The sequence below is a fragment of the Lissotriton vulgaris genome, unplaced genomic scaffold (assembly GCF_964263255.1).
Source record: "Lissotriton vulgaris unplaced genomic scaffold, aLisVul1.2 SCAFFOLD_2066, whole genome shotgun sequence".
NCBI lineage: Eukaryota > Metazoa > Chordata > Amphibia > Caudata > Salamandridae > Lissotriton > Lissotriton vulgaris.
The window spans coordinates 310,719-382,807 of NW_028255344.1; positions in this window are offsets into that span (position 1 = coordinate 310,719).

Consider the following 72,089-nt stretch of genomic DNA (forward strand, 5'->3'; position numbering starts at 1 on the left):
TCGAAGAAAGGGGTGGCAAGGGAAAATCGGGCACCCTGTGGTGGGCATGGCTGGTAAGGGGGGACCCATGAGTACCCTCACTGGCCCAATTGGGAAGGCTCCACGTGCAGGGGGCCCACTACGGGCCCCAAAAATTCTGATTCCGACTGCTGATTTGAGTCGGACGGCAAGATTCGTAAAGGCTGTCCAAAACCAGCATCATACTCAGTCGTTCGGAAATGTGGCCCCTTGAGACGTACAATTGGGCTCCGTATGGCTCGGTCATTCCAAATACCGTTGGGTTCGGATTGGCATATTCCTAACGCCTAACTCGCATCGTACTCAGTTAATCAGAAATCTTTCTGAGTCGGTCGGAAGGACATGTTCCCGGTCTGATTTGGACAGAGCAAATGCTGTTAGGAGGCCTTCGTAACCGTATCAGAATCAGGTCCTATGTCTTATATTATGGGGCAGTTTCCGATGCAATCGGAAACGGCTCCAACCGTCGATTGGAGCTGTTCCAACCACTTTGGAAGTGGCTGATCGGATTCCTTTCTGACCTACCCATTTTGATGGGGTTGGTCAGAAAGGAATCCTAACCCGATTTCTGAATGGCTTGCGCCGGGCTTAGAGAGCCCAACTGCCATTCGGAAATCCTCCATTAAGCCCTCGGGTGGCTCTTTCCAGCAGAGGAATTCTGATGCGAGATTCCCACAGCCTTTCTGGGAAGGCCTTTCTAACACAGAAAGGCTGTTGAAAGCCTACTTCAGGGGGAACCAGCAAGGCCACCTTTGGTTCAAGCCCTCTGAATGGAGACATAGGGGCACCGGAAACACCCGTTACAACGCAACTTTTACAATGCACTACCATTACATCGCAACTTTTACAACGCAGGATCCATTACAATGCATGCCTTTACAACGCATGTCATTACATAGCAGATGCTATTACAACGCATGCCATTACAACGTAAGTATAGGTAAGTATATAATTTTATTTTATATTTTATTTTACATTATTTAATTAATTTAATTAATATTAAAAATAAATAAATATATTAATTTATGTATTTTTATAAAATAAATTAAATATGTTAATTTAAGTAATTTAAAAAAAATAAGTATGAGTATAGGAGTATATGTTTTGGGGTACTGAGGTATATATTTTGGGGTGTTTGGGTATTTTTAGTGTTTTAGGGCTGGGTTTGGTTTTTGGGGTACAGGGGTATTTTTAGGGTTCAGGGCTAGGTTTGGGTTATGGGGTACAGGGGTATTTTTAGGTTTTAGGGCTGGGTTTGGTTTTTGGGGTACATGGGTATTTTTAGGTTTTAGGGCTGGGTTTGGTTTTTGGGGTACAGGGGTATTTTTAGGTTTTAGGGCTAGGTTTGGTTTTTGGGGTACAGGGGTATTTTTAGGTTTTAGGGCTGGGTTTCGTTTTTGGGGTACAGGGGTATTTTTAGGTTTTAGGGCTGGGTTTGGTTTTTGGGGTACAGGGGTATTTTTAGGTTTTAGGGCTGGGTTTGGTTTTTGGGGTACAGGGGTATTTTTTAGGTTTTAGGGTTGGGTTTGGTTTTTGGGGTGCAGGGGTATGTTTAGGTTTTAGGGCTGGGTTTGGTTTTTGGGGTACAGGGGTATTTTTAGGTTTTAGGGCTGGGTTTGGTTTTTGGGGTACAGGGGTATTTTTAGGTTTTAGGGCTGGGTTTGGTTTTTGGGGTACAGGGGTATTTTTAGGTTTTAGGGCTGGGTTTTGGTTTTTGGGGTACAGGGGTATTTTTAGTGTTCACTTTTTTTAAAAACACGACTTTAAATAAATTAAATTAATTAAAATAATTAAATTAATTAAATTAAATTAAATTAAATTAATTACATTATTTACAATTTATAAATTAATTAAATTACATTACTTAAATTAAATTAAATTAATTACATTTTTTAAATTAATTAAAATAATAAAATTAAATTATATTATTTACAATTTATAAATTAAATAAATTACATTAATTAGATTAAATTAAATTATATTAAATATTATTTTAAAATTATTTAAATTAAATTTATTATAATAAATTAAATTATATTATTTACAATTTATAAATTAATTAAATTACATTAGTTAAATTAAATTAAATAAACTAAATAATTACAATTTTAATATTAATTAAATTACAATAATTAAATTAAATTAAATAAATTACTTTTTTTAAATTAATAAAATTAAATTAATTAAATTAACTAAATTACATTATTTTAAAAAAGATATACTTACCTATACTTACGTTGTAATGGCATGCGTTGTAATAGTATCTGCTATGTAATGACATGCGTTGTAAAGGCATGCATTGTAATGGATCCTGCGTTGTAAAAATTGCGATGTAACGGTCTGCGTTGTAAAATAATGCGTTGTAACGTCATATATCCCCGGTGCCCCCCTGTGGATCTCTGCACCCGGTGGCAGGCACCTTTGGGTGCCTGCCAATAGGTGCAGGGATGAACTGCACCTCTGCTCTTTGCAATGAGAGCATGCAGTCCATTTGGAATACATGCTCCCATTGTAAAATATAGGATTTTGAACAAAAAGGGTTCAGTTGTATCTTACTTCCGGGCTGGAACCGACAACAGGAGGTCATTCGGTTCCAGTTCCCAACTGATGTAGGATGGACTGTGGTCCATCCGACATCGGATTCATGCCCAAAGTCTTATGCAAGGCAAAAACAATGTGGAACCTATAACTTGTGAAATTGTCAATGAAAATATATGTGCTTTGCTCAGTATTCTGTTTGTAGTATCTATAAAAAAAACAGGACTTGTAAACATAGGGCCAATTTCAGCGACTGTGTTCTGTAGTACTTAAATAGTGTTGTTGTAGTACCACTTACAAAATAAAAAATGTAATTAACAAACCTAGAAGTGCAAATCTGTGTATCCATATCAGTCACTATCTGAGTTTCTAGATATGTTCTAACTTTTCTATTAATTTTTATACATACAATTTTCTGTATTTTTTGTATGAAAGTGAAAGTGTGAAATTTTATAGCTTACCTTATGTCACTCAATAAGTGCATTACAAGCACAGTTTATTCCCACTAATATTGATCCAGTAGATCTTTATATTCTTCGTAATGCTTGTCTTTGGCAGGTATTTAAATACACACTGACACTATTCGTAAACATTTATAATATTTTTCTGCATAGTTTAATCTTCACAGCTTCTGTGATGGAATGACAATTAGTGTTGTTTTGTTTCATAATCTTTATTCGAATTCCAAGAATTCATAAAAGCACATGCATAATTTACACAATTATCATAAAATCCATATAAAATTAATTAAGTTACAAGGGCTCAAAAAAAGATTCAGGCATTATCCATCATTTTACGGACTTGGACAGCAATTCTCAAAAAAGTGCAAGTGCGACAAATTATCTCCTCATTGTCCAAGGAAAGCAGCAATCGATATGATCCCTCCAAAGTAATTGGTCAAATTTTTTTTTAAAAGGGGATTTAAAAGCCATTTTACATATTTCAAATAAAACTTACAAGTGAAGAAGAAGTGCAGATCATTTTGTTTGCTCACTCCTTCACAAGGACAACTCATGTAATCGACAATCGAATGATGGCCCAGAGGAAAATTTAGCAAGAATCTAACAGATCCGGCCCTTAGTCGAAACAAAAGACTTCTTTCCCAGCTTGACATGGGCACAGTTAGATATAATAGTAGAGGATATCTATATAATTCTATACCCATGTAAGTGGCGACTGTGGTTTTCTCGTGTTCTTTCCTGATTCTATCCGCGTCATAAAGTGCATAAAGTGCTTTCTTCAAATCATTCTTATGTACCAATTTAACTTTACTTGGGTCAGTGAAGATGCTACCTTGTTCAATACTACGCAAACGTTTATAAACCCCAGAGAGCCATAGGATGTCCATTCCCCTTTCACATTTTAAGCAGTCAGTTATGATTTCTTGGGTCAGGGTCGCTAGTTGGTTCCTCCACACAGAGTGCCAAAATAACACGGGTCGAGCACTAATAAAATCAGAAATAAAATGTAGATTTAATTCCTTGTGCAAGATATATGTAGAAGTAGAGATCGGTACTCCTAACAACTTTCAGAACCGATTTTCCTCATACTGTATGCACTGATTCTTCACCGCACCCCATGCTTCTGCCCTGTAAGTGGCTTCAGGGATGCATTGTAACTTAAAAATCTTTGTGATTGCTTCAATAGCACCTAATTTCTTAGGTCGGGGGATACTTAAAATCGAAGTGATGGCCTTTGAGAATTTGCTCGTGGACTGGGCCAAATGCCCCGTCCATGAGCCATTCGCAGCAAAGACCATCCCTAAATATGGGAAGTTATGGGTGCAAGTAAGTCTATTGTCTATTGTCCCCTACTAGTATGGAATTAAGCTGACGTTTCCCTGGGCCACATGACATAATAAATGACTTATTAAAATTCACCCGTAAGTCCAATCCATCCATGTATTTGGTAAAACTTTTTACTGAAATACGCAAAGCATTTGGGCTGCGGCCTATTAGGACCGCATTGTCTGTGTAAAGAAGTACGGGTAAGGATTTGTAATTTATTATCGGGACGTCTGGGGTAGACTTTACTAGATGGTTACTTATACCATTAATATAAATAATGAAAAGCAGGGGTGCTAAAACGCAACCCTGTCTTACTCCCCTACCTATCTTAATTGGTCCTGATAATTCCCCTCCCATTCCTATCCTCACTTTTGCTTTGAGGTCTGTGTGTATAAATGCTAAAAAATGGAACAAATATTGGTCCAGACCATAACTCAATAAAATAGACCAAAGTTTGGACCTGTTAACTAAATCAAAAGCGAAGGACAGGTCCATAAACGCTAAATAAATAGGGGCAGAAGGGGCAATGTTATATTTATCAATAACCAGTTTAAGGTTTAAACATTGTTCAACTGTGCTGGCCCTACTTCTAAAACCCAATTGACACGGGGATAAAATGCTGCTTTCCTCTGTCCATTCTAAAATCCTGTTATAGATAACACGGCCCAGAATCTATCTTTAGGGTATTGTCGAGTAGAGAGATCGGTCTGTAGTTAACAGGGTCCAATCTATCACCCTTTTTATATATAGGGACAATTATGCTGGTTTAACTAGTGTGTGCTACAGATCAGAGAGTAAGGGACCTATTGGCATCACAAATGTGGTCCTCTGCCATTCATCTGTAAGTTAAGTTTATGACATCATTACAGGTACCACTAACTTCAGGAATTTCTTATTTTTACCCTTTAACATTTCAATCAAATGTCTGTGCACTGATTAATGTCAGAAAAATGTAGTATACCAATAATATATGTTACTGCTTTTAGAACTTTCATGTACAAATTCACCATCAATGTCAGTCATGCATATAAAAATTTGAATGGCAAAATTGTCTTTCAGCTGCTGGAACTAGGGACGCATCTGCCACTGACTTGCAGGACCCAGATTCAGCAGCTAATAGCTAAGAGTCTCTCCACAAAGGAAGCATCTGTGGCTAAAGTAAGTAGAATTTTAATTTACAATATTGATTGAGCTATGAAAAATTCTATAGTATCCACCAACACATTTTTAGAATGAAATGTATTGTGTATACATGATAAAATGCCATACTTTTATCCAAAATAATGCCTAGTGATTTTTAAAATGTGCGCAATCAAATATTGATAATACTCTTTTACTTTTAGCTCCTAGGAATGAAGAGATTCACGATGATGCAGTACCAACAAGTGAATAACTTATCCTGCTCCCAGATGCTATGTCGGTAACCCCCACAGTTCCAGATGAGGAGAGAGAGGGTGAGGAGGAGCTTGTTGGTCCCCCCTAGAACACATCTCTGAAAAGACCCCATTACCAGTCATACATTTTCCCCTTAGACAACTTCTGAGGCTTGTTTAAGTCCCCTGGCAACACCTACTAATGCATGGATGCTTGTACTGGCTATGCATAGCTCTCCTAAAGCCACATTTACGCCTACAGATACTCCACTTGACTACTCTGCTCAGAGCTCCAGAGCAGTGCAACTCTGGACTTCTCTGCATCTATTGAGCAGGAAGAAACCCATGGTGAGGAGGACCTCCTCTATTCAACAGTCTCCTTTCCACAACCTCCCAGTTTTCAACCCTCAACATAATTAACAACATTTGCTGTTGTTAGATTGCCACACAATGTATAGCGGCAAATCCAGTCTTTTCAGAAGATACATTTTTCCAACAATTGCTTTGAGGGACGATATTCATCAAATAGGAGAGACCCTTTGCAACATAAAATCTCACCAGGAAAAAGTAATTAAATTGTTGGAGAGACCTTCTCCAAGTCTTGGAAGCAATTAAAAAATCTCCTCAAATCATGTCAAAATTGCTCTTTGAATATATTTGTTTCTCGAAGAAAGAGGATACAAAGTCGCATGCTTCTCCATGCAGATGATGTAGGGTATATCACACAAGCCTGTGCTATTCTCTGGAGCCAAGGCATATTCTTCAGTCAACTGGGGCACATCAACAATCAGTAAGGCCCTCTCCTTTCATTAACCCTATCAACAATATAATACCACCTCCCACATACCCACCTGCTCCAATTACTACATGCACAACATTCAGATGGCTTATCTGTCCATGAATGTGGACAGATGGATAACATGAGGCAAGCCAATACACTCTTGTGCTGAGAGGATGCTAAATGACAAAGCGCTTTGTCTCTTACCCTCGCATGTGCAGGGTGCCTATGATGGGTAGGTTTGGAGTTACAACCCTAGTATTGTTCTTCCGGCTGGTGATCATCCACATTTGGGAGCCTTCAAAAGCTTTAGAGGGACTTTGTTAGAGAACCGCTATTCAAAAAGAAGGCTTTCGTAGGCCAACGATTTGGCTTCCTTTGGGAGTAAGTGGAATTTTGGCTTTTTAAAGATGTTTTAAACATTTTTTTATTGATGGTTTCAAATTATAGAGGTGCATTGCCACTGAACATCCATCGCATTAGGATTAGCAGGGAGTGGTGTCAGACACGAAGAATCTCAAACGTACATCAAAGGTTAAAACATCCTACAGTTCAGGACTGATGGACAGTTCCTGTAGCAGTGAGATAGAATAACATCTGGACTGGTGAATGGAAAAACATTGTCTTTAAAATTGATTGCAAACTAGAAAAATAACTTATCCCTGTAGCACCTGGTGTGCCGGGTGCTGCATCCCCAAAAACAACATTCACACCACAGTGGTCATCACACACAACATGAAAATACTTCCCAGTCTACAGGCTGTATCTTGCTATTGATGCTGGTAAGCACTTCAAGTGCCCTTCATATGAGAAGCGTACGCTAAACAAATGCTAAAAGTCAATACAATACATTACAACTGTCCCTTGGGCCTTCACAGAGTTATTTACACATACTGAGTAAAGCATTGCTTCTGGTGGGTGCCTCTAGTTTTGGAGCTTTAGCAGCTGCAAATAGGACATTGAGACAGTACCAGTATCACAACAATTTCCTTAACTCCAGCAAGATAAAGGCATTTTGCAATCAATAAACACACACAGCTATTTACAAGAGTAAGTTACACTTATAATTTACAAATATATATGTTTCTATCACTTTTGAGTACCTTTCCTACTTGTAGCTATTCATAAAATCCAAGTGTAAATCTACACGAAAGAGTCGATTTACATTGTCTCCTCTATATTAAAAAGGGGGTGGAATCAAATTTAAGTTACTACTAAAAAAAGCAATATTAAATCACCATAAATGGCCAATTCATGGTGGTGAGACATAATCCCAAAGAAAATATTGGAAGCAGAGACTTAAATTTATACCTGATAGGAAATAATGTTAATTTAAATCAGATTATTTTGAATAGCTACACATATTTTATTATGTATAAAATATAAAAATGCTACATATTCTTGAATCATTAGTTAAATATTTCCCCAAAATAATGTAACAATAAGGTGTACTTTATTATTATTAAATTACTTTAAAATCATTCTATAAATCACTTTTAATAATTATTAGTGCATAATAAAAAATATTTGTTTATATTGTTAACTATTTAAATTAATTTAATTTAACATTATTTCCTTTGAGGCTTTATTTTTAGCTCCTAACTCAATTGATTTCTAAGGGAGACCATTGCAGTACCAGTGGTTGGCCATGTTTGGTGTTGAACTTACTCCATCTCAGATCAGGAGTACTTTACTACCATTTCCGATCCTTTTATGGCTGTCGTAACTTTAGGAGCGCAGTTTGTGAATAAGGATGGACTTACCCTTTTATGGGTAGGTAGACTTCCTTCCCTAAACTCCTCCATGACCCCGCATTAACCGCTCCTTACTCCTCCCTATTTTCGCCACTTCAGTAGTAAATATTCCCCATTTACCAGCCACTCCCCGTGTCTGTCCCACATTTACTTCTGAAATGTTTACGAATGTGTGTGGAGACTCTGCACTCGGGGGAGATCTCCACACAGAGAAAGATAGGAGAGGCGGAGGCATAAATTCAGCACATAGGCTTGTAAATAGCATTTTGTAGTATTCTTTTGTAGTACTACAAAATGCAGTGCCTGTATGAAATGGATGTAAGAGCACCGGTCAACAGTAGCCTGGTGTTCAGTTTAGTGTAAACTTGCACCACTCTTAAGAACCTGAGGAACAAGAGCCTCCATTTGATGTGCTGTGTGGCTATATCCTTACAACATTTATTTTGCGCCTTCTCTCATATCCCTGTTCCCCTTCTTTCCTCTATGCAACCAGTATCAAGTGAATTCATGGACATGTTGGCTTTGTCGACACCGAAGGAGACTGATTGCCACATCAACACTCAGTGCAACAGGGTAGTTTGGGATTTTATGACCACCAACACTTTGTCCTCTGATGCAAACAGTTGGCCTTTCAGGGAAGGTTCACACTCCTTCTGAGTGACATACTAGGAGGAGCAACAACAGGAGAATAAGGGTGGGTCAGGAGGCTACAAAGTTCACAATCTAGATCAGTGGGCACCCCTCTCTATTAGCCTTGTCTATACCAAAACCTCTTTGACATCTGAGAGAGTGCCCACTGACCAGTAATTACCAGCCTCATGGCGACTTGGAAAGCAGTCATGCAAACATACTCTGTCACTCAGGGTGTGGCAACACGTGAGGACCCAGGGTGTCTGAGGTGAACATTACCCTCTGTTGCTAATTTCTGTTTGGGCACATAAAGGAGAAGAAGGGGTAGCAGGCTATGCAGCTGGAGGCCAAATTGTTGGGTGGGCCTGTTGACTGAAGGAGGAGCTTTCCCAAGGCCTCTGGCAGAAATGCTTGCTCAAGGGACATCACCGAACTTAGTCTGCTCCTAGGTTTTGTTGATTGGAAGAGAGTGACTGTCCAGACAGGCGCACTCTCCCTGGTAGTGGGCTGCCCCTTCTCTTTTCTGGTGGCCCTGGAGGGTGTGCAGACATAATATCGAGTTTTTATTATTGACTGGCAGAAATATCAACAGCAAGAATATCATGGTGAAGATTATCGACTTAAGGTAAGTAATATCTATTTTAAAAGTGTTTAATATTGTTTGCAAAAATATAGTTGTTAAAATACCGATTATTTAATTAATGTTATGTATTTTAGTATATATTTTACATGTATGTGATTTTTTTGTATAAGAATTGTTTATCTTTTTTAATACATGTGTTACATGTATAGTAGTTATACATTTTTTTAATTTTAATTTTGAGTTTTTCAGTTCCGTAGCGGGTTATGGGTTTATTGGGGAATAGGGTGGGAAATAATTTAAATACATTAAATTCATTGATTATTTTTTATGTATAATTATTCATTTAATTGAGATGTTATAGTGTTAAATGTGTAACATAATGTGTTATTAATTAATTAATAATTGGTCGTTGATTAATATGAATTAATTGGTGATTAGTTATGGTATATTTATAATACATTTTAGGTGTGTGTTTTAGTATGTATAGGTGTAAATGGTGGGAAGTAATTTTTTGTTAATTGAAGAATTAATAATTGGTTGTTAATTAATATTAATTCATTAATTGATAAATAATTATGGTAATTGTGTAATTAATTTTAGGTGCTGGTTTTGGAGTATTTAGGTGTAAGGGTTGGGAAGTTTTTATTAATAGTTATTTGTTATTTGATATTAATTTATCTAATAAAAAAGTAATTATTGCAATTGTGTAATTAATTTTAGGTGTGTTGTGGTGTTTTAAAGGGCAGGACGTAATTTGTGTTTAATTAATTAATATAGCGTTATTAATTAATGTTAATTATTCGATATTTATTTTGGGTAATTATTTAGGTTTTTTTGGTGTGTTGTTTTTACTTTTGAATGGGGTAAAGGGTGGGTTTTAAATACATTTTAATTACTTACACAGTTGGCTTCTCTTTAACAAGATCCCTTGTGCCTAAACAATATTAATCATTTATAAAAAAAATTAATAAACAGAAGAAATAAAAATATGTATCAAAATGACATTAATTCAACAACTCATTTTACAGAACAACATATAGTACAGACAAAATGGATTTAAAAAGACATATAAAACATGAGATGTAACAGGACAACACTATCAAACCATACATGCAATCGCATATACAGACCATGTAGTAATGAAGTCCATGGCCAGGATGTAGTTTCGAATAGGTCTATTAAGTTGTAGTTACAAGTTATTGAGTTGATGTGATGCAGCCCCACCAAAAGCAGGCTGCCTGCTGCTCAACCCACCCTTCAACTGTCACACTCAAGTATCCAGGCACCCAACATTTTATTCATGTCCATCACACCAACATTCCATGCATCATATTCACACTGGCTGAGCAGCTTGGAACAAAGCAACAAGATAAATACAATACAGATTACTACAGACCATGATCAGACCTACTACCTTGCTGTGGCTCATGTGCCTCCAGCTGAGCATGGATGTTAGGCCAGGCTTTTTATCAGACCCTCCTGTGCAAAAAGGAGAACATAGGGAACCAGATATGTGGCTAGAGGGATACTCAATGCACATCCTGCTGCCTGCAGCTCTGCCTAGCACAAGAGGGTCTCCCAGTGCTTGAGGCACTACCTGTATTTATCGTTGTGCACACCCATTGCACTGCAGTGCATGATGTACAGTCAGATTTGGATTTGCACTGCATTACCTAGCAGACTGTCTGGCCCTCCATAATGGCTGAAGATACTTTTAGAGGACACCCCCCACTATAATATCTGATTCATCTGTGTAAAACTGAAGGCTCTCTCTTCTTAATTCTCAGCCATCTTGGGGGAATATACAGCAAAGGGAGTAGCATGGTGGAGGTGATATATGTTTTGGTCAATGGATGGTTCAGAAATGACCTACTTTCTTTTCCTGTATGACATGTCCTGTGTGTCATAGTTGGTAGGGAACCCTACCCATAAAACTGAGATCTCTGCCTCCATCTTTAATTTTCCAGTGAAGTCTGCTATGTAGATAGAATAAATTGAAAGCATTTTTAAAATTAAGGATAAAGTATAGGGCTTTGAGTGCATTCTTAACAGTATCAAACTGCAATTACAATGCCAATACTCTGATTGATAGGAGAATATTGATAGTAATATCGGTGGTGTACTCCTGAGTGAGTCATTCTGCACACACTACATATTTCATGTGCTGACATGAATGTAGTTTTCAAATGTGGGTGAATGATGTATGTTGTTGTAAAAGGGAGTACGTAGAAAATTAACAGATGTCTATGAGGCTACATTATATTATTTTGAATGCCGGTTTGATTGTGACATCATGGTGCTGAAACAGTAAAGCCTCAGGATGGCACAAATGGATGGTATCATAGTGTACGATTCTTCACGGACTCAACATTGCACAACACTGTGATTCGGCAACCATAACTTCTGTTCCGTGTCCCACCCAGAGAACCTAAACATGAATGTAGTACAGGGTGTTAGGTCTATATGTAAGCACCTTTCAATAGTGATGTTGCTACTCTAAACTTAGACACTCTTTCTGGAGAGTACTCAAGCCAACCCTCTCCCTTCCCATAAGGTCACAACTTCTCATACATAGCTTGAGGATATCAAAAGTGCATTCAGTGATGGCTTGAATATGTATGTGCATCCTATTGTAGCTCAATTAAGCAGGAGGTTGGGCATTTGATGGAGGTAGGAGATGGAAAGTAGGTATTCCTGGCATAATATGCAGTAAAGACTCAGGGGGTCATCACAATGGCGGGTGGACTTCAGTCTGCCCGCCATCGTGGTGGTGCTTGGGACCGCCCACCTGTATGGCGGCGGTCCCGCACATACAATGAAGATGCGACCGCCACTGTGGCTGTCGCGTCTTGCATCTTCACTATTGCTGCGGGTGCTGCTGGCTGCAGCACCCCCACAATGTGTGAAAAGCATGTAGTGCGTTTCCCTGCACTGTGTGGCAGGCACCAGGCGGTGCCTGCCACGTAGTGCAGGGAAATGTCGCAGGGTACCATGGGTACCCACTCAGTGCACCACCACCTCCCCAACACCACGGGGCCCACAACGGTCCCCCAAAACCAATCCCTGCCAGCTTTTCAATGGCGGTTTTGCCCCCATGGAAAGGCTGGCTAAAGCCAGCATTGTAATTTGGCGGACGGTGTCTGCTAGGCACAGGCAAAGCCACCATTTTAGGCATGCTGACCATTCCACCAAGCAATCGGTACAATTGCCTGTGGCAGATCCGTGGCGGGCGGCCTTTGCCGCCATGGTTGGAAAATGATTCCCCCACCATCCTAATTTGGTGGGGGGAAAAGTGTTGTACGATGGCGAAGGGCCGCCTACCCTATGGCTGGTGGTGGCGGACTCTCCACCATCGTAATCCCCCCTCAGTTTTTTGATATAGTTTTACTGAAAAAAACACTCATTCTATACATTCATGTATTCAATGTTAATGTCAGGAGTTGTTGGGATTCAGTGAGAATCAAAACACTGCGCCAGGGCACTTACTTACAGACCTGTTCTTGAAGATGAATTTACCGGGTGCTAGGGAAATGAAGACTGTGGAAACCGGTTATTTACTCATTATATGATCTGCTCTTAGTAGGTATACTGAGAAAAGCGTTATTCTGCACCTCTCGTAGCAGTTTTTGAAGGAGAATGGAGTTCATTTGAATGAGGTCTATAGTGTAATGTGTTGGCATTGCTTTGAAAGGATTGTGCTTCAATATTATCACAGCAGTAGAAAATCATAATCCCACACAAGCAGAACGGTGGAAAAAATATGTTCTGAAATATCAAGTGACTTAATGCTTATGCTAATTGAAGTAGAGAGCACAGAGAATTTTACAAAGGATATAGCGCTACCTAAACAAGATAGTGAATCCATAACTTGAGAAATGCACCCACAAAACAGTGACATTTTGGAACAAGTAATAGATAAATATCAAGAAGAGCTCAAAAATATGAAGAAATCCAAATTCCAAAAAGACGAGAGAGACCACAGGTTTGTTTGCATCTATTCTTTTTCCAGAAAATGTGATGCTGCATTTAATACCCAAGAACCAATTGAGAGCACAGTATCAGTGGATAGTGTGGCATCTTCCAGTGCATCCAGTGTAGAGAGACAATTGGCAACAGTGGGAATTAGAATTATTCTAGTTCTTTCTTTTTTAGACAAATTAAAAAGGTTGCACTTTGCAGAAACAAACCAGAACAGCGAACAAAGAAATGTACTAGCTCAGGAAAATCAAGAAGGAAAAGAGGTGGAGCAAAGTGCTCAAGGAGACGAAACAGAATCCAGGGTCAGAGACCATTTTCAGGTGTGAAACTACAAATAATAACACCCTTCCAGAGAAGCACATCTACATCACCTCTTGACTCTGAAGCCTCTAAGCAAGATTTAAATATAGTAGCAAACTTATCAGGTAGAATTCTCACCAAATATGAAATGGATGTTCTCAACAAAGGACTGTCTTTTGCCTCTTCACGTCCTGCAGACAAATTTGAACTGGAAAGTGATTTATATTAATTCACTAGGATCTTAAACTGAAATAAAATTTGCAACCAAACCTAAACCTCTAATTGAAGGTAAACTTACTCCTAATGTTTCAAACATGACCATTCAGGCCTTATGTCACACTCAGGTGCTACTGAGCTTATCTAAACCAATTACATCTGATGGTGAAAACGTGATTCAAAAAAATAGGAATTGAGTAGGATATAATACATGGCAGCAGTCTGTGTAACAAATTCCGTTTTGTCCTAGCTTTGATCTCACCCTGGTGGCCGATAATATCTTGAATAGGATCAGTGACAAAAAGAATGACAGAATATGTTGATCTGTTTTGGTACGGTCACTACAAATCTAGAGTCTTATTTGAAAGACACAAAAGACTTACTACAAAAACTACAAGGTATTCCCTGGGATAATGAATACTGGTTGGTAACCATGGATGGCAAAAGTCCATATATAATTATTGGACTCCAAGATAGCCTTGGGACATTGGAAACATTATTTTCAAGTAAATCTGCCAGCTTCTTTAGCCATGTGTAAATGATCATTGAATTTGTGAAATTTGTTCTTTTTATTAACTATTTTGTATATCAAGATGTACATTATCATCAGATATGTGGCACAACCATGGGGGCTAGGTTTGCTCCCTCTTAGGCCAACTTATTTATGGTTTGCTATGCGAGGGAGCATGCCAGGAATGAGGACAAGCCTCCAGGAAACAGACATGTACTGATGTGGGTCCGGTATATTGACAACATTGTCATGATATGGGACAGTACTAAAGAAGAACTATTGACTTACCATACATATTAGAATAAAACTGAAGTAAATGCAAATTTTTCTTTAGAATATATACACGATAGAGTGATACTAAATTATCTTTATGTTGTAACCATGGATATTTGCTACCTGTTTTAATACCAGAACAAATGTACAATTTATAGAGAAGAATATACAGTTTATACATCAAAGTTCTATATTTCAAATAAAAGGAGTGAACCTTACAGATGTACTTTGGATTATTCTATACATCTAACAAAGATTGTTACTATTACTTTGAGATATCTTGCATGGGGATCAATATTCTTTACTACAGCTGAATTTCCTGTGATGGTTGCAATTCCAGGTTACATGAGGCAGCAATAGTACAAAACGCCTCTCTTTGCCTGAGACCATTGTGAGTTAGTAGCTTTGTATCTCTCATCATTATGTTTGCACTGTCTACCCTGTGGTATGCACCTTTCTTGTTTTGCTGCTCATTTGTTAGTGGGCTTCCTGCTGCTTTGTTTGTTCTCTCTCTCTTCCCCGTCCCTAGTTATGCTTACAGCTGAGTCCTGCTTTAACTTTGAAGTCCTATGGAGGTGTTCCTCAGACCACAGTGCCAATCTGGCTTTTGGAGGGTGAACTCTTGTTTATTTTTTTGTATTCCAAACACTCCGAAGTCAAACCACTACTCAAAAAAATATCCACCGACTCCAGCGAGCTCAAAAACTACCGGCCAATGTGCCTACTCCTATTCCCAGCCAAGGTAGTAGGAAAGATCATCAGCAAACAGCTCATGACACATCTGGAGCAGAACCAGATACTTGATGGCTGCTGCAGCAATCACAGCACCCAAACAGTTCTGATCACAGCCAGCATTGGCATCCGCATCCATGACCGAGGAGAAACAGCAGCTCTGAACATCCTCGACCTCTCAATTGATCCTCTGTTTCCTGCAAGAGCCTGGATACCATATTGGGTGATTAGCCATGCTTTTTAAATCCTGATTGATTAATTGAATGATTGAACCTATTCTTCATTAGTTACATTTTCCTAGTTTCCCACCATTTTGTGTCGGATTTCCTCTGCACCCAACAATTCCCTTGATTATCTTTTTCTGTTGTGTTTCCCCAAGCACCCTATTTATTAGTGCAGAATCTAATGCATTGCTGGCCATTGTAGTCTTGGGGGATTGCTGGGCTGAGCAGCGATTTTGGTTTGTATACAGTCCTTGTGTTGTGTAAACTACCACTTTGGTGTAGTTCTACAAGATTTGCTTTTCCACCACAGGTCTCATCAGTGAACTCATTTTATTGCACCATCGCTGAATGTGAAAGACATGTTATTTTAGCCCTAAAAACCTTATCCAACACACAGTTATCGCTTTTGGGTTACTAACAATCCCTATAAAGGAATCAGGGGCATTGTTTTAACTAAAACAAACCTATTTAATTAGTCACTATGGCATTGAGACAGAATATCAAGTGGGAAATGTCAAATTTAAGGTACAAAATATTGTCCTAAAAAATATATGTCATTAATATTGTTTGCAAAAATATAGTTGTTTAAATTATCAATTTTTTTAATTAGTGTATGTATTTTAGTTTAGAGTTTAAATGTATTTGACCTTCCGGAAAATCAAGTGACTGGGAAATAGTGGGAACCGAACAATTTTCCGTAACCATGCCATTTTCAAGTGAGAAGTGGTATCTAGAGATGACTGCAAGGCCACAGACATATTCACTGTTTTTCACTGGTCTGCAGCTTTCTTTTCCATTCTCTCTTGGATTTTGTGGAAAGTCTCTGCGGAGATCCATTCTTTATGCTAGTGTTTCTTGGGACCCATTACCTCCCGTAGTTCTTGCAGGACCTGAAACCTGTTACTAAGGGTGACTTAAGTATTCACTCCATTTCTGTGCATCTATGTGGAAGGTGCTGTTATATCACTGTTGTTAGTTTATCAGCCACATCCATGTTTTCTACAGCTTTAGCCTACCTATAACAAGGCGAGGGTCTGATGTCACATCCCCTCCTCTCATCTGTCTCACATCCTGAAGGGACCACTGGACCTTCTTGGCAATGCAGACATGGTCTGATTCTTTGTTGGATGGTCTGGTGATACCCATGTTGCCTTGATTATTAACTTGTGTGGCAATACACTACAAGGGTGTTCAGGCCACAGAGATCAGCAAGCCTTTCACCACTCTCGTTAATGTCACCAAGGCCATGGTTGCCCATGACATCTTTGTACCCAGTGTTGTGGCTTCCAATCTTGGCTTTGAGGTCTCCCATCTATATGGTGATCTCTCTCTCTCAATGCCCTTCTCCAGGATGAACTAAAGTCTATTGCAAATCTGTTCTTTTCCTTCTTCTTTGCTGTCATTTGTAGGTGCATAGCACTGGATAACATTCATGTGGACCCTCTTTTTCTATATGTAGAAGGTCACTGTGATGCTTCTGAGACGTGGACTTCCTATCCAATCAGAGCGCTGTTGACTTCTGGAACTACCATCAATGCTACTCACTCAGTATGTAGGGCATTCTCTTCCTCATGACCAGAATACAGCATCATTCCTCCTGGAGCCAGTCTGTTCTGTCCGAACTGTGTCCATCTAGTCTCGCTGATGCCAAGCAGGTCAAAGCTGTATTTGTTCATCTCCGCTGCCACTTGGACAGTCTTGCCTGTCGCTTACATGGTCCCCGCGTTCCATGTCCTGATGGTGATGGTCTGGGTTGAAAGCAGGTGGATAAGCTTTGTGGCTTCCAGGAATTTCTGGCTTTCACCACAAGGAGTCATAGCTCTCCATGAAGGAGATTCCTCTCCACAAGTCTGGAATGTCTTTTTTTTTATGTTTCTGTAGCTATAATCTTTTACATGGTGGGGTAGCTAGACCCACGCAAAACCCTCCTCCTTTCACAGCTGGGCTTGGGACTGGTCTTGGCAGAGTTAGAATATTCATCGATGGTCTTACCACAGAAACCCAGGAAGCAGCAAGCCACTAAAACTTGAAAAGAACTCCATGACATAACAAGGAATTCTCTGGCACAAACAGCAAGCCAGAATGACCTGTTAGAGACAGAGCTGAGAAGGCAATCATGGGTAACTAAGGCCAACAACAAAGATGGGTGGAGCACTTTGAAGAACTGCTGAACCAGCCCATGCTACAGTCTCCACCAGACTTACAGCCAGCTGACAAGGACTTACCAATTGACTGAAGCAGACCAACCAAGAATGAAATACGGCAAGCCATCAAACATCTGAGAATGGGAAGGCAGTGGGAACTGATAACATTCCTGCAGATGCACTGAAGGTAGACATTGAAATATCAATAGACATGCTTGACTCCATATTTGGAAGGATCTGGGAAGAGGAAAAGCTGCTGTCAGACTGAAAAGACGAATATCCCATCAAGATCCCCAAGAAAGGTGACCTGAGTAACTGTGCAAACATCCTGAAAAGAATAAAGCAACAGGTCAATGCTCAGTTGTGAGACCAGCAAACTGGCTTCAACAAAGATAGATATCCCACAGACCAGATTGCAACACTGTGTATCATCATTGAGCAGTGGATAGAATGGAACTCATTCATCTGTGTCAACTTCATCAACTATGAGAAGACATTCAACAGCGGGGAAAAGACAGAGAGACCCTTTGGAAACTCCTCCACCACTACGGTATGCCACATAAACTCATAGGAATGATCAAGCACTCTTACGAGAGAATGACATACAAGATAGTGGATGCTCGTTTGTTTCAACTTTATTTCAGCTAACATTAGCCATAAAAGCACATTATAAAAAAACATTACATATTGTTAATAACTCCATAGTCCATAGTGGATGCAGGATGTTAAGGGTTCTTATGCAGCTGTCTGCTAAATCTATCTTCTTTGTCACAATTTTTATAACTGAAATCATGTATATTATCATTTTTTCCTAAGATGTGGATTCCAGGCATCATGTGCATATGTAAGTTTGTATACAGCCCTGTTGTTTGCTAAGTCATGTTTTTTCTGGCGGTTACATTTGCCAATGCTTGTTGGTTTAAACTAAAATCTTGCCTCCATCGAAATCCTCACGTGGAGTAACCGTCTAACGGTATTGTCTATTCCACGTGAGGCGCATGTAAGAGAGTGCCACGCCGCCGTAATAAGCATCACTGAGGCTATGAAAGAAAGCGCTCGAAACGTGACGGTGCTTCGCTTTCTTGCACAGCGTCACTACGAGCGTTATGGACTTCTCCGACTCTGCCTTGAAGCCGCATTTTTGTTTTCAGTGCCTTCATTTCCCTCAGCTCCAGCCCTCTCATTTTCCTCGTTCCCCAACAACCTTCTGCCCAGCAAAAACCTTCACTTACCTGCCCTTCAAGACTCCCGGTTTCCCTCCAGGCGATCGGCTGACTCCGCTCTTCATTCCGGTCTCTTCATCATCGGACTTCCAGTTTGCTGCAGTCGACTGCGATGATCTACAAAAAGGAAAGTAAGGATTTTAGGTTGCTAGGCAACCAAATACAAGTTGCTTCACGAGCCTAAAGAACTTTCTAAGACTCACTATTGTAGGAATGTAAAATACAATTGAGGACACTTGGATTTAAGAATATTTGAGACTACAGGATTAAGATTTGGACATTGAAAAGACAATAACTTGCAAACAAGCATTGCAAAGACAAATATTAATAGCGAGCTTGAGAAGCAATTGAACATGTGTTAGGTTTTCTAAGTAAATGTGTTATACATAATGTTCATGTAGAACGAGTTTTGAGACATTATTGAAAGTAAATTCAATACTTGTGCAAGTTTTCTTTTGGTATTGTTCTCCTTTAAATATCTTTACAGAACAGAACCCCAAGAGTAGATCTCCACCCAGAGCTAGCAGGTATGGCCTCTCGACTGGGTTTTGAGTACTCATTTACTGACCTTAACTAAACCTATTAACCAGTTGATTCATTCCAGTTGTTCACGTGTGGGAGCATAAATCTAACCTTCACAACTTTAAAATATTGTCTTATGTTATTTAAGGCTTTAAGGTCTAAATCAAGGATCAGATTTTACCTGAAAAAAGTTGAAATTTTTGCATGGGCCTTCAAACAAGTGGTATGTAAGAATATAATTGTGTGATTATTTACTTGAAATTACTCTTAAGAAAGAGTGAAGGTTCATTTCAATCTGTATTTGTTATTACAAAGAAGAAGACGCCGGCTGGCAGAATATTCACAAAGGCCCAGAGAACTTCAGGAAGGGAAACTCACATCTGGATCGAGACGATAGCCCAGTGTTTGTCTTGTTTCTCTCCCCACTTCCTCTTTCCCTTGGGGACAAGATGGTTCGTCAAGTGTTACCTTCCTTGCTGACTAGCTGGTTCACAGGGGAATTGGAATCTTACAACATCGAGAAGGAAACAACTGGTACGCCATGTGTGATTGTGCAACACAGGACCGGAGTCCACCAGGGTTGTTTGCGCTTGCCTTTTCTCTTCCTGGTGGCCATGACTAGATCATGAAGACTTTCAAAGCAAGGAGAAGTAGTGGGTTGCAGTGGACTCCTTGGTTGCAGCTAAATGACCTGGACTGTGTAAATAACCTGGCCCAACTCTCCAGTACCCATCTGCAGATGTAAGAAAAGACTGACAATGTGGCAGCCACATCGGAACAATTTGGCCTCAACATTCACAGGGGAAAACTAAGATCCACAAGGCTAACACTGCCAGCACAACTGCAGTCACTCTTGCAGGTGATGCATCGGAAGAGGCTTAGACCTTCACCAACATTGGCAGTGTCATAGACAAGCAGGGTGGCACAGATGATGATGTCAAGGCAAGAATCAGCAAAGCATGGGCTATTTTCATTCAGCTAAAGAGGATCTTGAGCTAATGCTGCAAACCAAGATCAGGTTTTATAACACCAATGTAAAACAGTCATTCTGTATGGAGCAGACACTTGGAGAACAGCAGTGACCACCACCAATCAAAGTTCACTTCAGACCTTCATGAACACTTGTCTAAGGAAAAACCTCCAAAACCGCTGACCAAACACCATCAGCAACAACGACGTATGGCAGCAGACTGTCCAAATCCCTCCTCATGAAGAAATCGGGGAAAGAGATCCTGGTGCTGGATTGGTTACCCCATCGCCAGGCCAACATCAAATACCACTAGGCAAGCCCTGACCTGGTACCCTCAAGTGAAAAGGAAAAGAGGTAGACCAGGAAACACCTTGTGCTGAGGCCTCAATGATTACTGAAAAAGGATGGGTCACACCTGGAGTCAGACAGAAAGAAAAGGCCAGGACAGAGATGGCTGAGAAGTCCTGGTTGATGACCTATACCCAAGGAAGGGTAGTAGGCATAAATAAGTATGTGTTTCTTTCTTATGTTGGTAGCTTCTCTATCTAGTTGATGCTATAGTGAGTATCACCTGTTGATGGGTGAGTGCTGACTGTTTACTCCAAAGCCCTTTCAATAGCAATTGTTTAATGTCACTATGCATGTAATTGTAACTATACTTAGTGTTGAGTTTTCTAAAGTTTAATAATAAAAAATATTTAATATTTAAAAAAAAAAAATCTTTTTATTCTCCTATGTTTCCCTATTTGGAGTTTATTGGTTACCTCAATTGATTTCTATGGGAGTATGTTTAAATGCAAGTGATTGTCAGTGTGACTTACTCCAGGGTTTGGCTGAAGTACATTTTACCTATTTTGTCCATAGAACTATTGAAGTAGATGTAGGTATAACATTTAAGAATAGTGATACCCCGAAACACGTGTCCAGGGATGGCGAAGACAGCAAGGATAGCAGGAGATCGAAAGATGATGCATCACGAACACGTTACTACATTGACCAGAGTCCTTAGGGGTGACACCGCCAGTGTGTGAGTAGTGTGCGACCCCACCCCATTTGTAACATTAAAGCTCCCTTGAGCAGTTGGCTGATGAGCCTGGGATCCCGCACCTAAGCGCCTGAGTGGTACTAGACCTGGCAGATATTTGGCAGCCATCGGCAACCCCAGAAAACGGCCTATCCCCGCTGACGAGAGGTGATACCCCGAAACACGTGTCCAGGGATGGCGAAGACAGCGAGGATAGCAGAAGATCGAAAGATGATGGATCGCGAACACGTTACTACGTTGACCAGAGTCCTTAGGGGCGACACCGCCGGTGTGTTAGTAGTGTGCGACCCCACCCCCATTTGTAACACCAAAGCTCCGTTTAGCAGTTGGCTGACGAGCCTGGGATCCCGCACCTACGCGCCTGAGTGGTACTAGACCTGGCAGATATTTGGCAGCCATCGGCAACCCCAGAAAATGGCCTATCCCTGCTGACGAGGGGTGATACCCCGAAACACGTGTCCAGGGATGGCGAAGACAGCAAGGATAGCAGAAGATCGAAAGATGATGCATCGCGAACACGTTACTACATTGACCCTAGTCCTTAGGGGCGACACCGCCGGTGTGTGAGTAGTGTGCGACCCCACCCCCATTTGTAACATTAAAGCTCCCTTGAGCAGTTGGCTGACGAGCCTGGGATCCCGCACCTACGCGCCTGAGTGATACTAGACCTGGCAGATATTTGGCAGCCATCGGCAACCCCAGAAAACGGCCTATCCCTGCTGACGAGGGGTGATACCCCGAAACATATGTCCAGGGATGGCGAAGACAGCGAGGATAGCAGAAGATCGAAAGATGATGCATCGCGAACATGTTACCACATTGACCAGAGTCCTTAGGGGCGACACCGCCGGTGTGTGAGTAGTGTGCGACCCCACCCCCATTTGTTAGAATAGTAAGTGGCTTAATCTTTTTTTGGGTATGTTTTAGTATTTGCAGGTGCCTCCCTATACCCTTCCTTAATTTTCCCTTAACTCCATCCAGTTTATAGTACATATTTCCCAATTTCCTATCACTTTCCAAACCTTTATAACATAACATAAAATGTGTATTTGTAAAGCGCACATTCACCCCTAATGGCACTGAATAACAGATGTTTATTGTTACCCAACTCAATAGCACTCATGTTATCGACCTCAGATAGATGAAAGGATGAGTGGACCCACCAGGATTTGAACCTGCGACCATGAGGTGGAACACAGGTCTCTGCAGTGGCTGCATTAGTCCACTGAGCCACCAGACCCGGCGTCCACTGAGCCGCAAGATCCGGCTAACTAATACGTGTACCTCCACATGCTTGTGAGTTCCCCCAAACTAATGGCAAATCACTCCGCAGGTATTGCCAGATTATATCCACCTGGAGATTTGTAAATAGCATGTTTTAGAAAGTATAGCAGTACTCAATTGAGGATACCATTTAGTGGAAACAATTTGAGTCATTTGCTGTGAACCTCCAAACTGTTGCCATTGTGCATTAATTGAAAGTTTATGTTGGACTAGCATTTCAATATAGACTGACCCTTTGCTCAACTTTGGACAGTTAGGGAATATTCAATGTATGTGTGTATTTGTGTATGTATGTATATATACAAGCCGCAGGTTAGAATACTACAGCATCTCAGTACGATCATTAATAATGATCCCGCATTCTCAGTAGCACGGCATTTTAAGACGACACATAATAATGAGGATAACTGTCTCACGTACTATGTGATCAACGCCATTTCCAAACTCCGCAGAGGTGGGAATAGGGAACAACAATTGAGACATTTAGACACACGTATGATTCTGGAATTTGATAGTAAAGTACCAAACAGGCTCAATAATACTGAAGATATGCAAAATTTCCTATAAAAGTAAAAATAATCAGCCAGGATATAAAAGCATGAAGTATAAATAAATATAGGAAATTATAATATAATTTGTGGATATGTTGGCAGGAACCTTTTATCATGAAGTAATGAGTCTAGGCTTTTAACACCATAAGTGCTGCAGCAATTCCCCCTCTGTGCTGCAGATCCTTCTTTCCCATTGTTCATGACGAGCTCAGCTCGTCATGAGCACACGAGCAGTGTACTGCATGATGAGATGAGCTCATCATGAGCATCGAAGGGGTTAAGCGCTGCCCCTGATTTTCTATTTGATGATTTTAGTAGATAGATGTTTTAACTTCCCTAATTGTATCAACTGAACCAAAGTTTTTACTGTTATCTTAGTACGCTTACATTTTCCACAAACACAATTGCGCACTTTAGCATAAGCACTTTTTTGCACATTTTTGCTTATTTAGGTTGGCTGCTAAACACTAAGGGCCCGATGTAGGTGGCCCAATACCGATCGGTAACGGCCGAAAATACGATTTTCGGCCCTTACCGATCGGTATCCAGCCATCGGGATGTAGGAGGCTGAAAACCGTCCGAATCGGTATTATTACCGAATCGGTATAGATACCGAATCGGTAATAAACCGAATCGGAAATACACCGAATCAGTAAAAGAACGATTCGCTAACATACCGAATCGGTAAATATACCGAATCGGACCATGTACCGAATCAGTAGATATACCGAATCGGTAAATAGTCCGAATCGGACAATCTACCGAATCGGTAGAGTTACCGAATCGGTAAATTACCGAATCGGACAGGCAAAAACTCTGATAGAGATGTAGGGAAGCACAGAAATACTGATTTTGCCTCAAAATCGGTATTTCAAAATCGGTATTTACCATGGATTTGAATCCGGTGGTAACCAACTGCAACCTATAAAATGAGACCCAAAATGCAATGCTACTTGCAGGATGGCGGCATTTTATGTTATTGCAAGGCGGCTACGGCTACAGCAGGAAGGAGAGAGGGAATGGCAAAGAGAGGAACAGGTCTACAGACAGAGGATCACCCTGTTCATGCTCACAGAGGCAGAGATCCTACAGAGGTACAGGCTGGACTCAGACACCATTCTGGAGCTCATCAGGGACCTTAAACCACTGTTGGACCACCCCACCCCAAGGGCACACGCCACCCCAACGCTCGTGCAGGTGCTATGCAGCCTACACCTGCTTGCGTCTGGCAGCTATCAAAGTGGAGTTGCTGCGGTAGGAGGGGTGACCCAGAGCAGCCTGTCAAGGTTTTTCAACAAATTCCTTGACGCCATGATACAGAGGATGGACCAATACATTTCTTTCCCTGCAACCCATGCGGAACTGGTACAAACAAAAGCAGACTTTTACCAGATGGCACGATTCCCCCACATCATCGGCTGCATTGATGGCACGCACATTCCGATTTGCCCCCCTGCTGACACAGAATACATCTACCGCAATAGGAAGTCTACGCACACCATCAATGTGCAGGTGATCTGCAATGCTAAGTGCACCATCACAGACCTGGTAGCAAAATTCCCAGGGAGTTCCCACGACTCGTACATTTTCCAAAACAGGGGCATCTATGCACGGCTGACGGCTGGGGAGTTTGGTGAAGGATACCTCCGAGGTGAGACACATCATCATACCCCCATAACAAAATGTAGCACTGTAAAGTACATGTATGCATGTGAGTAATGTTACCCCTTTTCCTTCTAGGCGACAGTACATATGCCCTCCGCTCATTTATACTCACCCCCTACCTCAACCCCTCTACACCCAGCCAAAGGAGGTATAACCGGGCCCACAAAAGCACAAGGAATGTAGTAGAACAGACCTTTGGCATCTGGAAAAGCAGGTTCAGATGCTTGCACAAGAGTGGAGGTGCAAGGCAGTATACCCCCATCACCTGCTGCAAGATCATACCTGTCTGTGCAATGTTGCACAACCTTGCGGTGAAGAAGGGCACTGAGGTGGAGTTGTCAGACTACGAGGACCATGACGACGACGTTCCTGTGCCACAAACACAACCTGCTGGGGTGTCTACACCAAGTGATGGCAGATACAGACGTGAGGAGATAACAGAAAACTATTTCTGAGTGAGTACAGATGCACAGACAGGTCATGGATGTGAACAAAAAGAAGTTTAATAATGTTGGCACAACATTACAGCACTGATGTGCAACAAATCAAATAAGTACAGTAAAGGTGGGGAATGTAAATGGGGCGGGTTGCCTCACCCACCCTGGCAGTCTCACTTCCTGCTGCGCTTTGCTGAACCACTGGGATGTGGCTCCCTCCCCTTCTGCATGTCCGGCTGCCTCAGCTGAGCGCCTGGTGCTCCGGCGCGGCTCAGACACAGTGCTGACTGGGCTGCTGCGGCTGCTGCTGTCCCCAGCCTCGGCCAGGTCCAGGGCAGGATTCACCACCGTATTGGAGATGATGAGGGCCTCCATGGCAGTGGTGATGCGGGCCATGCCCCTGGTCACCTCTGCAGTGTTCTGAGTGAGGCAGTCCTCCATATTTACCCCTCGGCGGCATAGCAGGGCGGTTGCTGCGGCAAGCCGGTTGATTGCCCGGTTTTGTACGCGGGCATCCCTGCGCCTAGTGTGCTCATGCTCCTCCATCTTGGCACACAGCTGTGTTATGGCAGTTGTCACGTGCCCCAGTCCTGTTGCTATTTCCCGGTTACTTGCCACGAAATTCACAAAACCCTTCGACATCTCCCCCATCTGCAGGTTGTGTTCCTGCAATTGGCGCTGGCAAGCCAGGATGGACTTGGCCTGCATCCGTTGGATCCGGACCATGCTCCCCTCCAGCCCTTGGAAGACGGTGCTCTCCCGTGATGGTAAAGCACTGCCAGAAATGCGTGTCCGGTGCCTCAGGTGTTGCAGGTGTGGGTGCTGGTGCCTGACCCGCAGCTCCCTCCATGATGGCCAATGGGGCCATAATGATCCTCCTGGCAGGAGATGTGGCAGGTGCTGGTTGGGTCCGTGTGGGTGAGTTCTCCGGTGAGAACTGCAATGGGGGAGAAAGTGACAGTAGGGGGGAGTTGGGAAATGAGAGGGTATGTCCTGGGTCATCCTCATTAGCCATGGCACTGCTGTCCTCCTCCTCCTCCTGTGAAGGAACCATGCTGCTTGGCCCTGCCACCGCACTGTCCGCTGGAGCTGGAGCTGTTGCCTGTGGAGCTGCTGCTCCACTGCCTGATGGTGCCCCTAGGTATAAAGAAGCATTTGTGAACTGAGTGCAAATGTCTTACAGTCACTACAATAAAAGCATTGCACATATCATTTTCTATACTCTGATTCTATTTTTAAGTGCATTGCAGTTTAATGTGCACTGGCATTTGTTACTACATTAGCTGACTACATTTACCATGATGCATTGCTCATGTATGTTGCTAGCAGTACTGGGCTGGGGTTTGGCTGTGCATTAGGGCTAAAGGGGAGGTGTCTGGTAGGGTGTGTCATGCTGCGCATGCTTCTTACCTTTTGATGTAGCTCTGGCTGAGCTGTCCAGGTCCCCAACTCCCACCACACTCTCGGTCTCAATCGTCGCGGACACAAGTTCCTCCAGTTCAGTGAGGGGTGGCGCTGGGTTCCTGCCTCCACCGGTCAGACCTGCCTGCTTGTGCAGCTCCGCCAATTTCCTCTTGGTGAGGCTGCGTATGTCATAAAATCTCTTCTTGAGGTCGTCCAGGCTCCTGGGGGTGACACCAACTGCATTCACCCTCTCACCGATGCCACTCCACAGCTTCCTCTTGGTGGACTCAGGGACTGTGAGGGACAGCCTCCCAAACAGCTGCCTGTGGACCCTCACCACCTCCTCCACCAATACTTGCAGCTCCATGCTGCTGAACTTGACCTTGCGCTTGCGCTCAGCCTTCTGGCTCTCAGAGCTGCCTGCCATTTCCACTGTGATCAGGATTGTGCTACCACTCTCTCTGCTGCTCACTCTGAAAGCTCATCTCTGGCTGCCTCTCCAGAAAGTTCTAATGAGTTGCACCTGCCTGGGTAGCCACTCCCTGCTAGGGTGGGGGATGGTGGTTCCACCTCATTGGCTGTTGTCATTAGTTTCACTTTTACTTGCTCGCCGATTCCGTATTTACCGAATCGGTATTTATCGAATCGGTATTTACCGATTCGGTAATTGCCGATTCGGTAAATACCGATTCGGTATTTACAATGCATTCCTATGGACCTTTTGGCCCATAGGGTTGTATTGCCATTACCGATTCGGTATTTACCGATTCTGTATTTACCGATTCAGTAAATACCGATTCGGTGAATACCGATTCGGTAAGTATCGAAACACGATACCGATTGTTTCCGAATCGGTATTTTACCGATTTTTTTTATCTACATCTCATTTTCCGAATTCAAAATACCGATTCGGTAAAAATCGGTATTTTAAATTCGGTAAATGACTTTTACCTACATCGGGGCCCTAAAGCACTTTAATACAATAAATTGGGAATAATAACAAAAAAATACAATACAGTCTGTAAGATTCATTGATAAAAGGGTAAAAATGTATCCTTCAATTGTTAAAATGTTAAAATGACATCACTTTGAGATTTGTTTACAACATTTATAAAAGATTATTGCCACAAAGCCATGGATAAGGCGATGATGGCAAACCCGAGCATTTGTTTTTAAAAAAATGTATTTATTTATAAAACTTATTGAGCGCACGATTACCCGAGGGTGTCTTGGCGCTAGACAGAAGATCGTAATGGAGCTAGATTTATAAGTGGTTAGCTTGGACTATTGATTAAATAACCAGGTTTTTAGTTGTTTCCTGAAAATTAGTGTGGGAATGCTCTTAAGTTGATTTGGAAGGGCATTCCATAGTTTGGCCGTGGCAATTGAGAAGGATCTGTCTCCCCATGTAGCTTTCCTTGTTTTGGCTATCTCCAGAAGATTTGCCTTGGCGAATCTAAGAGTGCAAAGTAGCCTGTATGGGCAGAGGGAATGTTTTAGAAAGAGTGGACCTTTTTCATGGATGGATTTGAAGGCTATGCACAAAACCTTGAATTTGATTCTTTGCCTCACAGGTAACCAGTGAAGTTTTCGAATGACATTTGAAATGGGTTTAAACTTAGGTGTTCCGGTGGCAAGTCTGGCGGCTGCATTCTGTACCAGCTGAAGTTTGTTTTACACCTTTTCTTGTGCATTAAGCAGAAGGGCATTACAGTAGTCAACTCGGGACATAAGTAAAGAGGAAATCAAGGTATTTATGGTGTTTACGGGGAGGTACGGTTGTAGTTTTTTGATCATTTTTAACGTGAAAAAAGAAGCCGAAACTATGGAATTTGCTTGATGTATATAGGAAAGTTTGTTGTCGAAGATCACTCCCAGGTTCCTGGCCTTGGTGACAGGGACAGGTGGAGGTCCTAGATCTTGAGGCCACCAAGTGGGGGACCAACTAGGACTGAGCTTGCCAAATACCATGACTTCGGTTTTGTCCGAATTGAGCTTTAAACAATTTTTACTCATCCAGTTACTGATGGTATACATTCCCCGTTGGAAGTTATTAGCTACTTCCAGTCCATTGTTATTAATAGCCAGGACAAGCTGCGTATCGTCAGCATAAGATGTAACTGCTAGGCGATGAGCTTTGATGATCCTCGCTTAGTCCACCACATAGATGTTAAAAAGTGTTGGACTCAGCGAGGATCCCTGGGGGACACTACAGGGAAGGGAAAAGGAGCAGGAGGAGTATCCCCCCATGGACACAGATTGTTCCCGGTTGGCTAGAAAGGAGTAGAGAAGGGAGATTGCGTTCCTGGAGACTCCGGATTTTTTGACACGGTCGATCAAGGTGGAGGGATCGACTGTTTTGAATGCTGCGGAAAGATCGAGCATTATAAGCACCGCTGCATCTCCTCTGTCCAAGATCATTCTGATCTCATCAGAAGCTTTTATTAGTGCTGTCTCCGTGCCATGACCTTTTCTGAATCCAAACTGCGAGTCGTCAAGACAGTTGTTATTGTCTATGAATTCAGAGATCTGGCTGTTCATGATTTTTTCTATGATCTTGGAAGGAAAGGGAAGACATGCTATTGGCCTATACCTCGTGACCTTGGAAGGATCTAGAGTGTTTTTTTTAAGTAGAGTTTGGATTACTGTTCTTTTCCATATTGAAGGGTAAATGCCTGAGGTGAGCATGGCGTTATAGATGTCAGAGAGTGTTTGACAGATAATAGCAGGAGCCAGTTTAAGTATTGAGGGAGGACAAGGATCATTGGGAGAGCCTGAATTGATGGTCATCATGAGTTTGTGAACTAATTCTGGTGAAACTTGATCAAAGGAAAAAGTGGGTAAATTATTAGAAATGGGGTCCGAGATAGTGTGGGAAATTGTAATGTCATCGTTGAGATTGTTAAATTTTGAATAAATGTCACAAACTTTATCTTGAAAGTAATTTGACATGGCATCGCACATGGATTGAGACTCTTTAGAAGTAGATTTATCCTGACCTGTAAGATGAGAGATAACCTGGTAGAGTTGTTTAACCGAGTCTTGTGCTGAGTCAATTTGATTGTTAAAAAATATACTTATCTGAGTAATGATCATATGTTTGTATCTAATTAATTTCTCTTTATAACAGATCTTTTCATGAGGGTCGTATTTTCTACGCCACTTACGTTCTTGTCGTCTACAACTTTGTTTTTCCAGCCTAAGACACTCATTGAACCAGGGGGCTGAGTTAGATGTTCTATTAGTGGATCTTTTTTTAGTGGGAACAGTGGTGTCAACTAGGCTTTGAAGGCAATTGGTGTAGATGGTGGCTGCAGTTTCGGGATTAGAAGTGTTAATATCCTGCATCGTGTGTAGTTTGTTCTTAAAGTCGTCAATATTAATACTTTTCCATGATTTGAAAGTGTTGGTATTACAAGATTTGATGGGAGGGGGACTGGGAGGGCAAATATTGAAACATACGGCTGAATGGTTGGTTCACATGAGGGGCAGTGTTTTCTCTATGGAGAGGGATTTAAGATTGGAGAAGATTCCGTCTAGTGTATGTCCTGCTGAGTGCGTGGGGGAGTGGACGAGTTGACTTAGGCCTACTGCATCCTTTTCGGTAAGGAGGGCGATCGTATGTGTATCACCACAAAGATCGAGGTGAAAGTTAAAATCACCTATAATGGTGAAGTTATTTTCCCCTGCTACGGGCTCCAAGAAATGACTCGGAGAGGATAAGAATGCTGAGCGAGAACCAGGAGGGCGATAAAGCAAAACACCTCTAAAGGAGCTAGAGTATGGAGTAAAAAATGTGAAGTTCATTGCTTCACATGTGCTAGTAAACATGGGCTCCATTGAGGGACGAAAGTATTGCGATGTATTATCGCTATGGCACCACCTTTTTTTAAAGGTCTGTCATTTCTGATATTTGCAAAGCCCTCCGGCGTGGCCCTGGTGAAGTCAGGGTCAGAGGCCTGGTCACCCCAGGTTTCGGTAAGGAATAAAATATCTAAATTCCAGTTTTCAATGAAGTTGGCTATTTCGTACCTATGTTTGGGGAAAGATCTAACATTAAGAAGTGCTGCTTTAATGGAAAGGGGAGACCACTCGGTCACCCCGAACGTATGGATGGGTACCCCGATTCCCCGGGAAGCCGTTGCGGGCAGGGGCGTGTCCCGGCCGGTATGCCCATAGCGGCGTGGTGGGAGCACGCCCCCGCCACCTAAAAAGGTTGTCCTAAACACCCGCCCGGAAGTCCAAGCACCTATGGGCGGGATGGGGTCGCTGCCCCACCTTCCAGCTGCTGGATAAAAGGTGCGGGAATCCAGGGAAGGGTCCTCTTGTTCCTGCGCTCTGAAGACTGCACCACTCGTCGCTCGTGAGCCCTCAAGGGAACAAGCTGCAGTTTTTTAACGTGTAATCGTTGTTTTTTCTGTTTTAGTCGTCAAGGGTAGCTGGAGTCCGAGTCGATACTGGAAAACAGGCAGAGATAAAGCAGAACACAGAAATGCCTGGCAAGAAGAGTGGAAAGAGCTCCGAGATGGAACGAATGCTGCGCACACTGGTGAACCAAGTGTCGGCGATGGACAGAAAATTTGGTAAAGTAGACCAGCTGGGTCGCGGCTTAGCAGCCCTCCGGAAACAAGTGGAGGCCCAAGCGGGGCCCTCAGGGCGACCTAAGAGGATCGTGGGACCTGCTTTGTCAAACATTACCCCAGGGGGGATAAGGGAAAAAAGAGGAAGGGGAAAGTGGGTCCTAGCGAGGCCCCAGTCCCGATGGAGGTCCCACTGGTCCCAGTAGCACAGCGTCCAGCCCGGTACCCACACCGGATGGGGGATTGCCAATCCCTATGGTTATCACACCGCTGGATGACAACCAAATGCCTCCCGAACTAGCGCTTCAGTTGGCGGCTGTGTTACCCTGGTTGAAGAAGGGAGCGGGGGGATCCGCGGCTGTGGAAGACCCGGCCAAAGAAGCTAGGCTGATTATAGAGCAGCTAAGGCAGACAAGGGGTGCTGGGACAGCGAACGTGCCTTCTATTTCTCCACAGGTGGCGAAGGTGGTTGCTGTCGAAAACCAGAATAAGTCGACGGACATGGCTGGAGGTGCGGCGGAAGCCGGTAAGAGATCACTCCAAATGATGGGGGAGGGCGCGGTACCCTCAAGGCGGGAAAGCTTGGCGCAACATATTCCCATGGCAACTAAGGAGCTGGTGTGGGCTAATAAATAAATAAACATGTTTTCATTGTTGACTGATCATCGAGAGTTAGAATATGCCAAGACTCAGAAGGATTTATGGCACTCCAGTGTATGGCGGGCAAAAATGGCAGAATTCAGGGCCGAGGAGTCTATGATGAACTGGATCAGGGCCTTTTCTATTTTTGTAGCGATTATCGCTGAACGAACACCGGAACTGTTGAGTGACCTGGCTTGCTACCAGAGCAGGATCACGGGCTTCCATGAGAAGTATGGAGGAGAAGAATGGAAAGGGTATGACATGGCTTTTAGAAAAGCGAAAGAGTTTAATGAAACACTGACTTGGGATTACTTGGATACTGTATCGTGGCATGCGCACCTCTTGCCGGGATCAGCGGGTGGTTCAGGGTTGAGCGCAAAAGGCTCCAGGGCCTTTCCACAGAAACAGCCTCAGCCCTTTTGACCAAACTACGGGGGGGAGTCTCAGCCTAGATCGGGCGGGAACGGAAATAAGCGAGGAGTGTGTTGGGGTTTCAATAAGGGAATGTGTAACAGGCCGCAAGGAACGTGTAGGTTCAGGCATGCGTGCTCTAGTTGTGGTAACACCTCACACCACAAAACTAGCTGCCGATCCAGAGCCAATGGTACCGGAGGAAAAGGGGGCACCAAGCAGGATTGATATGGTGCCACGGAAGTCCACACCATCGCCCGTAGATATCCTGGCTTTGACCCCATGGCTGAACAAATACCCTGATCATGCGTCCGCTGGGATCCTGCGAGATGGCTTCTCATATGGCTTCAGGATCCCGGCGGGTGATTTTCGGGGGGCCCCCCCATGTAAGAACCAACTGTCAGTGCAACACAACCCGACGGTTGCCGCCACATAGATCGCCGAAGAGGTTGGCTTGGGGCGGGTTGCAGGACCTTTTAGTGACCCACCAACGGCCGATTTTGTGTGTTCCCCATTAGGGATAGTGCCTAAAAGGACCCGGAGGAGTACAGGCTCATCCATAATTTGTCGGCACCAAGGTGGGCTTCCGTCAATGAGGCGATCGATCCTGACATTTGCAGTGTGAGGTATGCATCTTTCGATGATGCAGTGGTAATGTTGAATCGCTTAGGCCCCGGTGCATTGTTAGCAAAATCGGATATTGAATCGGCATTTAGGTTGCTTCCGGTGCATCCCCAAGATCAGCACTTGCTGGGTTTTACGTTTCAGGGGAAATACTACATGGATATGTGCATGCCAATGGGTTGTTCAATTTCGTGTGCCTATTTTGAAATGTTTAGCTTGTTTCTGGAGTGGGTGTTCTCGAAGGCCGCAGGGCACCAACATGTGATGCATTATCTTGATGACTTCCTGTTTCTCGGCCCAGCGGGCTCTCGGAACTGTGCACGGGCATTGCAGGATTTCTGCGTGCTCATGCGGGTTTTGGGGTATCGTTGGCGCCAGGTAAGACGGTGGGGCCGACTACCTACCTGGAGTTTCTGGGCATCGAACTAGACTCCGTGGAGGGTTGATCCCGCTTGCCGGCGGAGAAGATTGCCAAATTCAGGGCTTCCTTGTTGCAGTGTCTTCGGAACGAGAAAGTGACACTGCACCAATTACAGCAAACAGTGGGTCAACTTAACTTTGCATTAAGGGTGATACCGATGGCTCGCCCTTTCTCACGATCCATTGCCCAGGTCATGGTTGGCCTCAAGGAAGGGTACCATCGCACGAGACTGTCGGCAGAGGTTCGCCAGGACATGCTCATTTGGCTGGCATTCCTGGCGGACTTCAACGGCCGAGTAGTCTGGAGCAAAGCCTGGGCCTCGTCGGCGGAACTAGGCTTATGGACCGACTCGGCGGGCAGCGTGGGGGTTGGCGCGATCCTTGGAAACCGTTGGTCGGCCCAAAGATGGCCAGCATGGTGGGAAACAAGCGGTTTGACGAGTAACATAGGCTTTCTAGAGCTCTTCCCCATCTGGGTGGCTCTGTCGGCATGGCCGGAGGAGTTCAGAGACCGCTCGGTGGTATTTTGGTCCGATAATATGACTGTGGTTGAGTGCATTAATCAGCAGGCAGCACGCTGCAAATGGATATTGCGATTGTTGAAAGAAATTGTGTTGAAATGCTTGAGATTAAACTTACAATTCAGGGCAAAACATGTGCCGGGTGTACTGAATAATGCAGCTGATGCACTCTCTCGTTTCAAAATGCAGGCTTTCAGGGATTGTTTACCCTCAGTGGAGCTAGTGGCAGCGCCATTTCCCGAAGCATTATGGCAAATCGGCGCCCCGGACTACAAAACCTCGTGGCAGCCAGTTTAGCGCCCAGGACAAGGAAAGCTTATGAAAGGGCGTTCCGCTCATACTGCGCCTTTGTGGGCCCGGCATGGGAGCATAGATGGGGTCAGGAGGGGTCCTTTACCCAATTTTTAGTGGCACTTCATGAGGAGGGCCGGTCGGCGGCAACCGCAAGTCGGTATAAGGCCGCCATATCTTTTATGGCTCAGCTCCATGGGATCAGGGACCCAACGGACTCCTTTCTAGTCAGGAAGGCGCTGCGCGGCTGGCGGCGCTTAGAAGGGTGAAAAAAGGATAACAGGCACCCAATAGGATTAGACAAGTTGACCTCCTTGTTGGCTAAACTGGAGGAGACATGCTCCCCACCTAGCGAGGTTGTACTATTCCGGGCAGCGTTGGCGTTGGCGTTCTATGGGACCCTGCGGGTGAGCGAACTAGTGGCTGCCAACAAAAGAGATACGGAAGGGGGTCTGCGCAGGGATCACACGCAGTAAGGGGGGATTCTCTGCTGATCATGATAGCCGGGTCAAAGACGGACCAGGAGGCCCAGGGGAATAGAATAGTGTTGCAGCGCGCTCCAGGTAGTCCCTGTTGTCCTGTGAGGCATGTTGAGGCCTACCTAAAACAAAGGTTGACAGCATGGGGGGGCCTTGCTGCGACATACAGACGGCACCCCATTAACAAAGTTTCAGTTTCAGAGGGTGCTGGCAATCACGATTGCAGCGGCGGGCTTGAACCAGATTGATTTTGGGACCCATTCATTCAGGATAGGGGCCGCTACAGAAGCAACGGCTCGAGGTCTGCAGGCAGACAATGTTAAACAGTTAGGCCGCTGGTTTTCGAATTATTTCAAGAGGTACGTGCGGCTGCACATGTTGTAAGTTACTGAAGAAGTGCACTCACGCTTGTTGTCTTTTGTTTGGATTACAGTTTCACGAGCCTGTGACGCAGGGCGGAAATTGGGACCGGCCCAATGTCAGCTAACCACCACTTCAGGAACAAGGAATGGAAGACGTGTGGTCTGGGTCGTGGGCCACTCATATGTGAGGCGTGCCGGGGACATATTCAAGACAGGTGATGCGATCCACACATCTGAGGAATATGGTTTCAGGGTGTCCTTCCATGGGACGGGCGGCCTGTGTATTGACCGACTGCAAAGTTTTGTGGAAGAATTACTAGGGCGGCACAGGTCACCGCCATCTGTAGTCATAGTGCACATTGAGGGCAATGACTTGGTAAGACTGGGCAGACGAGCTTTAGTTGAGCACATACTTTCTGCAGTTAGTTGGTTATCAAAGACGCTCCCGGGATGTACAATAGCTTGGTCTCACATGATTCCGAGGAGGGTATGGCGGGGTGGTTTGTCCACAACAGCGTTGAACCATTCGGTAAAGAGGGTCAACAATAAAATGGAGAAATTGTTTTGGTCTGCTCATCTTCAAAGCATATCTCATGGGTGCATCTGGGGCGATCACTGTTATTCAGATGATGGGGTACACCTGTCCAGGGTGGGGAATGACTTATTGATAGAAGACATGATAGCTTGGCTAGTGGGATTGAGGAGACATGACCTATAGGAGGTTTGGGGGGGCCAGATAGTCGGTCAACTATCTGGCCTGTGGCGGTAAGGTCATGATCGGTGAGCAGTGATTTCAAGGTCCCTAGGGGGGGCGCCCCTCATTATGGATGGGAGTACCCGGGGGGAGGCGGCCATTGGCCCCTCCCACGGGGGGGCAGCACCCATTACGGATGGGTCTCCCAGGGGGAGACGGCCATAGGCCCCTCCCAGGGGGAGACGGCTATATGCCCCTCCCCAGAATTTCCCGGGGGCCGGATATCCGCCTTGGTGGAAGAGAGTGCGGGAAAGGGGGGGGAGTCCACGCTGTCCTTCTTACGGATACCCCTCACGGGAACTCGGACGACCTTAAGATGGCGTCGAGTGAAAGGGGGCCCCCACAACAAGGGAAGTTACAGTTGGCTACGAGGGTAAAGTCCTCTGCGCATGCGCCACTCACACGTGAGGGCGGGAATTTGGTGATAGGGATCTCACACCAGTTAAGACCTTGCCGTTGGCCCCTAACGTTAGGATGAAAAAATTCGTATGCAATGCATTTGTCATGATGTTAGACTCGGTTAGGAAATCTTTGTATTAGAGATTTGTTAAGGTTAGCCTGAATACCTGTCTTCATCAAATGTAATGGAAGTTGAATTTGTACATAAAACATGAAACGATTTTAATTTATAGTTTTACATTTTGTTTTATGTTTTAATAAATACGGCCAGGGGGGTTGTGAGGCCCCCCTGCCTTCCAAAAGTTCAAACTGTGTCTGTCTCCTCCCATTGGGATTGGTGGTGGAAGGGGTGGCGGGCATCCCGGCCCATATGGAAAGGGGAGACCACTCGGTCACCCCGAACGTATGGATGGGTGCCCCGATCCCCCGGGAAGCCGTTGCGGGCGGGGGGTGTGGCCCGGCCGGTATGCCCATTGCGGCGTGGTCGGAGCACGCCCCCGCCGCCTAAAAAGGTTGTCCTAAACACCCGCCCGGAAGTCCAAGCCCCTATGGGCGGGATGGGGTCGCCGCCCGCCTTCCCGCTGCTGGATAAAAGGCGCGGGAATCCAGGGAAGCGTCCTCTTGTTCCTGCGCTCTGAAGGCTGCACCACTCATCGCTCGTGAGCCCTCAAGGGAACAAGCTGCAGTTTTTTGACCCACCCACCAGCCCCTGTTGCAAAAATTTGGGGGTGAACAAAGTTCTATGTTGCAATTTGATTGTAATAAAACATGTCTTGTGGGAATCATTGCTTTCATCTTAAGTCGATGACAAGAGTATGCATGTAACTGAATATTTGCTTATAGGCCTTTTTTCCTTTGTAGAAATGTTGAGGAATGTATGCAATAAAGAATATTCTGTGCTATAGGACCTTTTTCCTTTGTAGCAATGTTGAAGTCAGTTGATATATCGAGCTGTACTACAAGAGTAAGCATAGGTTTTTTCTCCCTAGTAGGTAACTAACTGTCGAATTTATTTAGTCTTCGGTCGGGCGGTAAGGTCATGATCGGTGAGCAGTGATTTCAAGGTCCCTAGGGGGGTGCCACCCATTATGGATGGGAGCGCCCGGGGGTTGCGGCCATTGGCGCCTCCCACGCGGGGGGCGGCACCCATTACTGATGGGTCGCCCAGGGGGAGACGGCCACAGGCCCCTCCCAGGGGGAGACGGCTATATGCCCCTCCCCAGAATTTCCCGGGGGCTGGATATCCGCTCCGGCGGAAGAGAGTGCGGGGAAAGGGGGGGAGTCCACGCTGTCCTTCTTACGGATACCCCGCACGGGAACTAGGACGACCTTAAGATGGCGTCGAGTGAAAGGGGGCCCCCACGACAAGGGAAGTTACAGTTGGCTACGAGGGTAAAGTCCTCTGCGCATGCCCCACTCACACATGAGGGCGGGAATTTGGTGATAGGGATCTGACACCGGTTAAGACCTTGCCGTTGGCCCCTAACGTTAGATGTACAAATTCATATGCAATGCATTTCTCATGATGTTAGACTCGGTTAGGAAATCTTTGTATTAAAGATTTGTTAAGGTTAGCCTGAATACCTGTCTGCATCAAATGTCATGGAAGTTGAATTTGTACATGATACATGAAACGTTTTTAATTTAAAGTTTTAAATTTTGTTTCATATTTTAATAAATATGGCCGGGGGTATGCTGCTGAACAACTTGCAGGTGGGTGCCTCCGTCATGATTGTGGCCTCACGAGACATATTATTCACCAATTTCCACACCAAGAAGCTACAGAGCACTCATTAGTTTGCAAACTTAAATCTTTATTGCGACAGACGCGTTTCGGCAATGACGCCTTTCTCAATGCCGTATTGCATAGCTTTTCCTTGCCCACTTTAAATTGGTCATGTCTTTCATCTTTTGAGCAGAAAAAGAGCAATGAGGGATGACAGACTAATATACTGTTGCCTTCTATGTCTGTCATTTTAGCATGTACGTTTAAACAATATTCTTTTAGTGAGTTTGTCTATATGCTCGAATAAATTTAATTTTCATTAACACTTTGTAGGAACAAGTCATTCATCACATTAATTGAACCACGCTTGTTCTCTCTCACCAATTGTGTCCTGATTGTAGAATCAGTCCCTCACCCTGCATTTGTCTGACCCTCAACAGGTACTTGCCCACAAGATCTGGCTTTAGTAACCAAATTTCATTCATTTAGCAATGACAACCTCGTGTTGATGGGCACAGTAATGCTGGAGATCAGCAACGGTTCTGGCAGATAAACAATAAATCACTCACCAATTTCCACAAATGCTGCTGAACAACTTGCAGGCGGGCTGCCTCTGTCATATATATATATATATATATATATATATATATATATATATATATATATATATATATATATATATATATATATATATATATATATATATATATATATATATATATATATATGTATATATATGTATATATATATATATATATGTATATATGTATATATATATATATATAATCCGGGGGTAACCCTTTCCTTGTATATATATATCCATACTAATATAATAAAGAGAGAGCCCAAACCTTTGAGGCGGGTAATCTCAGGAACCACAGCACCAATCAAAACACCCAATACAGCGTTGGAAAAGGCAGTTGCAGCACAAGGACATAGGCTATGCAGACGCCCACCATATACATTTAAAAGGTAAAAGAACGTGCCAGCAAAGTAGTCCCTTGTGGGCGTGTCTGCGTTGTGCTGTGGGCGTGTGCTGGGGAGGTGACAAACGCTGGGGCGTGTGGTACGTTCTGCCCTTCATGCCATGTCTCATATTGTGTGCTAATCCCACCCTGCTCCCTTTAAATACTGTACCCCATAATCATAACCCACCCTTACTCCTTAAAATACCCCAACGCCCTTAAACACTAACCCATCTTAACCCTATAAATATACCCTGTACTCCAAAACCCATACCTATGCATAAACCCTAAAAATACCCCTGTAGCCCAAAACCCAAACCTAGCCCTCAACCCTAAAATACCCCTGTACCCCAACACCCAAACCTACCCCATAACCCTAAAAATACTCCTGTACCCCAAAACCCAAACCTAGCCCTGAACCCTTAAAATACCCCTGTACCCCAAAACCCAAACCTACCCCTGAACCCTAAAAATACCCCTATTCCCCAAAACCCAAACCTAGCCCTGAACCCTAAAAATACCCCTGTACCCCAAAACCCATAGCTATCCCTAAACCCTAAAACTACCCCTGTACCCCATAACCCAAAACTATATCTGAACCCTTAAAATACCCAAACACCTCAAAACATATACCTCAGTACCCCAAAACATATACCCCTATAACCATACTTACCTTATCCAAACATTAAAAAAATAAAAACATGCTTTTATCATTCATGCAATTACAACGAATTTCGTTGTAAATGTATGCGCGGCAAAAGCATATAAAATTCAATGCCATGCTTTATAATGGCATTGCGGAGTCATGGTACTTTCGTAATGAAAGTATGCGGAGTGATGATATGCGGAAAGAAATTTGCGGAATGATGGGTTTTTACGCTCCCCCGGTAAGTACATTGGTGGCACGGCGGGCCACATCTCCAGCAACATACTCATATTTTTTCACCACCCATTTGAAAAATGCACAGGTCTCTCTCATTGATGGCCAGCACCGACATACACTTTTAGACACACCCCCCGCCACAAGTTCTAGAATTGCCAACTTTAGAGCTGGGGAGCTATGTTCGAATCTCGGCATCAGCTCAACATCCTGTGATTCCAGGCAAATCGCTTTGTCTCCCCGTGCCTACCACAAATGAATTTGTTCTTCTGTAATGTAAATTGTGCTCATGCCATGTTGTCGAGTTCGCGCTATATAATATTGCAGGGAAAAATAAAGTAGGGAAACTCGAGTTCACACACTACTGAACGCGCACTCTTAAGTGCATCAGCAGTGCACTGTGAATCGGAGCGTTTCATAGGCCTGTCACAGATAAGAAATGCTATCAAAACGAAATCCTACAAAACAATATACTACTGGCTGGCAGCAATTCATACCCAGACAACGTCGGGACGGGCTGCTAGTGTATATATATATATATACAAGGAAAGGGTTTCCCCCAGATTTCAGAAGCACACACTGGTCGGTTTTGTTCATCCTTTAATGGAGGCTGATGTGAAATAAGTAGGAGAACTCCAGATCCATTCACACTAACAAGTTTCCTGTGTCCTCGATCACAGGCATCTTCGGAGTATTCAAAAAGCCTTCGCAGTCGCCATTATATGTTTCCACATACACCCACCCACAGTGGGCATTCCACAAGTGTAGGGCATTATGGTATATGTAGTACTGCAACCGTTTGTTTCCAGTGAGATTTCTCATTACTCCAAAAATATAAATGTCAATAAAAATCCCAGTCAGTTGATGAAATTGTCCTGCTTCTCAAAGTGCCATACATCTCTGCCCTCCACCAGGTCCCACCGTCCAGACTAATGACTCTGAGCTGGCGTCATCACAGGTCCATGACTCAAGCGGTGGTGCTCCCCATCGGCTGGACCGGACATTGAAAATGCAAGGAAAGGGTTGTCCTCAGATTGGAGAAGCACACACTGGTTGGTTTTGTTCATCCTTTAATGGAGGCTGGTGCGAAATAAGTAGGAGACATCCAGATCCATTCACAACTACATGCCCATGATCACAGGCATCTTTGGAGTCTCCTACTTGTTTTGCAACAGTCTCCATTAAAGGATTAACAAAACCCACCAGTGTGCACCAATTAAAAGAGGGGATCACCACCTCCCCGGGGCTTTGCATAAGTTGGAAGAGGGGCCATGTGGCCCGCTTCCTGGAGCCCTGCTTGGCCCTGGGAACCGCCAACCCCCAGGGCAGGCTCCAGCAATGTGCCAGCGTGCCCACCCCTGGGACATTGCAGTTTGCAGAGTGGTGTAAAAATGGGGCGTGGCCTCTGACCACTCTCAGCAATCCAGCTGTGTGGGGCTCACTGGAGGTACCATGTGGGCTAGTTGGCCACCAGGGACCCTCAGGATTCAAGGGGACTTAATCCCCCAACCTAGAATGCACCAGGAGGTGCGATTGCAGAGTGGTGGAGAAAGGGGGTATGGCCTGTGGCCACCTGTCAGCAAGCCCACTATCTGAGAGATACTGGAGGTATCAGGTAGGCTAGTTGGCCCCTCAGGACGGCCAGCAGCAAAGGGAACTTTAATCCCCGTCTGAGATCGCGCCAGGAACTGCGTTTGCAGAGTGGCAGACCTGGCACCTTGGCGTGAGTCTCCCTTCCACTTTTTGCTGATGTGCCTCCGATGTTTTGCTGGTTTTCCGATACTCAGGGCACTGCGCCACGGCTGACCCGTGCCGCAGTGCAAGTGCTCCCTACTGTAAATTGTACATGCGATTGGTATCCATGATTGGTTCATTGGATTTACTGTTAGTCCCTAGTAAAGTGCACTAGGAGTGCCGGGGCTTGTAGATGCCAATACTGCTGGTGGGCCTGCAGCGCTGGTTGCGCCACCCACCGAAGCAGCCGTAAAGATGTGTCCGGGAACTGCGACCGCAGAACCCGCGTGCGGTCTCGTACCGTCACGCTAGCTGGGCAAGTGCACCCACTTGCCAGCCCCCGAACCTTCCCTTGACTACATATTAGTCACCCCTATGGTAGGCCTGCGGGCAGGGTGCGTTGTAGGTGCAAGGTAGGACAAGCCCTGAAGTGTGTGGCCGTCCTAGTAGTGACTTACACCCAAAACCGTATTTCACTATTGAAGGCTACCTGCTCCATTAGGACAGACTGAGCTGCTGGAGTTATTACACCCTATAATCCCAGCAGGCTCAAGGAGCATGGTAGCGCGTCGTGTTTAGTATGCCTGAACTCAGGATGATAAAATATTTCTTTTAGTAAAGTTTATTTTAGTATCCTGGGTTTGCAAATGCTACTTTTAGAAAGTTAGTATTTGCTTGCCTAACCATTTCAGCCCGCCTCTGCTGGTATGTGTATCTGACTGTCTGGGACGTGTGAGTGACAGGGCTGGGAGGATGACAGGTGGTGACTGCGCAGATTACACCTTAGTGGGAGGTAGGAGTGGCTCTTGACTCTGGATCTTGCTGTGCTCTACCACCACAATGCTGGCTCCACCCTCCTGGGGAGCGTCGGATGATTCAGCCGACACCTGGCCCAGGACGGGCGGAGCCCCATCAACAAGGTACTCTGGCTGCCCCTGTCCGCACAATGCTGGCTCCACCTCCTGTGGGGCGTCTGATGCGCCTGCCCCTCACACTGAAAGCAGAAGCCGGAGTACACCCGCCAGGGTACTCAAGGACTGAGAGTGGCTATGCAAAGGCCCCCCTGGCCTGCGAGAACAAAAGAAATGCCATATAAAAGAAGGAGCCCTGCTCCTTGAAAATTAGATCCTGTTTGGGCTACAGAAGGAACTCTGCCCGACGAGAAGGACCGGGAAGGACAAGGAAGAGTGCTGTCTCTTGCCTGTGTCTGGTGCCTTGCTGCCGAGGGAGAGGAAAAAGGAAAGACTACGAAAAGACTTTTGCTTTACAAGACTTTGTGCCAAACTCTGCTAAAAGATCTCCAAGGGCTTGAAACTGAACTTGCCCCCTGACCAGCGCCCCAGGACCAGTGGGCGCTACACCCTGAAGAAAGCAACTGCGTGTGCTGCTCCTCGTGGCAGTACCGACGGAGGAATCTCCTCCAACGCAACGACATCCACCTGACCACCGTGACCGGGGCTCAGAGCAACAGCGAGAGCAAAGTGAGGACCAGCCGCCGCTGGCCCGAACACCGTGACCGCAACTGCACCGGGAGCCCGAGAGCAAAGCGAAGGAGGACCCGTCCGGTCCGAGCTCTCGAGTTGACTGCGCAACGAGCAGCCAATCCACTTGCAAAGACGGACAGTCGCCCTGTGAGAGTCCCCTAGGTCGGTACCTTGCCCGACAGCTCAGCTGTGAGCGCACAGCTGCACCGGCACTTGGCTGGGTACGTCCTGCACTTGAGGATCGTACTGCCACTTGCCGCCACCACGCAACCGCCGCCTCCAGGGTCGGAGCGGACGACGAGGAGAGGACCCTGCCACCACAGAACACCGCTGCCCCGGATGACCCGTGAACTGCTCGGCTGAGAGCCGCAACAAACAGCGACCCCGGGAAGGCAACGCGACGTGGGACAGATCCCCTGGGAGCCGCCTGCTCCACAAGAACTTTGTTGAACTGGGCCGAAGGCCCTCAAAGAACTCTTATTGCTCGAAAGAACTGTGGCAACTTGAACTAAGTAACTTGGAACTGCTACTTGAAAGTCTGATAACTGTATTCATAAGCCTGCTTGAATTCTATATAAAGATATATATATTTTTAAAGAATACAGTCTGGTCTCACTGTGTGGTGGGTTGGTTGTGACGGTGTAATATTGCAAGTGTTTAACCCTATGGGCCCCAAAGATTAGCCTATGACTGCTTAAGACACACTACCTAGAGGCTAAGCAGAGGTTGTCTGGAAGGTAACCCTCAGCCCTGACGAGGAAGAGAGAGTCCCTGCTTGTCGCTAGTGTTACAACTGCGCCAACTAGAGCCTCCCCCTTCCTACATTGGACGCAGCGGTGGGGATTTTTCGAATTTACACTTGCGGTATCTATACCTTAGCTTCCGACCATTGCACAGTGATTTCAGTCCAGTTACTTAGCCACAGACTTTGCTTTTTGCTGAAAGAAGATTCCGAGTGTGACAACCATGCCGGGCACGAAGAGCCTGGATGGAGCGGAGTCCACGACCTCTGAGGTGTTGGAGGTGGAGTGGGACGCCGCAAAGCTGGACAAATACACAAAGACGGAGCTGAAGTTTTTCTGTAAGAAACTCAAAGTTCCGCACGCTGGTTGCAAGAATAAGCCAGAATTCTACAAGGCCCTGAAAGCCTGGATAGAGTCCAGAAAGGCCCCGGAGGATCAAGATGCCCTCGCGGAGCAAGATGCGACTGAAGAGCAGAATGCACCTATGGATCTGGTGGATCTCGAAAGGCAAGACAGCGTGCACAGCTTTGGTAAAGGCCTGTCGCCAGAGGAGCTGGCAGACAGGAAGGAAACAAGGAATCACGAAAGAAAGCTGGCAGAATTGAAAATCCAACTGGAGCTTGAAACAAAAAGAATGGCGCTGGAAGAGCGAAAGCACCAAATGGATTATGAAGTGAAAATGAGGGAGATAAGTCTCAAGGAGAGAGACTTGGATCGTCCTCCCTCTGGTGGCAGCACATCGCCAGTGCAGGTAGAGTCAAGAGTGCACATCCCGAAGGACGTAGTTAAGGAGTTCTTTAAGGGGGATGACATAGGACAGTGGTTTAGGGCATACGAGGTAGCCATGTCCTCCCACCGGGTCCCTGACAAGGATTGGGGAGCGGGGTTGTGGGGAAGGTTCCTTAGCGAAGGGCGAGATACCTTGCTAGATTTGCCCGTTGAGAAACAGAGATCCTATTCCCACATGAAAGAAGCTTTAATGCGCAGGTACGGGCTTACCCCTGAAATGTATAGACAGAAGTTTAGGGGATGTACTAAGCGGCCTGGGAATACGTATGTGGAGTATGTGACTTATTTTTGCAGAGCACTGGATGGTTGGGTGAAGGGTAGCAAAGTGAATGATTTTCAAGGTCTCTTTGATTTAATTGCATGGGAGCACTTGTCTGATCACTGTTTTCCTGAGTTACGCCAACACCTGATCGATAGCAAGCTGTCCAACCCGAGGAAGCTTGCTGAGGAGGCGGACCGCTGGCTCAGCACCAGGGTCCACAAGGGTCCCGTGGGAGACTCCGCCAAGAGTGGGCAGGGTCCCCAGCAGAAGAGTGGGGGGGACACGGGGGGAAAACAGAAAGGGTTCCAAAAAGGCCCCCAAAGTAGTTCCCAGGGAAACCAGCAGCAAGGTTCTCAGCCTCCCCCACCCCCAAAGCAGAATGGGGCCCCGACAGGTAAACCTGTTCCAAAGGGGCCCTTCAATTGTTACAAATGTGGCGAGCCTGGGCACATATCCAGTGACCCCAAGTGTCGCCTGTTTGGAAAACCTGCACCCACTGGTGCTCCGCCCCGTCAAGTGACTAGTGTTCACTTAGGAGAAGAAGTGATGGTCCCGGGGGATGGAGATCCCGTTCAGATGACCCTAGTCTCGCTAGGAGACAGTGAGATGATCCCTACGAACTACCTGCCCTCTAACACTAAGAAATATGGGCAGATGGTGATCAACAATGGCAAGGAAGCTGAGGCTCTTCGAGACACAGGAGCCAGTGTGACTGCAGTGAGGCAGCACCTGGTGTCTCAAGAGCAGGTTGTACCCCATGCCTACTGTAGGGTTATCAACGCTGATAATTCTGAGAGTCAGTGTCCGATGGCTCAAGTTCCCTTCGAGTGGGGGGGGGTCTCTGGTACTCTGCAGGTCTGTGTAAGAAAAACCATGCCTGTTGACTGTTTGCTAGGGAATGACTTGGAGCACTCCCCTTGGGAAAAGGTGGAGAAAACGACTCACCTGCGGATGGTGGGTCTGCCTGACTGGGCGTGCGTGACCACCCGGTCAATGACAGCCAGTAGGGGTGATCAAAAGGTCCTGGGGCCTGAAGGAGAGGCCCAGGAACCGGCCTTAGGGAGAGGGCGCAGGGGGCGCGGGAAACCGGCCCCTGAGGTTCCCACGGTCCAGGAGGAAGCAGACCTTGAGGGGGATGCCCTGGAGCCTACAGGGGAATAGATCGCCGAACTGGGGGACCTGCCTGAGCTGACCCATTGGCAGCAAGAAGGAGGACCCTCCAGGGAGGAATTCTGCAAGGAGCAGAAAGAATGCCCCTCTCTCGTGGGTATGCGGCAGCAGGCTGCAGACCAGGCCAATGGTGTTCAGGCCAAAACACATTACGTGTACTGGGAGAACGACCTCCTGTATTCAGAGCCTAAGGCTGCTGAACCTGGGTCAGCCCGTGTGCTGGTGGTACCCCAGAAGTTCAGAGCCTTCCTACTGGGTCTGGCTCATGATGTGCCTTTAGCAGGATATTTGGGGATGGACAAGACCTATGACAGGCTTGTCACCCACTTTTACTGGCCCCAAATGCATAAGAGTTCAGACGCTCATTGCAGAACCTGTCCGACTTGCCAGGCAAGTGGGAAGACCGGAGGGAAGAACAAGGCTCCCCTCCAACCCTTCCCTGTGGTCGGTACGCCATTCCAGCGAGTGGGTATTGACATTGTTGGGCCTCTGGACCCCAAGACAGCCATGGGCAACAGGTTCATCCTGGTCTTGGTGGACCATGCCACCCGGTACCCTGAAGCCATCCCTCTGAGGACAGTGACGGCCCCCGTGGTGGGACGTGCACTGATGGGAATTTTCTCACGAGTAGGATTCCCTCTAGAGGTGGTGAGCGACAGGGGGACCAACTTCATATCCAAGTATATGAAGTCCCTTTGGCAAGAGTGTGGCGTAACGTATAAGTTCACCACGCCTTACCATCCCCAAGGTAACGGGTTGGTTGAAAGATTCAACCGAACCCTGAAAGGCATGATCATGGGCCTAGAAGGTCCGATGAGGCGTAAGTGGGACGTCCTCTTACCATGCCTACTCTTTGCATATCGCGAGGTACCCCAGAAGTCCCTAGGGTTCAGCCCCTTTGAGCTACTGTACGGTCACCCCGTGAGAGGACCACTGAGTTTGGTAAAGGAAGGCTGGGAGCAATCTCCAAGGAAACCTCCCCAGAATGTATATAGCTACATGCTGGCCTTCAGAAACCAGACCAGGCGCTTCAGACAACTTGCCGAGGCAAATCTGTAAGCCAGCCAGGAAGAGATGAAGCGGTGGTACGACCAGAATGCCACTCTGGTCGAGCTTCAGCCTGGACAAGAGGTGTATGTCCTGGCCCCAGTGGAGCCCTGTGCCCTTCAGGATAAGTGGACAGGCCCATTCGAGGTTGTGGAGCGCCAGAGCCCCGTGACATACTTGGTGGACATGAAGACGCCCAGGAACCCTTTGCGGGTCCTACATGTCAACCGCCTCAAGCCCCACTTGCGAAGGTCCGAAGTGGGCATGTTGTTGGCAACTGATGACGGAATGGAGGAGGAGTCGGAGCCTCTCCCTGACCTCTTAGTGGCCTGTGAGAAAGACGGGTCAGTGGATGGAGTTAACCTCTCACCCACCATGACCCCCCGAACAACAGGAAGACTGCCGCCAGTTGCTGGGGCAGTTTCCAGATCTGTTCTCCCTGGTTCCGAGTGTCACAGATTGGTGCGTCCATGACGTGGACACCGGAGACAGCTTACCTGTGAAGCATAAGGCTTACAGGGTAACTGACAGGGTCCGGGCCTGCATCAAGGAGGAGGTCTCCAAGATGCTTGCCCTGGGGGTGATTGAGTCTTCCAGCAGTCCTTGGTCCAGCCCCGTGGTCTTGGTTCCGAAGGCTGCTGCGCCGGGAGCCACACCCGAACTCCGGTTCTGTGTGGACTACAGAGGACTCAATTCAGTCACGAAGACTGACGCGCACCCCATCCCCAGAGCTGATGACCTCATTGATCGGCTAGGGGCTGCTCGGTTCCTCAGTACGTTTGATTTGACGTCTGGGTACTGGCAGATCGCCTTGACCGATGGGGCAAAGGAGAGGTCGGCATTCTCGACCCCAGATGGGCATTTCCAGTTCCGGGTTATGCCATTTGGGATGAAGAATGCCCCTGCCACCTTTCAGAGATTGGTCAACCAGGTGTTGGCTGGGCTGGACGAGTTCAGTGCCGCCTACCTAGATGACATCGCGGTGTTCAGTGGCACCTGGCCAGAACACCTGCGACACCTCTGGGAAGTGTTGATGGCTCTGCGCAGAGCAGGCCTCACAATCAAGGCAAGCAAGTGCCAGATTGGGCAGGGTTCAGTGGTGTACTTGGGACACCAAGTTGGGAGTGGCAAGGTAGCACCCTTGCAACCCAAAATTGAGACCATCCTGGCTTGGGAACCCCCCAAGACCCAGACTGCAGTGAGAGCCTTCCTGGGGCTCACTGGGTATTACAGGAGGTTTGTCAAGGGCTATGGCACCATCGTGACCCCCTTGACAGAGCTGACTTCGAAGAAGCAGCCCAGGAATGTGATTTGGACTGACACCTGTCAGAAGGCTTTTGACACCCTGAAGACTGCCATGTGCACGGCGCCCGTGTTCCTGGCTCCTGATTTCTCCAAGGAATTCATAGTGCAAACAGACGCTTCAGAGCATGGTGTAGGGGCTGTTCTTTCACAGATGACTGAGGAGGGCTTTGACCAACCCGTAGCCTTCATAAGTAGGAGGTTACTTCCACGGGAAAGTAGGTGGAGTGCAATAGAGCGTGAAGCATTTGCTGTGGTCTGGGCGCTGAAGAAGCTAAGACCCTACCTGCTTGGGTCTCACTTCCGAGTTCAGACGGACCACAGGCCCCTCAGATGGTTGATGCAAATGAGGGGTGAGAACCCGAAACTGTTGAGGTGGTCCATTTCTGTACAGAGTATGGACTTTACGGTGGAACACCGCCCTGGCACCGATCACGCCAACGCTGACGGTCTGTCCAGATTTTTCCGCCTTAGTGATGTGGAACTCCCTGGGGAAGGGTAGTTCCCCCCACATTTCAGCTGGAGGGGACACATGTTAGACCTGGCACCTTGGCGTGAGTCTCCCTTCCACTTTTTGCTGATGTGCCTCCGATGTTTTGCTGGTTTTCCGATACTCAGGGCACTGCGCCACGGCTGACCCGTGCCGCAGTGCAAGTGCTCCCTACTGTAAATTGTACATGCGATTGGTATCCATGATTGGTTCATTGGATTTACTGTTAGTCCCTAGTAAAGTGCACTAGGATTGCCGGGGCTTGTAGATGCCAATACTGCTGGTGGGCCTGCAGCGCTGGTTGCGCCACCCACCGAAGCAGCCGTAAAGATGTGTCCGGGAACTGCGACCGCAGAACCCGCGTGCGGTCTCGTACCGTCACGCTAGCTGGGCAAGTGCACCCACTTGCCAGCCCCCGAACCTTCCCTTGACTACATATTAGTCACCCCTATGGTAGGCCTGCGGGCAGGGTGCGTTGTAGGTGCAAGGTAGGACAAGCCCTGAAGTGTGTGGCCGTCCTAGTAGTGACTTACACCCAAAACCGTATTTCACTATTGAAGGCTACCTGCTCCATTAGGACAGACTGAGCTGCTGGAGTTATTACACCCTATAATCCCAGCAGGCTCAAGGAGCATGGTAGCGCGTTGTGTTTAGTATGCCTGAACTCAGGATGATAAAATATTTCTTTTAGTAAAGTTTATTTTAGTATCCTGGGTTTGCAAATGCTACTTTTAGAAAGTTAGCATTTGCTTGCCTAACCATTTCAGCCCGCCTCTGCTGGTATGTGTATCTGACTGTCTGGGACGTGTGAGTGACAGGGCTGGGAGGATGACAGGTGGTGACTGCGCAGATTACACCTTAGTGGGAGGTAGGAGTGGCTCTTGACTCTGGATCTTGCTGTGCTCTACCACCACAATGCTGGCTCCACCCTCCTGGGGAGCGTCGGATGATTCAGCCGACACCTGGCCCAGGACGGGCGGAGCCCCATCAACAAGGTACTCTGGCTGCCCCTGTCCGCACAATGCTGGCTCCACCTCCTGTGGGGCGTCTGATGCGCCTGCCCCTCACACTGAAAGCAGAAGCCGGAGTACACCCGCCAGGGTACTCAAGGACTGAGAGTGGCTATGCAAAGGCCCCCCTGGCCTGCGAGAACAAAAGAAATGCCATATAAAAGAAGGAGCCCTGCTCCTTGAAAATTAGATCCTGTTTGGGCTACAGAAGGAACTCTGCCCGACGAGAAGGACCGGGAAGGACAAGGAAGAGTGCTGTCTCTTGCCTGTGTCTGGTGCCTTGCTGCCGAGGGAGAGGAAAAAGGAAAGACTACGAAAAGACTTTTGCTTTACAAGACTTTGTGCCAAACTCTGCTAAAAGATCTCCAAGGGCTTGAAACTGAACTTGCCCCCTGACCAGCGCCCCAGGACCAGTGGGCGCTACACCCTGAAGAAAGCAACTGCGTGTGCTGCTCCTCGTGGCAGTACCGACGGAGGAATCTCCTCCAAGGCAACGACATCCACCTGACCACCGTGACCGGGGCCCAGAGCAACAGCGAGAGCAAAGTGAGGACCAGCCGCCGCTGGCCCGAACACCGTGACCGCAACTGCACCGGGAGCCCGAGAGCAAAGCGAAGGAGGACCCGTCCGGTCCGAGCTCTCGAGTTGACTGCGCAACGAGCAGCCAATCCACTTGCAAAGACGGACAGTCGCCCTGTGAGAGTCCCCTAGGTCGGTACCTTGCCCGACAGCTCAGCTGTGAGCGCACAGCTGCACCGGCACTTGGCTGGGTACGTCCTGCACTTGAGGACCGTACTGCCACTTGCCGCCACCACGCAACCGCCGCCTCCAGGGTCGGAGCGGACGACGAGGAGAGGACCCTGCCGCCACAGAACACCGCTGCCCCGGATGACCCGTGAACTGCTCGGCTGAGAGCCGCAACGAACAGCGACCCCGGGAAGGCAACACGACGTGGGACAGATCCCCTGGGAGCCGCCTGCTCCACAAGAACTTTGTTGAACTGGGCCGAAGGCCCTCAAAGAACTCTTATTGCTCGAAAGAACTGTGGCAACTTGAACTAAGTAACTTGGAACCGCTACTTGAAAGTCTGATAACTGTATTCATAAGCCTGCTTGAATTCTATATAAATATATATATATTTTTAAAGAATACAGTCTGGTCTCACTGTGTGGTGGGTTGGTTGTGACGGTGTAATATTGCAAGTGTTTAACCCTATGGGCCCCAAAGATTAGCCTACGACTGCTTAAGCCACACTACCTAGAGGGTAAGCAGAGGTTGTCTGGAAGGTAACCCTCAGCCCTGACGAGGAAGAGAGAGTCCCTTCTTGTCGCTAGTGTTACAACTGCGCCAACTAGAGCCTCCCCCTTCCTACAGGCAGGTAAAGAGGATGTGGCCTGCTATGAGAACTATGCAATCCTGCTGTGTGAGACTTACTGGAGCTAATAGGAGGGGTAGTTGGCCTCCAAGGTTGACCTCGGGCCAACTACCCCTCCTGCTAACTTCCATAAGTCCCACACAGTGGGATTGCTAAGAGGTCTTTGGAGGCCAGCTCACCTTTCTCCACCACTCTGCAAATGCACCTCCTGGCACAGTACTGGTTGGGGGATGAAGCCCACTTTACTCCTGAGGGACTTTGGCGGCCAAGTAACCTTCCTGGTACCTCCTGTAAGTCCTACCCAGCAGAATTCACTCAAAAAACCCGTAGATTTCAGGCACTTTATAGTTAGAAATTAACATTTAAAAAACATTAAAAATTCACTGAAAAAACCTTAGGTTTCAGAGACATTATAGTTAGACAGTAGTATTTGAAAAACCCTTGATATTTACTGAAAAAAGCACAGGTTTCAGTGAAATATACACTGCTCGCATAGTAGTGGTCATGGGTCAAATACCGGCGGATCCATTACCAGCTTTGAATAACATGTTGGGTCAGAGGTTTGCCTTTGTAACTAAGACAACGATAAATCATGTTAGTTGACTATTTGCACTGTGCAATTGAGATATTACTAAGTGCTTTACCTGTAACATCATTGGTATTCATGCATAGAGAACTTGAAAACTCTTCATAGGGTTTACATTGTGGTTTTGTGCTTGATAGTCTGCTCTTTAGGTCTACCAATGCCTCAAGTGGGATGGACAGTATGGACTGTTGTTGCAATGGCACCAACCAGATTGATAATCAATCAATCAATCAAAACACTTGTATAGCGCGCTACTCACCCTGAAGGGTCTCAAGGTGCTTGGGGGAAGGGGGCTGCTACTGCTCGAACAGCCAGGTCTTGAGTTGTCTCCTGAAGGCGAGGTGGTCCTGGGTCAGCCGAAGGTGGATGGGGAGGAAGTTCCATGTCTTGGCCGCCAGGTAGGAGAAGGATCTGCCTCCGGCGGTGGCTTTTCGGATGCGTGGTACGGCGGCGAGGGCGAGGCTGGCGGACCGTAGCTGGTGGGTGGGCGTGTGGAAAATCAGGCTGTCGTTGAGGTACTTGGGGCCCAGTAGGCGTGGGCGGAAAATCCGTTCCGCTCGCGGATTTTGCGGATTTTCGGGAAATCCGCAATCCGCGAGATTTGCGAATTTCCCGCAAAATCCGCAAATCCGCGAGCAGCGGATTTTGCTCGCACTGCTCGCACTGTTCGCGTGAGTTCGCGCCCCGCGAATAAGTGCAAAATTGCAGAAATACGATCTTAGCAAAACTGAAAGTAACTACTTACCAGGTTCAAAAGTTCAGGCTCATCATTAGTAGCCATTTCCTGGAGTGCTTCCTGAGGGGCCCCTCCAGAGTTCAGTTGCCAGTTGAAACTAGTATGTGACCCTGCTCTGAACCTCAGAATAGTTACACATATGCCACAAAGGTCCTGAATTACAGCTAAGGGAGACAAGCAGGAGCCAGGCTGGAAGTTAAAATCCATTAATCAGCCCCTAATTCATTATTGTCAGTTGGGGCAGGGCAGGTGTTGTAACTAATTTTGCAACAATGAAAGCACTTAGCAAGTGCAAAAGATCACTAATCAGGGCGCACTAAGGAAGCAGGTGCCAGCTAAAAAAATATTCTGTGACACATGAATCAGCCCCAAATTAATTCAGGTCACTTGAGGCAGGGAAGGTGTGCTTTGCTTTGCCGAAAATAATGTACACTGGACAACCAGAGGGTGTGGTGATGAAACAGAGGGTGGCATGGGTGGGCCAGAGGGTGGCATGAGTAGTCAGAGAGTGGCAGTGGTGACAGAGAGTGGCAGTGATGAAGAAGAGTGTCCCAAACAGGCTGGACACGTAGAAACAACAAGTTCGCGAAACTTGCGACCCGACAGGTAAGTTCGCAATTTGCGAAAGTGTACAAAACCCTCGCGAACTGGCAGAAACACGGGCGAACACAAAAAAAAAAAAATCCGCAAATTCGCGGGAATTCGCGGATTTTGCGGATTGCGAATCCGCAAATCCGCAAAATTCGCGAACGCGAGATCCGCAAAATTCGCTCATGTGGAGAGACTTGTGTGCGTGGGTGAGGAGCCTGAATGTGATCCTCTTGTTGATGGGGAGCCTGTACAGGTTCCTCAGGTGGCCAGAGATGTGGCTGCGTTGAGGGATGTCCAGGATGCGTCGGGCGGAGGCGTTCTGGATGCGTTGTAGTCTTTTCTGTAGCTTGGCTGTGGTTCCGGCGTAGAGGGTGTGTCCGTAGTCCAGCCGACTGGTGACGAGGCCTGGGGGACCGTCTTCCTGGTTTCGATCGGGATCCATCGGAAGATCTTGCGGAGCATGCGGAGGGTGTGAAAGCATGAAGAGGAGACGGCGTTGACTTGTCTTGTCATCGAGAGGGAGGAGTCCAGGATGAAGCCCAGGTTGCGTGCGTGGTCTGTCGGCTTGGGGGCGGTGCCCAGGGCTGGGGGCCACCAGGAGTCATCCCAGGCGGAGGGTGATGGTCCAAGGATGAGGACTTCCGTCTTGTCTGAGTTCAGTTTCAAGCGGCTGTTCTTCATCCACTCGGCGACGTCTTTCATCCCTTCGTGGAGGCTGGTTCTGGCGGTGTCGGGGTCTCTGGTGAGGGAGAGGATCAGCTGGGTGTCGTCGGCATAGGAGATGATGTTGAGGTTGTGTTGGCGTGCGATGGCTGCGAGAGGTCTATGTAGACGTTGAAGAGGGTTGGGGCTGAGTGATGATCCTTGCGGGACGCCGCAGATGACTTTGGTGGCCTCGGAACGAAACGGAAGGAGGCGGACTCTCTGTGTTCTTCCAGCGAGGAACGAAATGATCCACTTCAATGCCTTCTCTTGGATGCCGGGGTTGCTGAGGCATTGGACTAGGGTGCAGTGGCAGACAGTGTCGAACGCGGCGGAGAGGTCCAGGAGGATGAGTGCCGCTGTTTTGTCCGTTGTCGAGAAGGGCTCGGATGTCGTCGGTGGCTGCGATGAGGGCGGTCTCGGTGCTGTGGTTGGCTCTGAAACCGGACTGTGAGGGGTCGAGGGATCCATTTGTCTCGAGGAAAGCGGCAAGCTGTCTGTTGGCGATCTTCTCGATGACTTTGGCAGGAAAAGGGAGGAGCGAGATGGGGCGGAAGTTTTTGAGGTCGGTGGGGTCCGCTGTTGGTTTCTTCAGTAGGGCGCTGAGCTCTGCATGCTTCCAGCTCTCTGGGAAGGTGGCGGTGTCAAAGGAGGTGTTGATGACGTCTCGGAGTTGGGGTGCAATGGTGGAGTCGGCCTTGTTGAAGACGTGGTGGGAGCAGGGGTCAGTCGGAGATCAGGAGTGGATGGTGTTCATCGTGGGGCTGTGTCTTTGGTGGTCACTGCGGTCCAGGTTGGGAGGGTCATGGTGGGGTGCGTTGGTTCGACGGTTGGGTGCGAGGATGGTGTGCCGAAGCTGTTGTGGATGTCGGCAATCTTGCGGTGGAAGAACGAGGCGAGGGAGTCGCAGAGATCTTTTGAGGGGGTGATGTCGTTGTTGCCGGTGCTGGGGTTGGAGAACTGCTTGACGATGTTGAAGAGTTCCTTGCTGTCGTGGGCGTTGTTGTCCAGTCGATCCTTCAGTGATTTCTTCTTGGTGGTGCGGATGAGCTGGTGGTGCTTACGGGTCGCGTGTTTGAGGGCGGTCATGTTGTCGGTGGTCCGGTCGAGGAGCCAGGCTTTCTCGAGGGTGCGGCAGGTCTTTTTGGAGTCCTTGAGTTTGTTGGTGAACCAGGGGGCCTTCTTGCTTCTGGGTTTGCTGGGAGGGTTCTTCAGTGGTGCGAGGTCGTCGGCGCAGGCTGTCAGCTACTGCGTGAAGTTGCGGGCTGCTTCGGTGGGGTCCCGTGTGCTGGCAGGTGGGTTCTGGCTGAGGGAGGTGGTGAGCTGGTCGGCGGTGATCTTGCTCCAGCTTCTGTGAGGAACCTGCTGCGGGTGGTGGTGAGTAGTGGTTTTTCTGAAGCTGAAGTGGACGCAGCTGTGGTCAGTCCAGTGAAGTCTGGTGGAGTGGCTGAAGGCGATGTGCTTGCTGGATGAGAAGACGGGGTCAAGCGTGTGGCCGGCATAGTGGGTGGGGGTGTTGACCAGTTGCTTGACTCCGAGGTTTGCGAGGTTGTCCAGCCGGGCGGCGGTGTTGCGGTCCTTGTTGTTCTCCAGGTGGAAGTTGAGGTCCCCTAGGAGGATGTAGTCGGCGGAGGGGTGGGCGTGTGGGCTGATGAAGTCCGTGATGTCTTCGCTGAATTGTGTGCGTGGTCCCGGGGGTCTGTAGATGAGGGTGCCTCTGAGGGTCGTCTTTGGGTCGGTGTGAATCTGGAAGTGGAGGTGTTCAGCGGCGGTGAAGGTGTCGTCGGCGTCGGTCGTGATGCGGATGGTGTTCTTGTGGACGATGGCGATGCCTTCTCCGGTCTGGTTGACGCGGTCCCTCTTGATGATCTTGTATCCATCCGGGATGGCGATGGCGATGTCGGGGGCTGAGTAGGCGTTCATCCATGTTTCAGTGAGGAACGCGATGTCTGGTGATGTTGTGTCGAGCAGGTTCCAGAGTTCGATGGCGTGTCTGTGGACGGAGCGGGTGTTAAGCAGGATGCACTTGAGATCGCTGCAGGGGTTTGGCTTTGCGGGTGCGGTGCATGTTCAGAGGCAGGTGAACTTGCAGGTTGTGCAGGTGAAGGGTCTGTGGAAGCGTTTCGGGGCGGCTCGGCAGCAGGCGGGGTTCCGGCCGGCATTGAGTGCGTTGAGGGCTGCGGCGTCGTAGGTCTGTTGGGTCGTCTTGCATCGTCGGTGGGGGCCAGGGGTCCTGGCGCTGGGCGCGGTTCAGGCGCGGACGGGTGCAGACGGACTTACCTTTGGCGCGCCTTCGGCGCACAATCGGCGCACCCGATGCGCGTCCGCGCGGTCGCCATTTATGGCGAAGTGGGAGGGAGGGAGGAGCAGCTGGGAGGCGGGAGCGGGGAGGGCACAAATAATTAAAAAAATAATAAATCATTTGTAAAGCGCCTGGCTACACAGAACTGTGTGTCCCCGCACTAACTGCTGTTAAAATACAGAGATCCAAAGGCAGCTGTAGAAAAGAAGCTCAGGAGAAGTTACATGCTGGGGAACAGAAGAGTTTTCAGTTTTCCCCGAAATCTCAGTTCAGATGGCTCCATCTGCAAGTGGAGCGGGAGCGCATTCCAGTGTTTGGAGGCTAAGTACCTGAAGGAGCTTCCTCCCATTCTGGCCCTGAAGATTCGAGGAAGTTTAAATAGCATCATGCCAGATGATCTTAGGTTCCGGGTAGGGCGATGTATAGTGAGGAGATTTTTTAAGTATTCAGGGCCTTTGTCCTGAGCGATGCGATGAGCATAGCAAAGGGTCTTAAATTTGATCTTCTCCCTAACCGGAAGCCAGTGAAGTTTGGTCAGGGCAGTTTTTGCGGAAGTTCTACGTGAGAGTCCGAGCACAAGGCGTGCGGCAGCATTCTGCACACATTTCAGTTGATGTAAACCCTTCTGACTGAGCCCAATCAGGAGGACATTCCCATAATCCAAATGGGGAGTCACTAGTGCGTGGACAATAGTTTTTCTGGCTCCGGTAGGAAGGAGATCCAATACTTTTCGAAGAACCTTTAGTATACCAAAGCACCTTCCCGTTACCCTGCTGACATGGGTCTTGCCAGAGAGATCTGAGTCCAGCATAACGCCTAAGTTTCTTACCGACTCCACGGGAATGGGCAGGTTACCCAATTCGATAGGCCACCATGATCGAGACCAGGCAGATGTTGCTCTCGATCACAAGTAGTTCGGTCTTTTCACCATTTAGACGAAGGCAGTTATTATTCATCCAGACCGCTACTGCAGACATGCAATTCGAGAAATTGATGGCATCTTCTCTTCGGTCAGGAGTTAGCTTAAACACCAGCTGGGTGTCGTCAGCGTAGCTGACAATGCCCACCCCGAAACCCTCTACAATGTGAGCCAGGGGTTCCATATAGATGTTAAATAACGTGGGGCTCAAACTTGAGCCCTGTGGAACCCCATGGCTCACCTTCCGAGGGGAGGATCTGAAGGGTGGGCAGTGTACCTGGAAGCTTCTGTCGGCCAGAAAGGAACGCAGCCAGGCAAGTGCTGGACCCGTTACCCCCATGTCCGAAAGACGAGACAGCAGCGTTGAGTGCAGCACGGTATCAAATGCTGCACTAAGGTCCAACAGGACCAACGCTGCCGTCTCGCCTTCGTCCACTATCTGCCGAAGACGCTCAGTCGAGTATAGAACTGCCGATTCAGTAGAATAGCCTGTTCTAAAACCCGACTGAGAGGGGTGGAGGAGAGCTTTTGCCTCCAAGTACTCCATGAGCTGTCTGTTCGCGATTTTTTCTATTATTTTAGCGCAGAATGGGAGAAGGGAGATGGGGCGGAGATTTTGGAGCTGAGAAATGGGAATGTCGGGCTTTTTCTTTAATGTTATAACTTGGGCAGTTTTCCATACCTCCGGAACATAGCATTCCTGAAAAGATAGAGTCACCATGTGACTGATATAGTCAATTAATATACTTTCCATAACTCCCTTGCACCGGTCCGGTGGAAAGGCGTCAGTGGGGGAGCCGGACTGTATACTATTAATAATACCTAAAAGTTCATGTCTGTAAGGGGTTTTAAAGCTAGTCAGAGGGGATTTGTGTGTTATAATGGGTCTAGTATCCTCACTGTTATTTAAGAGAATTTTATTATCTACAAAGGTGGCATGGATTTTATCCACCTTATCTACAAAGAAGTCAGCTATCAGGTGACATGTCTCAGTTGAGTATGTGTCTTGAGTTTCAAGTCTCGATGGAATCGTGAGTTCTTTGTAGATACTGAATAATTCTTTCGTGGGATTGTCTGCTTGCTGAATTCTATTTTTAAAATGGAGGCTTTTCTCCAATCTAACCAATTTCTGATACTTTTTTAGCTCAGTTTTGTAACATGATTTAAGTTCAGGAGCATAGCTCTTTCTCCATCTCCGTTCTATGGTTTTGCATTGAGCTTTAGCCATTCTAAGTTTCTCCGAAAACCACGGAGCAGTTCTAGATTGTCTTACCGGTGTTTTGGATGTCCAGGGGGCAACCTTGTCTAGTGCTTTCGACATCCACGACTCATAGCTATCCCATACCTCCTGTAAGGTGTTACCTAATGTCGGGGGATGCTCTGCTAAAATACTGTTGAACAGTTCAGGAGTGAATTTTTTCCAAATTCGACGTTTCTGATGTGGATGTTTTATGGGTATGGTTCCTAAGGGTTCCTTTTGAATCTCAAATGGGACAATGCTATGATCCGACCAAATCAGTGGGATCGGGGGTAAGGCCTTAATACCTTCCCAATTCACAAAAATTGGGTCCAAGAGATGGCCTAGCTGGTGTGTGGGGGCTGTAGAGAGAAGTCTGATTCCCACAGAGTTTAATGCGGCAGCTACCATTTGTGCCTCCCTGGAGTTTATGTCTTTATGGCACAGAAGGAAAAGGGGGCGTGGCCGCTAGCACGGCGGCGGGAAGCGGGGAGCGGGGCGGGCAATAGCAATACAAGCACAGCACTGGAGGAACAAAAATGCAAATAACAGGATGGAGACGAAAGAATAAACAGCAGAAATGGGAAAAAAACTGAGATTATAAGGCACAAATGGGGAAAAATACAAACAAAGTGATATTATACGGCACAAAAAGAAATACAGCACACACAGTTACGGCGAGGGTCGAGATCAGCGAGGCAGAGGGTCGGGGTTAGCGAGGAAGGCTCTGCGAGCAGCAGTGGGGCGAGGAGCACACGCAGCAGCTGGTGGCCGTGCGGCGCGGGGTTGTCCTGAGACAGGTCTCAGGACACCCCTTGATAAAGGTTTCTAGTAAGCTGAAACACGTCTGTCTCATCTTGGGTTCAAGAGTGACCTGAGAAAATAAAATATGCCATATCCTGACAGCATGCACACGAGGACTATTTGGGTTAAGGCCTTTTAATTAGATAAAGCCTCGTCCGACCCAGCACAAAGATACGCATTTCAGCTGATGCAGCAGCCTTCCTCAGTCTAATGTACGCCATTGTGGTATCAGCCTATATACATTCATTAAAAAAAAATTGTATTGGTTCAGTTCAAAGCTATATATACAAAACATTAAATCATAGCCGGACATCATATATACGGACTTATGGTGCAGATATACACGAAAACAAGAAAAACAATAAAGAAACAATACAGGGAGCAATACCATCATATACAGTCAAACAAAGGTCATTCCAACGGGCCTAAATGGGCTATCATTGCCTGCCAAATTTTACACCCCCTTTGCATTTTCCTAAGTGATTTAATACGATAAAGGTTATATTCTAAATAAAAACCATTATAGAACTTTGCCCGCCACATTTCATATACAGGTGCTTCTGGTTTCAACCACATTGAAGAAATACATAAGCGAGCTACGACCATAGCCATAAATAAAAGATATCTACCACTCACATACCTAACGGATTCCTCTGCTGCTGTTGAACGAAGGGCGACTTCCAGCAAATCGTGCCCAACTGCGTTCAGACTCCTCGGAGGTCGCGCTGCTGGTGGGAGCTCTTCCGTGGTCGACGGAGTGCCTACCAGCTCCCAGCGTGCGCTTGACCCCACTTCCATTGGCTGCCTGCACCGGGGGACTGCGAGGACCAGAAGCCTTTGCTTCTTCCACCTGGTGCCTCTTCCCCCGGCGGTAACGCCCTCCACCTGCTGCTGCCTATTTACTTTTCGTGACACCCGCTTCGCGGGTGCCACTCACATACCTAACGGATTCCTCTGCTGCTGTTGAACGAAGGGCGACTTCCAGCAAATCGTGCCCAACTGCGTTCTGACTCCTCGGAGGTCGCGCTGCTGGTGGGAGCTCTTCCGTGGTCGACGGAGTGCCTACCAGCTCCCAGCGTGCGCTTGACCCCACTTCCATTGGCTGCCTGCACCGGGGGACTGCGAGGACCAGAAGCCTTTGCTTCTTCCACCTGGTGCCTCTTCCCCCGGCGGTAACGCCCTCCACCTGCTGCTGCCTATTTACTTTTCGTGACACCCGCTTCGCGGGTGCCACTCACATACCTAACGGATTCCTCTGCTGCTGTTGAACGAAGGGCGACTTCCAGCAAATCGTGCCCAACTGCGTTCAGACTCCTCGGAGGTCGCGCTGCTGGTGGGAGCTCTTCCGTGGTTGACGGAGTGCCTACCAGCTCCCAGCGTGCGCTTGACCCCACTTCCATTGGCTGCCTGCACCGGGGGACTGCGAGGACCAGAAGCCTTTGCTTCTTCCACCTGGTGCCTCTTCCCCCGGCGGTAACGCCCCTTAAACCTTCCCTCAAAGCAAACCGCATCACACGCAACGCGGGACGCGCGCGAGGAGAAGCGCGAGGCGAAGCCCGGGCCAAGGGCGGGCCCGTTTCAGCCCGTTTCAGACTGTGAGAGACTGGACTGGGCCACGGTATTTGTGTTTTATTTTTCATCCTTAGACTTGTTCTGATAATAACTGTGGGGACCTACACCCACATCTTCAGTCAACAGGGAGACCTGTCTGTGTTTGCCCTATCACTATTGCATAGCGTCCGACCATGACTCGAGTCACTAGAAGTAAAAAGACAGACAAAACCACTGCCATAACCGGACCCATTGACTTATTCCTGAACAAAGCCAATGCTGTTATCGATAATACCATACAATTGATAGATCGTCGGGTGTCACATGAACTGGAGATTGCTAGAAAAAGATCGTCATTGGGCCCCTTGGCTCTAGCACAAACTCCAAGGTGCAAGGGTCCAATCACTCCCTTGTTGAATCAAGCAAGTGCACTAGTTCACACAGTTCCAAATACTGTGGACTTGTCAGCAACACAATTGTCATTAGGATCTGATTCTGTGGAGGACTTGGAAAAAACCCCGGATTTGCAACTCCTACACAGTCAAGACATGGCATTAGAATCTAACTCCATGGGTGAAAGGGAGGGGGCCATACCTAAGAGATCAAGTAAGGGGTTGATTTTACAGGAGAACACACCGGCTCCACTTAACCGTGCAAACCCTTGTAACCTGAATAGGAACAGTAACAATATTGTAGTACTGCAAACTCTCCCACCCACACATAGAGCGGCCCCTGACATGCCCCCACAGTTCACTGAGTCAAGGGGAAACCCAGACGCACTAGGCGCTGCAGGCGGTATACACAAACCATGCACCACATGTGTATCACTACACGATTTTCTTACAAACAGCATGGGGGAATTGTTAAAATATCATCTGAAACCCCTGGAAAAAAGTATAAGAATAATCGAAAAACAACTTGCAAAATTAAATACCCCTGCATTTACTCAGAAGTCACTGGGCGCCCTAGTTACGGGGGAGGGGAAATCCAAAGAGCCAAGTAAACCGGCTAAACCGGCTCAACCGCTTACCTTACCAGCGGCGTGCCCAAAGCCGGCCAAACAGGCCCAACCGCTTACCACACCAGCGGCGTGCCCAAAGCCCCGTGCTCAAGATAAAGTAGCAAACACCCAGACTAATAAAAGTGTCAAATCAAATTCACAAAATACCCCCAAACCCCTAACTTTAGAAGGGAAGGGCCAATCCGATAACACTAGTGATAATGCGCAACCCACCCCAGCCCTTGTGGCGTTAAATACTCAGTTAGCTAACCTAAAGGAGACTGCTCACACATCACAAAAAAACCAGCCACCCCAATCTCAGGGAAAACAGAGGACGGGCATTAGATTCAGGCGGCCGTTTCACCTGCCACCTGAGGCTACCCCGTACACTGTCGTCCTAACAGGGGTGTCAGAACTGCCAGATGGCTCGGACGAGCCCCCGTGGTCACTGAGGAACAAAGTTCTGCAATGGTTAAGTCAAAATAGACCCATACAGCCATCGCATTTTAGCAGAATAAATTCAGTGAGAAGAGTGTATTGGATTGGGGACACGAAAAAAAGCCTACAGGGTGACTGTGTTATAGTCAATTGTGACGATCCTGCCATGGTTGACTATATTTCTTCCTGGCCAGCGCTCGAAAAAAGGGGGGGGGTTGACGTACAGCGTCTCTCCTTCTTCTATCCACCTTTAAATAATCCCAATTATGGTGATACAACCGGTTGGGACGAAGACCAAGATTGGCCATGGACGCAGGTGGGGTACACCAATAGAAGTAGAAACAGGAATAGCAATAATCACTGGAACAGAGGTTGGGATTCTCGCCCCTGGTATTATAGTAGAGGAAACCCAAATCACGACTATTGGAGGGGGGCTCCTACAAGGAACAGATACGACTGTTTAGATATGGTCGATTGACCAATAAAGGTCACTACAGGGGTATCAGTAATCTCAGCTCCCCAAATTAAGATCCATGATGTCCCTTCCCAGGTAGAAAGCTCTAATCCCGTGATGATAGAGACCACATTAGATCATGACACGGGTGGTGTAATATTGTCAGGCCAGTATCTAACAGATAAATCTAGTAAGCCACTGAAGGAGAACGGATCTGAGTCCACAACCGTAACCTTCTCTATGCTTTCACATCTGAGCACAGTAGATAAGTTTAAGAGTCAAATCCACAATGAGATTGGAGCCCTGCCCGTGGGCATTGCCCCACCAACTAGCCAGGAAGAACCGAGTCCAACCAATGAGGGGAAATGTTCATTAAAAATAACATCATGGAATATTGCTGGGCTGGCAAAAAAAATGCGGGACCAGTTATTTCTAACTTTCATGGAAAGGCAGGATATATTCTGCCTACAGGAGTGCTGGGACCCAGTTGAGACCCACATTGAGGGTTTTAGCACTTTCTATGTTCCCTCGATCCAGGGCAACCGAGGCAGAGGCTCTGGGGGACTGTGTATTTTCACTTCAAACCTCTGTAATATAGAACAGAGTATGTATGAGGCAAGCGGACCAAAAGCAGGCGTAGGGAGCTTACTACAAGGCCTGTTTTTTAAATCGAACGGGCGCTCCTTTTTCCTGATCAACCTCTATAACAACGCGCCAAAAGTTGAGGTTAAAACCTTAATAGCGGAGTTGGACTCTCTGTTAAAGAAAGGTGGGCAGGCGGCAGACTGCTTACTTATAGCAGGGGATTTTAATTGCCACTTATGCCCCTATAGTCAAACTAAAAACTGTGGCATTTTTGACCTAAAAGGGGATCCGACTACGCACTTTGAACACTCCATAGGGGGCGACCTGTTAAATCAACTCATGCACGAGTGGGATTTTGCTTTTGCAAATGAACTCTGTCAGCCACCTGTAGCGTTCCATACAACTTTTTTTGGCCATGGGGCAGGCACTGTAATTGACTTTATTTTAGTCTCCAACAGGAATCAAGGCTGGGTGGGGGGTTTTGATACGGAGGATCTAGCAATAAGCGATCATTTCCCTATCAGTACCTCCCTTAGTCTAGGGAAATCGGGGTCCCAAAAAACAAGTACTATGAATATACTTCATGGTCATTCAGTCGCGCTGGCCAGAAAAAATGGCTACGCCATTAAATGGGCAAAAATTGAACCTACAAACTTTCTAAAAGATCTGGTACGGAAAGAGTCTAGACAATTTGACACCTGCTTGGAACCAAGTACCAACCCCGAGCTAATAATACAGGCGTATGAAGGGATCAAAGCTACAATAAACGCCAAGTTAACTAAAAAATTAAAGTTAGGGGATGACACAAGATTACATGGCTGGTTCAATCGAGCCTGTACTAAGGCACACAAAGCCCTCTTACAGGCCTTAAAGATCGTACCTAGGGATAGCGGTCTGGTTAAGGAAGCGAGACAGGCTTATAAGCAGACCCTCCGACTTAGACAGAAAGAACTCAAAAACGCAGCCTGGGAAGCCCTGATAAAGGCAAGTGCTCTAAGGGACAATACGTCGTTCTGGAAAGAAATTAATGCCCCCTTCTTTCTGGACAGGAAGGCAGACACCATGGAAATAGGCATACCAGAAGATGTCTGGGTTAATTACTTTACCTCCCTCTACAAGAAAGATTCACTTGCTCCGATCCCACAAGATGAGATGGATGCGGGGCAAGGGGTTCTTTCACCTCTTCAGGAAAATTTCCCACTAAAAGTACTGTTTTCCCCTGCAGACGTGGAACAAGCTATCTGCCAGAGCGCTAGTTTAAAGGCCCCTGGACCTGATGGAGTTCCTATTGATTTGTTTAAAGGGAACGTAGATCTTTGGGCCCCCTTATTAGCAAATGTACTGAATGCTTACACTAAACTAGGTTTTCCCAACACATGGAATGAAGCAATAGTTATCCCAATATTTAAAAAAGGGGACAGACAAGACCCAAAATGTTATTGCCCCATCTCCCTGCTAGATAACCTAATGAAAATAGCAGGCAGGGTGTTGTTAACCAAATTACAAACCTGGTCTAAGAGCAATGGAATACTTTCAAAATTCCAATATGGTTTTAAGTCTGGTTTGGGAACCATAGAGCAGGGTCTAAACCTGTCCCTCATAATGAATAAATATATTGGAACAAAAAAAGGGAATCTGTTTTTAACATTCGTCGATTTAACTTCGGCGTTTGATTGTTTGGATCATGGTATGCTGTGGAAAACCCTGAACACAATGGGGATAGATAAAAATATCTTAAGTTTCATCCAGGAGTTGTATAGAGATGCAGGCGCCACGGTGAGATTTGGCAAAAATGGCGAGCAAACTAGAAAATTTCCCATAGCAAAGAGTGTTCGCCAGGGCTGCATACTTGCGCCATTTCTATTCAACCTGTACATCAACGAGGTAGCAGCTTCTTTGTCTGATCTGGAGGTGGACTACCCCAAGATAAATGGTCTCGCAGTCCCACTATTGTTATACGCCGATGATGCGGTGATCATGGCCCGCACACAGCGGGGACTCCAAAAGGCATTAACGGGCTTTGCAACCTTTATGAGCTCTAGAGGCCTAAAAATAAACGTGGGGAAAACTTTCACGATGTCATGTACCACCAGTAAAAAAGTTCCTGATTGCAAAACCTTCGTTAATGATTTAAAGATAGCTATGTCCAAAACGTTTTCTTACCTAGGCATTACTTTTAACAATAGGGGGACATGGTCCGCAGCAATCACCTCCCGGAACCTGGCCTTTGCCCGCTCAATAGGGGCGGTCAAGCAATTTGCTAAAAGACTCGGCGGGAAACCGGTAGACACACTACTCAAGATCTATGCAGCAAAATGCGTGTCTACAGCTGTATATGGGGCGGGGATATGGGGACTTGCAGACAGTTCCCAAATTCAGAGGGTGGAAAATGCTTTCCTGAGATATCTTTTAGGAGTCCCGCGTTCCACATCTACTACCATATGCCACAATGAACTTGACAGATCCCATATTAGTGATCTGATAAAGATAGCGCCAGTCATGCTGTGGTACAAGATTTGGACATGCGAGGACACGACCTTTAATAGGGAAGTAATTCATGACTGCTTGCAGCAAGCCAAGGGCTCTAAACAGCCATGGCTGGCCTATGTTAAAAAATTCCTGATTTCCATTGGCCAACCGGAATTTTTCTCAAACCCAACCTCATGTGCCCAAATGTCAAAAAAAGCACTAAAAGAGACATGTCTTGGTCTACTGGAGGAGAGGAGATATTATCTAGATGGGAATAAGTCTACCATCGTAGCCCATCGCCAGATCCTCCATGATCATGGCCTTCACCCCTATCTGGCGCCAAACTTTTCATGTTATCATAGAATGCTCTTAGCAAGATTGAGGACGGATTCTTTTTTTAGGCTAATAACGTTCCCCGCTCCAAATGACTGGTCTGGGAATTTGATAAAATGCCCATGTGATGGAGTAGCCACTCAGTCTAACATACACTGTATTCTTTTCTGCCAGTACTATCAGTGGGGAAGGAAAAAACACCTGCTGCCACTATTAAAGCTGTGGGGCCTGAGAAGTTGTAAACCTGCTCTCCATAGATTGTATCTGCTCCAAGATGAGCTTACTATTGTAGTGGTGATAAAATTCCTGTCGTTCATTATAAAATGTAGAGGAACCATGAGAAGTGACTAGAAGGCTGAGGGTTTGTTGAGTATTATTCTGTGCCTAATAACACCATGTAATACATAAATATGCTATATTTACCTCAACCGTTCCATCAACCCAATGAAATTATTTTCCTACCAAATGTATTTTATAAAAAGTTTTTATGGCTTGTAAGATTAGATTAATTGATTGATATATGTAACAAAGTGTATTTGTTGCAGTGATTTCGTTTTAAATATCAAGTTTTTAATGTTGTGTTTGTAATGTACCTTGCATTGTTCGCTTTTATGGTGTTTTGACAAATACCGAATAAAGTTATTTTTTGATATCTATTTTCAGGATAACCTAGAAAGAGATCGCCTATATAAATTCTTGAAGTCATAAACATAGAAGAGTTAATGATGGCTAAAATTGCACAGTCTTTAAAATTAGTGAATAAATACTCAACATTTCATATATATCATGTACATGATAGCTGTTGTTTTTCGGCAACTATACATTGCATAGTGCAATGACCGAAAATTGTACATTTGGTTGTATTTAAACACTGTAAATTTAAAAAGTAAGTGCCTTCATGATAATTAGAACCTTCACATCACCATAGGCCATTATAAAAAACCTTCGCGCTGATCACATGGAAGAAATTGTATAAACATCTCGCTGCTTTATATATATATCGGGTCCAACTCCCACTCGGTTAGGAACGGGTCCAAAACAGCCAGGTGAAGTAAACAGACTTAAATGTCATAATGACTGGCAATTTACATGCAGATGATACAGTGGTGAAACACCGGGCATACGCTTTTAAGCCTTACAGCTTTCCTCAGTGCCAGTTCCACCTTATGCCATGGTGTTTCCACCCGGAGGAAGGGTTGAATCCAGGAGCATCCACTCCCATTAGAGTACGTTGATCTGCCCATCCTCAAAACTCACGGGTCAGCGCTCCTCCCACAGCTAGTACATGCTGGGTTTCACACAATCCGCTGCAAGTGTAATATAAGTAATTAAATACTCATACACCAAGTGATGTCCCAACACTGATGGCCACGGTAATTGTATTCGCACTGCAGATTGCTATGGGGAACCTTGCTCGTAAGTATCTGTTTAGTCACCTTTAGCAGTAAAATACTGCAACCTCTCTCCCAAAGCCACAATAAGATCACAGTGAGCATCCCATCATGTCGGCGCGACGCGCTGTATTTACATACACAGTCCAAAAGGTACAGCCCAAGCGTGTTGCTTCAGACCGAGTGTCCATGCCGGTAAACGGTGCCTGCCATCAGTAACACATCCGGTCCAACTCCCACTCGGTTAGGAATGGGTCCACCACAGCCAGGTGAAGTAAACAGACTTTAATGCCATAATGACAGGCACATTACATGCCGATGATACAGTGGTGAAATGCCGGGCATTCGCGTTTCAGCCTTATGGCTTTCCTCAGTAAAGGTTCCACCTTACGCCATGATGTTTTCACCCGGAGGTAGGTTTAAATCCAGGAGGATCCACTCCCATTGGAGTACGCTATTCTGCCCATCCTCCAAACTCACGGTTTGGAGCTCCTCACACAGTATAATGTGCTTCACATCAAAGTAAATGTGTCATCAGTTGTGGAGGGTCCACATTACAATGACTGTTTGCCAATGTACATTCCATCATAGGTAATAGCCAAACATGATGCAATGAAAAGGAGAAAATATTCATACGCTTTTAGCGGATAAAAAAACTAAAATAAAGAGAGGAATATATTCACAGGAAAGCGTGCCACTTTCAAAATACGAAAAGGCAATCATAATAACAGTCATTAGTTATATATTTACAGTGTAGAAATACAGCACGTATTGTGCATCGTTGCATGACTCAGTCTCTGGCCTAACTAAATATTCCCAAATTTGATGTTGTTGTTACGTATGTTAGCACACAATTCAAGAAAGCTGTCATCGTCGTCAAGAAATGTCATATCATCCCTCGAAAACGTTATCTCGCAGGAACGTAAATACAAATTGCTGGCATTGTACTAGGGTGACTGCGCCCACTAGACATGGACAGATTAAACACAAAATGTATCCACTTGCACATCAAACAAGGTAAGTACTTTCACAGAAATAAGTCCTAAAGCCATGCTGATGGTCATAGGCATCAAACCCCAGTATAGATAGGTGACTCCTCAATTACAGGGGACAATCCATTCTCAGTAAATGGGGGGACTAGCAAAGTGAGATTTATAGTCTTGGGCAAGTGCGATTGTCAACAGTGGGTATCGGTCGAAGGAAGGGATCAAATACATTTCTGTTGAACGTAAAAATATGTAGATACAAGGGTGTCAAATTTTATCTCAAGTAACGGCCATCTCCTAGTGCCTTGGAAGAAAAGGTTAGGGTACCTGTGTAGTGAACTGCCTATGTGGGATGGGCCCCTTCCTTTTCTCCTATAGTAGACAAACATAAAAGAAGGAGAAAGAAAACAAAGTGTAAAATATCTAACATGTGTATAATACAATAAAAACAAATATGTATTACAGAAATTCAGATACATTCCCTAGATGCAAAGGACTACAAAGAGAAAAACAAGAGAGAAATAATACAGTCATGGTTCATATTGATGGACTCCCAATTCTTCGTCCTGGTTAAGGCCCCCCGGACCTTTGGTTTGACATTCAATAATCAACTTAGATTCACGTTGCCTAAGTATGAGAGTTCTATCACCCTCTCTGTGTGACTGTGGGATGTGTTCTACAGCATAATAGTTCAACAAAGCCCTATTAGAATAATGATGTTCCTGGAAATGGTATGCAACTGGGTAGTGTGGTACTGCCAATATACATGAGCTTGCACGGGCATTCCAACACATAAATGACGAAAGGTATACTACATGTCAGGGAATGTGTAATTGTTTTTTTACTACCATGTCCTGTGGTCAATTCCTTTCTCATGCAGATGTTCCTACATGCCTTGCAGTGACCACAAGGAAAAAAGCACATCAGTCCCAGATCTTTAATGGTACTGTAATGAGTAATGTCACTGTGGACTAAAGTATCTCTGAACCTACATCCCTTTCTGTACATAATACTCGGTTTTTCTTTAACTGTGTGACTGATAACTGGATAACTGGTCAGAAAATCCCAGTTTCTGGTAAGAATGCTCTTTATCTCTTTGGCATTTTCGATGTACGTTAGAAAGAGCCTTGTGTCAGTGTTCTGATCTTCAATTTCACTAGTTGTCTGTGTAAAGAGGATATCCTTTCACTGTACCTTGCCCACTTTATTGATGGATTTGTTGAGTACCCACTGGGGGTAACCCCTCCCTAAAGATCTAGCAGTCATAATCTCAGCTTCTTCCTTGAATGGTAGATCAGTACTGCAATTATGCTTGGCCCTCAGTAGTTCCACGTGAGGAATACTCCATTTAAGGGGATCAGGGTTACTGCTGAGGACGTGTAGCAAACTATTGCCAGCTGTGTCTTTGCGGTAAAGTTTGGTGTGGAGAACATCACCCCTGGTCTCAATTCAAACATCCAAAAAGTATAGTCGTGTTGCTCGCAAGTACAATTTTCTCAGGTACTCCCCGCTATTTTTGAAGATGGATTCTTCCTAAAGCCCCAAAATCAAGTTAGCAAAGCTTAGGGCAAAACATGTCCCCATAGCGGTCCCCAAGAGCTTCATGCGTAGGGTATTATTGACCAAAAAAATATTGTTCATGAGGCAATAATTGATCATGTCTAAGACCATGGTAGTGTGTGCCTTAAATCTAATATGTCTAGTCTGTAAGAAATGTTGATATGCTTTAATGCCTAGGTCATGATCAATAATGGTGTACAGAGAGTTAACATCTAATGTGACCAGAAAGAAGTCATTCTCCCAAAGTATACCTTCTAGTTTCCCTAGGAAGTCCTTAGTGTCCATCACATGCGAAGGAACGTTACTGACGTATTCACATAAGAAGTGGTCCACGTATTTCAAAATGTTCTCTGTAGCACTACCCCTGGAGGAAACAATGGCTTGCCCTGGGGGATTGACCGGATCCTTGTGTATCTTGGGTAAGAGATACATAACTGGGAGAATGGGGTGATTTTTATTTAAATACCCGTATTCCTCCCATTCTAAGATCCCTTTGCCCCTCCAGTCTCTGAGTTTGTCTGATATAGTTTGTACACTTTGTGCATCAACCTCCTCAGTTACAGCAAAATAGAAACAATTGTCCATAAGCTGGCGATTAGATTCCATTATATACATTTACCTACAAAGGATAACAATGTTCCCTCTTTTATTGGCCGGGCGTATAGTAATTTCTTCATCTTCAGCTAGGGATTTGAGGGTTTGTCTTTGTTGGTAATTAAGGTTTTGGGGGGCTTGGTCTCTAAACCATTTCTTGTGATAGAACTTAATCAGATTTTTTCGTGACTGTGTCATCATAGGTGCCTATGTTGTCATGCGTGAGTACGGGAAAGAAGACAGAGCGAAGTTTAAAAGATGTTTTTGCGGTATCAACATAAGCAATATTCAAATCATCTAATATCCTTTCTGTAGCTGTGTCGCCACTGGTGTAAAGTAACAAGAGTGTCAATATCAATGATGTTAAGATCAAGGTCCATTTCTTTGGTCAATTCCTTAGTTCTACTGACATTGGAATCGATTTTCAGTAGCTGGCACTTTCTTTATTTCAATTTTCTAATACATTTGAAGAGGTCAATATGAGTAGCTAAAAGGTAGAGTGGGGCAAAAGGATAGGCCTAAGCATAATGTTCTCTTATCTGCTTCACTGAATTGACTATTCAATAAATTAATGATAATTCTATTCACCATCTCTTTGTCCATCATGATGTTGTGTTGGAGCTTCTGGTATACATTCCCATGCGCCCCATCCCCTTGCCTCTTCTTCCACCTTTGTCTGATTCTTTTTCTTCTCTCGTCTCCACCTTGCACCCCTGGCCCCTTGGGCTTCACGGTCAATATCCCTCTCGATGTTTGGCAGCCCTGTCAAAGGAGCCTGTACATGTCTAAAAAAGATACTGGTTTATTGCTTAGATCACTTTTGGACATGTGGCTTCTTGAATTTGCCGAATTATTGGTTTCACTCCCGCTGATTTTCGCATTTTCAGCTGTTGAACTCTCTGATGTTCTTGCTTGTGGTCCAGTGCCAGGCATATGTGATTTAAAGACGTAGTAGAACTTCCTGCTGAATGTTAGGATTCTCCTGTGTTCATAATCTCCGCAATCTCTATGGAGTTTCTATTGTTTTCTTGCTTTGATATCTTCCTCATGGTTCTTAAGTCTTGTTTTCATCCCTTGCAATTCCTTGTTCTGGAATTCTTGTTCAATTTTTTTTCTCCAGATCATCTTTCAGAATGTTAATGTCCTGCAATAACACTTCACTATCTTTCCAAGCATATTTAACCAGGATCTATAACATCCGTCTAGAGCTTGTGGTCAAATTATCTACCCACTCTTCAAGCATCTTTGGCGTGGGCTAGAGAACAACACTCCCGTACAGGGTACGCAACCTTTGAGACAGTGGCAAAATGGGGTGGGAAGGGCCGACCGTCTGGCGGTCTGTCGATCTGGGTAGGTTCCCATCTTGGATGCAGGGCAAGAACCTCGAAACCAACTCACCGGATTTGCAGTGTGTTGTCCTAGAGTGGGCATCTGGTGTGAGAGTAGCATTA